The sequence below is a fragment of the Tenrec ecaudatus genome, chromosome X (genome assembly GCF_050624435.1).
Source record: "Tenrec ecaudatus isolate mTenEca1 chromosome X, mTenEca1.hap1, whole genome shotgun sequence".
Lineage (NCBI taxonomy): Eukaryota > Metazoa > Chordata > Mammalia > Afrosoricida > Tenrecidae > Tenrec > Tenrec ecaudatus.
The window spans coordinates 24,199,139-24,268,676 of record NC_134548.1 but is presented as its reverse complement, the minus strand read 5'-3'; the positions used below and the strand labels follow the sequence as shown (position 1 = coordinate 24,268,676).

The 69,538-nt window shown below is 49.8% G+C and overlaps 8 protein-coding genes across 8 annotated transcripts; all 8 read left to right on the top strand.

Moving 5' to 3' along the window:
* Nucleotides 1–6,667: 6,667 nt before the first annotated feature.
* Nucleotides 6,668–7,516, top strand: LOC142433227 (melanoma-associated antigen B1-like). The gene has a single exon (XM_075538320.1). The coding sequence runs from the start codon at nt 6,668–6,670 to the stop codon at nt 7,514–7,516; it is 849 nt and encodes a 282-aa protein (XP_075394435.1).
* Nucleotides 7,517–12,775: 5,259 nt separating this feature from the next.
* On the top strand, nt 12,776–13,945 carry LOC142433226 (melanoma-associated antigen B17-like). Its single transcript, XM_075538319.1, is given in 1 exon segment — nt 12,776–13,945. A coding segment is annotated over 1 exon segment (1,170 nt).
* A 5,522-nt stretch (nt 13,946–19,467) lies between these two features.
* LOC142433225 (melanoma-associated antigen B1-like) lies at nt 19,468–20,637 on the top strand. Its single transcript, XM_075538318.1, has one exon. The coding sequence runs from the start codon at nt 19,468–19,470 to the stop codon at nt 20,635–20,637; it is 1,170 nt and encodes a 389-aa protein (XP_075394433.1).
* Nucleotides 20,638–26,141: 5,504 nt separating this feature from the next.
* LOC142433223 (melanoma-associated antigen B1-like) lies at nt 26,142–27,311 on the top strand. The gene has a single exon (XM_075538317.1). The coding sequence runs from the start codon at nt 26,142–26,144 to the stop codon at nt 27,309–27,311; it is 1,170 nt and encodes a 389-aa protein (XP_075394432.1).
* A 5,519-nt stretch (nt 27,312–32,830) lies between these two features.
* On the top strand, nt 32,831–33,988 carry LOC142433222 (melanoma-associated antigen B1-like). The gene has a single exon (XM_075538316.1). It carries the CDS (start codon nt 32,831–32,833, stop codon nt 33,986–33,988), a length of 1,158 nt encoding a protein of 385 aa, XP_075394431.1.
* Nucleotides 33,989–39,493: 5,505 nt separating this feature from the next.
* Nucleotides 39,494–40,663, top strand: LOC142433221 (melanoma-associated antigen B1-like). Its single transcript, XM_075538315.1, has one exon. It carries the CDS (start codon nt 39,494–39,496, stop codon nt 40,661–40,663), a length of 1,170 nt encoding a protein of 389 aa, XP_075394430.1.
* A 5,515-nt stretch (nt 40,664–46,178) lies between these two features.
* On the top strand, nt 46,179–47,336 carry LOC142433220 (melanoma-associated antigen B1-like). The gene has a single exon (XM_075538314.1). It carries the CDS (start codon nt 46,179–46,181, stop codon nt 47,334–47,336), a length of 1,158 nt encoding a protein of 385 aa, XP_075394429.1.
* Nucleotides 47,337–52,847: 5,511 nt separating this feature from the next.
* On the top strand, nt 52,848–54,017 carry LOC142433219 (melanoma-associated antigen B1-like). Its single transcript, XM_075538313.1, has one exon. The coding sequence runs from the start codon at nt 52,848–52,850 to the stop codon at nt 54,015–54,017; it is 1,170 nt and encodes a 389-aa protein (XP_075394428.1).
* The last annotated feature ends 15,521 nt before the right edge of the window (nt 54,018–69,538 follow it).

Below are 69,538 nucleotides of genomic sequence, written 5' to 3'. Positions count from 1 at the left end.
ATTGAGGGAAGCTAAGTCCAGATGTAACTCCTATGACCTCATTGGAATGGTAGATGTCATGAAAGGAAACAACTTGAATGGTGGCCTGCAGTTGCCTATGACGAGTCTGTTGACTGTCTTGGGTGTGATCTTCTTGAATGGTAACTGAGCCTCTGAAGAAGCCATCTGGAAGTTCCTGAATATGCTGGGAATCTATGCTGGGAGGATGCAAGATATTTTTGGAGAGCCCAGGAAGCTCCTGGTGTTTGATTTTGTGCTGGCGAGATACCTGCAGTACCAGTAGGTGCGAAAGAGTCGTCCTCCATGCTATGAATTCCTGTGGGGTCCAAGGACGTGCTGAAACTACCAAGATGAAAGTTCTGGAGTTTTTGGCCATGCTGAAAGGTGTGAGTCCCTGGGATTTCCCTGGTCCCTATGAAGAGGCTTTGAGAGATGAGAAGAGGAGAGCCCGACAGTGATTTGTATCCAGCGTCCTTTCTACTGCAAACACCACTGAGAGTTCAGGCCAAAGTCTAGTGGCTTCACCGGAATCTAGTGAAGTGCGAGCAGATTCTTCACAGTAGTTGACAGGACTTCCAATTAGTACTTTCCGAAGTAGCTTACAGGAAACAAACATATTATCTTCTATTGTGTACTAGTAATTTTTGGTTTGTTCTCTCTCAAATGCTGTGCCTTTTAATCCAAGTTTTGCTTGCTTCATAATGTGAGCTCATGAATGTCCTTCATGGTCATCATGTTTTTGTTGTTTATCAGATATAGGAGTTAGCATTGCCATCTACAATGATTTAAAAAACATCAACATTTCTGTTATGTTATAAAATAACATCAGTAGCATAGCATTGAGATAACCCCAGATTAAGGTTGTTGGGATCGCAAATGAAAGAAAAAATGATAAGTATACAAGTTCTTGGGGTGCCTTATCTTTATTAATATTACTTGTTTGCAAAATTAAAAGTTACACACACATGCCCGGATTTGATTAAAATATGTAGGAGTTGCTTTGTGTTTTAGTTGGAGCACTGCATATTCTCTGAAATCTTCTTTATAAGTGTGTTAGTCTTGGTACTTTAGAAAACAAACCCACATAAACAGATGTATAGGAAAGAGTTTTATATAGAGGTTTAGTGTGCACACAACACACCCACACACCCACACACACACACACACACACACAAAACATCCCAAGCCAGTGCTGTCCAAGTTCATAAGTCCACCATCAAACCATTAAACCATATGTCTGACACCAATCCACGAAGTCCTCCTCCATCTCACAAAACATGCCACGATGCTGATTGCAGGAGGAAAGCTGAGTCAGTGAACGTGTAAGAATCTCAGTGCTGACAGGGGTCTCCACATGGCTGCTCCAGCACCCAGGGCTGCATCGGGGTAGGTCCATGCAGCTTCTCCTTGGGGATGTCTTGCAGGAAATCAGCCTCGCAAGATGAAGCAAGGAACTGCTAAGGCAGCTGCACCCTGGTCTGACCATCACAAAGTAAGCGACCTAAGAACTCGGGAGGCGAGGCTTACCAAGCCATTTATCTCTCCGCCTTTCAATTAATCCCACATGTGTTTATCAACCAGGTTGGCATAATAAATTAACTGCCTCAATTAGAAATAAAGAACTTTTAAAATTGTGATGAAACAGTTTTCTTTGCTTAGTTCAGAATAACCAGATGGTCACTGCCATTCAGTAAACACAATATTTCCACATCAGTTGCAAAATGCCCTCTATTACACTACATACATTCCCATAATCCAACAAGGTGGGTTTATCACTCATACTTTGCAGATGAAGAACGTGTATAAGTCTCAAGTTCACAAGGTTGATAAACAGCACTGCTAGACCAGAACCCTTGCACAATGTATCTGGACCACAGTTTTCTGATCCTTCAAGCCAGAGCCATGTCTTTTGTTTCTTAAATGAATTTTCCTCTCATCACCAAAAAAAAGTATCTTAGAGAATGTAGGAGTCTGCCAAATTAGAAGAACGTGGAAATAAATTAGAAGTAGGCATCAGAAAAAAATAAGAACAGAAAACATTTGCTATTATATCATTTTGATTCATCACAAAATTTTAGGAGAGTAGAACACCCCCTTAGGGCTTCTAAGACTGTAAATATTTCCAGGAACCAGGCAATATCTTCTTTCCTCTGTGGAGTGTCCCCTGGGTTTGAACCACAGAGCTTGCAACTACAAACCCAATGATTATACCATAGAGTTATCGGGAAAGTTAACATTGGATACAAGATTGTATGGAATGTCAGATAATCTTAAAAGATTGCAAAATGATACTGGGGAGCCCCTGCTTATAGAAAGTAAATATTTCAGAACATAGCTGCATAAAGGATGTGTGTTTTCTCTGAAGGCCCACTTGTCCTGTCATGTGCTGCCCTCTTCTAGGATAAGGGCACACACTCTGCAAGGTATAACGTAGAAAAGGGATGTGATATTTCATCAGATGTCTTTAATACAAGATATGGAGCCAAGATAAGGACCTGAATGAGTGAAGACAGAGCAGGACCAAGCATGTAGAGATCCTAGCAACCTAGATGGTCCGTTAATGACCTAGATGGTCCGAGACAGGGCTAGGACCTAGATAGGCAGGGCTGTTAGACTGAACAAACTTTTACTTATTATCATGCACTCTCAGGGATCCAAAACTAAGTTTCACCCAGTGTCTTCCATAATGGGTGATAGAATCCCTTGGGGGTGCTAGTCAATCCAGGGGTGTGGGCCACAGTAGCAGGTACACACACTTTATCTTGTCTTATGAGCTATAGTGCAAGCATTTTTAATTGCTGGAGTGGAGCACTCAGTTTATGTTTGCCTTTTTTTCTCCCTAAAAAGGGGGTGTTAAGTCAAATAAGTTTGGGGACCTATAGTCTAAGCAGACATACAAGCTTGCTAGGAATCAAGGAGTGAATGCTGAGTGAGGACTAAGGCAAAATTCTTCCCTAGAATATGGATGCCTACAGGTCCGGGCACACATTCTCACATCTGGGAGAGGCCAGGGAAGTCATGACAGATGCCAACACGCCTGGCTTCCTTCTCCAAAGATTCAGCCCCTTTGCAAATTTCAGTTATTTGGTGACCTTAGCATGAGGTCATCAGTCTCTGTTCAGCCAAGGATAGAGTTCCAGAATTTATCTGCTTTCAAGATGAGGACCCTGAAATGAGAAATTAAGGGAACCGTCTATCTCAGAACAGTGGGCACTTGACAATGTCTGGTGGCCTCACAAAGTCACATCAAAATTGTCTGGTGACCTCTGTTTTTTATAACCTCTAGTTGGTCCCGTCAGGTGGTGAAGGCCTTCATGTATCAATAGAGAACCTCAAACATCAGAAAGACAGGATACTGAGAGGACTTAATACGATTCACAATGAGGACCCGGAATGCTGATGAATATATTTCAACCCATCACTCAACTGAAGGGGTTGCATGGAGCTCCACCCTTTTAGCAGGACTGGAAAGCCTCCTGTGCCACATGCCCCAATCTAGAGCCTCATGGAGGTTAGAACCTGCCTCAGGTTGGAAAGCAAGTTAATAGAGGCAGGAGTAGCGAGCTCTTTTGGATTTGAGACTAGGATTTTGAGGGGCAAAAGAGGGGCCACAGATTCTAGAAGAGTGGAATTCCACAGAACCCTCAGAAGGCCCAAGCAGTGGAGGCTGGTATGACCCGTTCAGAAAGCTGCCTTGGAGGTCCCAGAAAGACAATGGCTTTGGTCTAAAATGCCTGATCTCCATTGCTCCAAGTCATGAGTTCAACATACCGGCATGAAGCAGGGAGCCAAAAGATAGGTCTGCAGGCTGGGACCCAATGCCAACTATGTGGACACTCCACTTCTCCCCCCAGAAAAATTCACTTTAGAGGACAGCACTGAAGGTATAGCTCAGAGAGAGGGGCCTGTTTGATCAGAGCACACGGGAGCAAACAAAGAGGGAAAGAGCAAGAGTAGAACAAATCCTGGCCCACCAAGCCCTGAGGACCAATTCCTGTTCAGAGCAAACCAATGCACGCACAGGGACATAGGGCCAGCCCCACCAGGAGACACAACTTTCCTTACTGACCCATAGTGCTACGAGAGACAACATTAGAGGCTCAGTATAGGAATTGAGACTAATCTGACCCCACCACACTTGGGCAAAAGGCTAAGGGCGTATAACAGACCAGCAAGAGGCGTGAAGCGATAAAGTCCCCAGGAATGCCAAAAATAGACTTTCGTGGTCCAAGGAAGGGAAACATGGGTGATGTGGATGGATTGGGATATCTGTGAATCTTGTCATCAGTTCTTGGAGCTATGTCTGAGCTTCAATTACATAACTATCTCCTGCCCACCTCCAGTGGTACAGCTCCTGCTATGGGCTGAAGATTGCCCTTGAACTAAATCTGGAGCACGAGTCCTCTAATCAGATACCCCACCCTCAATGGCTGAGCACAAGGAGGACCATGGATTTCACAGGAGGAGGACTCAGGACATAACACTGTGGTCTCTGGAGACCTGCCTGATATCGGCCCTCGGAGAACCCCCAACAACCTCATCCCTGGGTGGATCCCCAGTTGCCGGATGTGACAGCAAAGGCCCTGCACAGGGGGCGGGGACTGAGAAGGCGCACCATCTAATTTCACTGTGCTGTCCTTTCTTCCCAGAGGACCGTAGACACGCAGGACGGTGTCAGAGTCCCAGTAAGGAGCCTGGAGGTGGGATGAGGGGAACAATTAACCCGAATCCAGGCGTCCCGTGATGTCCCGCCTTTAGCGCAAGTTCCGAAGCCAAAAGGTCCACTTGGAACCAGAACCTCACGTGGCCCTACGGGTTTGGTTTCTGAGAGCAGCCCTCTTCTGGATTGGCGAGAGGAGCAGATCCTCTCTGAGGGCAAGGCTGGGACCCTTAGTGCCACTGCACAGACCTCCCTTAAGCAGGGCACCCCCGAACCCCACCTCTGCCCTCCATGCTGGGAGTCCCCAGGCAGAAGATGGTGGGGTGACTATAGAGGAGGTCAGGCCTGAGACCAAGTCACAAAACTCCACCTCTGTCTCTGAGTGTTCGAAAGGGAACAAAGGGCAACATCCCAAGCCCTAACCCAGAGTCCAGGTCTGAATCCGAGTGAAGAATGAAGGGGCCCCGAAATCAAAACTGAGGAGGTCTCAGGAGCCTCCCTGCCCAGCTGCCGGAGTCCAGCACCCCACTGCCATGTTCTCGCCACACTCCCGGCTGAACACAGCCTCCACTGACTCATGCAGGGGTGGCCCTTGGTCTGCATTCTGGTGGGGTGAAGGGGTGAGGGGTGGGTCTCACATCAGCAGAGGATGTCGGTCTCCGTGAAGGTGCAAGGACAAAATGACACTCCCAATGAGGAGGGGGGCAGCGTTCAACCCTCGAGGGGTATGGCTGCCCTCAGCCCTGCAATTGCCATTGGCTCATAAAAGGACATACCTGGAAGTACTGATACCTTTAGACTCCCACCTGATTGCTCAGGCAGAAGAGGGCCTTACTTTCAGCCCAATTCAGCAGACAGCAGAATTCCAAAGTGGGAACCAGAGCAGGGTCAAAGTAAGACTTCTTTCTGTAAGAGAAAAGAGCATGTATCTTGCCCTTCTCATGTTCACTGCCATCGAGTCCATTAGCCTCAGAGACTTGACAGCCCTCTGGGTTTTGAGGCTGTCACTCTTGACAGGAGAAGAAAGGCCCCTGTTTGTCCCTAGGAAGCTGGTGATTTCAAAACGCAGACCTGTGTTTAGTAGTAAGACTCATGGGAGGAGGGCACTCCACTAGGAGCAAGGTTGGGGGAGAACAATGAAGCATTCTGTTCCTGTGAGGAGTTACCATCTCAGAAACCCTCAGGGGCAGGTCTCTCCTGCCCTACAGGGTGACTGTGAGTCAGAGTGGGCTAGATGGCAGTGAGTTTGGTTTGGGTTTGATTCAGTAGAGGCAAGCAACTGAGTCCGAAATGGTGGTGATCAAGAGAGCACAGAGTGTGAGGTGGTGACTCCTCTTCCCACTAATCAGTAGAGACCAGCAAACCCCACTCCCTTTTTAACCCTGGGGCCTGTGGGCATGTTAACCTAGAGAGTGTACTCGCTCCATGGGAGGTCATCCAAGGAGGAGAGGGAGCTGGTCACAGGGACTGTCAGGTGAGAACCCTAAAAGGGGATCCAGGCTTCCAAGGAACCCGGGGGCAGAAAGGCCTCTGTATGTTGCAGCCAGAAAGATACTCTGTCAGTAGTGGGGTCGGATGTGTTTATGTATTTTCCCTATGAATCTCAAAGAACTTTGGGGTGTCAACTTCAGAGTACCGAAATGGAGGGAGCAAGGCCCTGCCAGCAGTTGCTCCAATGTCCATAAAAGTGTACTGTGAAGACGTCCCTCCTCCCCAGCCAAGCACAGGAAGTCCCTTCAGCTGTCATCCCTATAAAGCCCACTCAGGCCATGCAGTGTGCCACCTCACCACATCTCAGATAACCTTGTCAGGTACTTGAACAGGTGACCAGAGCACTGTGGGTTCCCTCAGCAGGGCTCTCAAAGGATTCTACATTGGCAAGAGTGTGGTCATGAAAGTCGGGAGGCATCTCCTTGCTGAGGGGCCCACTCACGCCTTCTAACTTCCCCTTCTTTAGCAGAGCCACGTTATCTGTGTCCTGTCCAGCGACCCTTGAAGGGAGTCATCATGCCTCGTGGTCAGAAGAGCAAACTCAGCTCTCGTGAAAAACGCCGCCAGACCCAGGATCGAGGTGACGCCACAAGTATGGAGTTGGCCCAGACCACTGCCACAGAGGAGGGACAACCCACCTCCTCATCTGTTTCTGCTTCTGGGGGTTCTCATCAGGTTTCCTCCTCTGCTCCAAAAGCCTGTGAAACTGCTCCCTCTACCTCCAATGCTGCTACAGATACTCCAGGTGGTACAGCTGCTAAAAGTGTCCAGAGTCACCATGTGGGCAGGCGAAATAGCCGTAAGTCCACATCTGCTGAGAAGTCCCAAAGGGACACCCTGACCAGAAGGGTGAGCCTCTTGTTGCAGTTCCTGCTGTTAAAGTATAAAATGAAAGAGCCTATTACCAAGGCAGACCTGATGAAGATCATCACTAAAAGGTACAAGGAGCAATTCTCTGAGGTGCTGAATAGATCCTCTGAGCACATGGAGCTGGTCTTCGGCCTTGAGCTGAAGGAAGTTGACTCCAAAAGTCAAACCTATGCTCTGGTCAGTCAGTTGGAGATCACCAAGGAGGGGATTCTGAATGGCGATTGTGGCTTTCCCAAGACTGGGCTCATCGTGCCTCTCCTGGGCATGATTTACCTCAAGGATAACAGGGTCACCTGGGAGGAGATGTGGGAATTCCTGAATGAGTTAGGGATCTACGATGGCCCACAGCACTTCATCTTTGGGGACATTAGAAAGCTTCTCACTGAAGTTTTGGTGCAGGAAAAGTACCTGGAGTACCATCAGGTGCCTAAGTCTGATCCTCCATGCTACAAATTCTCAAGCATGCCTTCCTGTGTACCTCTTCTCCATGGATAACTTGTCCATTTACTTCCATTTGCACCACTATGCAGTTGTTCCTTGTATTGCAGATGCAGTGAGACTCACACTTCAATGATCCCTCATACTTTGTTACTGCTTTTCTGATGTCAGAATTCTGTAAACCAAATGTAAAATCAACAAATCTCCCTGTCTCTCTCTCTCATTCCACCTCTCACCAACTTTTCTCTCTGTTTTTTCTAATGTGTGTGAGATTCAGAACTATATAATATGACATCAAAATATAGGTCTCTAAGAAATGTTAAAGAGGCTCACAATAAATAGAAACACGAGATATAGTGCAAAGTATAACGTACTCAGTCCTTGGTTTCTGTATTTCTTTTGTTCAAAGTAAAGTTTACATTGATCCAGATTTGCTTAGTTTGTTAAAGAATGTATTAGAAAATAAATGGTCCTAACTTGGACTTCTTACTCATGGACTCTTCTTTTAACCCAATTGTAACTGAACCTCTGGTCTTTGGAGGCATTCATGCAAATATGTGGAAACTTTAGGCAAAAATGTAGAAGCACCTGCTCATAGATTTTATAGTCTGAGTGTAACTATGAAGTAAAGAAGAGGTTGAGATGTTCCACCAGACCTGCCACCTGAAATCTTGCCAATTCTGACACCATGGGACAAGCATTGCAAGGTGAGTAGTTCAAACCCACTAGCTGCACCGAGGGATAAAGAGGAATCATTCTGCACTCATAAAGATTGATTGCCTTGGCAATCCTAAGTCACAGTTCTGACTTTGTCTTATAGGGTTGGTATTTTTCCATGGTATGAGCGACTAGTGAAAAAGAAGGAGGGACTGCAAGATTCCCTCTAGTGTAAGTGTCCTGAGACAGGGCAGCTTCTACCTTGGGTACTGATACTTCTGAACTGAAAGGAATGTTCACTTGGGCTACGTGGGTTGGGTAAGGGGAGGCAGATAGGGGAGTGGTGGTGAAGTGTTGGGTGGAGACCTTATGGATGTACAGGAGGGGTGAAATTGCATATAGGTCCTGTGGGTTTGTTCTAATTCACTGGAAATAAACTACTGACTGAGAGTTTGATTAATATCATATCCAGGATATTTCTGAAAAATGGGTGAATGAGCCCAGGATGTCAGATATCAAGGTGGTAGCATTTTCCCTTCTCTGGCAAAATTATAGCCCAGAGTGCTCAAAAGACAGTAGCAGTAGGTTATTTTTTTCCAAAAACCTCTGGATAGGTAGTGGCCAGTGTCCTTTCGGTTGGTAGGCTAGAATTTAACAGATATTCCTTTTATGACCTCATTAAAATAAAATAGTATCCTGAAAGGAGGAGAGGCTCAACAATATCAGATTGAGTTGCTTTCTTCTAGAGAGTGAGTGTTTTAGAATGGATATTACATACAAAGGTGTCTAAGTCTGCATGGTGAAGAGAAGACCTAGATCTCTGACAACCCACCTCCAGGGCCTCCTGCTTGGTCCTCTCTCCTCACTCTTTGAGGGGGAACCATACGCTACATCATCGGCAGGGGACACAAATGTTCTGCAGGAGGTCCAATTTTTATGAGAGTCTAAAATTAGATACATGCGAATGTATTCAAGGACATCCCATGTAGGAGGACCCTGGAGACTGACATTTCAGAATACATGGGGTCAAGTATAGCCACGGTGCTGTGTGGTCTTGGACATGAGGGGCTCCATGCATGGTTGCCAAGATGAGAACAGAGTCACTGTCATGTCAAAGCTTTCTGAACATGTGAGTGTGGATTTGAAAGGGTGGATTTGTCTCCCAATAGGAGGCCAGTGGCTGACAGTAATTCTGAACAAGGATTAAAGGGACACTGCAGTGCTTTACAGAGCGTCTCAAGGACTCAATCTTCAAGTCATCTTTGGGAGTGTACAGAAGTGGATATACTCAGGATGCATTTTCAACTTCCTCCTCGGTGGCAACCTGCAGGTGAGAGACTTGGTCTGAGGTTGGGGCACATTGGCCAGTAGACTCGGCTGGGTATCCAGCATGGAACTCTAAGTAAACGATATAATGACTACTGATTCTAGAACAGTATGATGATGTGGGCACCACTGCTGGTGTCAGCTCACGGACCCAAGTAAGGGCCTTGGTCTGAGGGCTGGTTTCTTAGACTGAGTTGACTAGAAAAACAAATCCAGGAACACTCATAATAATGTAAGACAGTTTTATACACAAGAGCAATTGAATATCGAGAAAACATCCCTGCCCTACCCTGGAAGTGAAGGTAGCTGTGTTGAGGAGCTGCGTTTCTTCCTGCTTGCAGGAAAATTCCACGGACTGCTCCAGAGTCTAGGTGAGGCCCTTGCATGTACTTGAGAAAGATTTAATGCGGACCCAGGAATAAAAATATAAACAAACGTGAGCGCAAACGCGCAAACTCACACAAACACACACACACACACACACACGCCATAACTAGGTGAGTGGATTTGGAGCTCACACTTAATGGCAGAGATCAACTTTGGAACATGGTTACCTATGACTTGGCCCCACTCGCACCCTGTCTCTCAAGAAGTGTTTACTGGTCAGATCATTGCTACTGGGACTGAGGTGGGGAAGAGAGACGGGGCCTGCAGTCAGGACCAAAGGGGAAAGGAGAATAAAAGTCCCCCAGGGAATATGGACAAGTGATGGGAAAGGTCTTCTTATCCGACACAGAGGCTTGTAGGGGTGCTTGCTGCTTCTGTAGGCAGTTGGAAATATTCCACCTCGTCATTGGAAAACCTTCTGGATCCTCCATGAAGGGTTCCCGTTTTTCCTCCGGAGAGCTTTGCTTCAGACTGAGGGCTGTCTGTGCTGCATTCTGTCGTTGTGGATGGGCCGTTTGGTGTGATTCTTTGACTGTGTTGTTTTCTTTTTATGAACGCCAGGACAGGTGAGATGACCAGGGTCTAAGGCTCTTTGCAGAACAAAGATCAGGCGAGCACTCCCTGACGCGCAGACGTGGAAAATGGAGCTCTGTGCCCGACCTCCCCCAGTTAGGGCTCTTCCCCTCGGAGGATCTTGAACGCAGACTACAACTCGGGTTTCAGTGCACAGGCAGTCCAGTTCAGTGCACAGGAGTGATCGGCTCTCTCCCTAAACACTGTGAGTGAGCACAAAGGAAACACCTTCTGCAAACCAGTGGGACTCCAGGGTCCCGCCCCTGACGTCACGCGTATAGAAAGCCGCAGTATCATTTTTGGCCCCTGCCGGCTCCCCGATAGGCTTCTGCGAAGGTGACGTTAGCAGACTTCCATTTTGGAAACGGCCCTGGAAGCGAAGGTTTCGTTGTTGGGGAGCTGCGTTCCTTCCTGCTTGCCGGAAAATTCCACGGGCGGCTCCGGAGTCTAGGTGAGGCCCTTGCATGCATTTCAGGGGGTTCCCGGATCCGAGTGTAGAATACCACTAAATACACTGTGTTGTTTTCATCGCTAGAGTCAAGGCCAGGGGCACCTTAGACCTGCAATGTCAGGTGGACCCAAGGGTCTGTGCTTCGGTCTAGCAGAGCGAGCCTTTTCTGCAGAGGAAGGGGAAGAAGACCCTCCCGGAGGTCAGGCGTGGACCCTGAAGGAGGCGGAGTGAATGAGGGGACCAGAGCCTTGTGCTCACCTGTGGGAACTGCCCTCCAGGAAGAATTGCAGCGCCGCCCCCCCCCCCCAGGACCCCCGCCTGTCCCGGTCCCTGCCAATGTCCCCACCCCGTCCCCACTCCTCAGAAGAGCTGCACCCCGATTTGGAGTTGAGGGCGTAGGCCTGGGGCACAAAGTCCCATCAATGCTCCTGAGAGCCTCAAGGGAGCAGAGAGAGGAATTCAAAGCCCCACCCCAAGTCAAGGTCTGAATCTCCAGTGAAGAAGGAAGGGTCCTCGCGATTGAGATCCCCGAAGCCTCCGTGCACAGCCACCGTGCCCTCGCGGTCCACCTCCATGTTCAGGACCCCCAGCCCTAGCCGCCCTAAAGCACCCTCGCCCTAGTGCAGCTGGCTCTCTCTCAGGACCCTGAGGTCTCATGCAGGGCTAGGCTTTAGTCTTAGTGACACGCCACAGCTTCGCACTGCATCTGCCTCCCGGCAATGGAGCACTCAGGTGTCAGCATGACCATCAGAAGCACCAACTGAAACATTCATTTATAAGTTATCAAGGGTTCAACAGAGAGGGATGCTCTGGGAGGGACTAGGAAACGTGGGAAGCTGATAGAAAAGGCTCAAGGAGAAAGAAAATGCTTTGAAAATGATGTTGGCATCAAGGGTACAAATGTGCTTGACGCAAAAGATGGATGTATGGATTGTGATAGCAGCCGTATGAGCCCCCAAGAGAATGATCAGAGAAAGTGGAGGGGGGAGGACTGTCCGGAGTCCAGCAAGCCCCTTTGACTCTGGAAGCCCAGGACAAAACTCTCAAGTACTAATACCTGTAGTCTCCTGCCAGGAGGGTCATAGGCAGTTGAGGTTTTTATTTCAGCTCCATTCAGCTGGTGGTAGAATGACAGAAGGTGATCTCCCTGGAATTGGTGGGTTGGGCGTGGATGGCACGTCGCAGCGTTAGACTATCTAAAGAGGAAAAAGGCCACCAATCCCATGCATTCCATCCTCCAAAAAAGGAGAGGCTGCATCATCCCTGGCCTATTATTTGGAGAGTGACATAACTCGTGCTTTCTACTGCAGTTACTCACTTGCTCACAGAGGGTGCTAGCAGGGATCGTGTCCCGCCTGGTCCTGAAGGCACAAGGACAGTGCTGAAGTACTAAGATCCTTAGAGAACCCAGGGAGAGAAACGTCTGTGTGTGCTTTGGACACACAGACAGCTTTACAAGAGTGGGCCCCAGTGTCTTCCTTCTGTTTGTACTTGTATGTCCCCAAAGCCTGGAGGTGTGGGTGCACAGGAGCATTGGGAAATGGCCGAGAGGCCTTGGGAACATTTGTTGGACCGACCCAGCAAGTGATCTGTGAAGACCCTCTTCCTGCTCCTCATGGAGTCCTTGAAGTCCGTCCTATGTGGACCCAGTAAGCCCCACTCCAGCCAGACAAAGTGCAAACGAGCATCCCGCAAAGGTCCTCCAAGAGGGAGAGGGGCAAACTGAGGACTGGTGGGTTTTGGGTTCCTAGAGCAGGGCCCTCACAAAAAGTGTGCATTGACAGCCGTGTGGATGTCAAAGCCAGGGAGGCATCTCCGTGCTGAAGGGATCACACCTTCCCTTTTCTCCTTGTACAGCGGAGCCAGCCGGCTCACACGTTGTCCTCTCCAACGCCTGCCTGCTGCCCTTGCCGAGAGTCGTCATGCCTCGCCGTCAGAAGAGTAAAGGCCGCTCTGGTCACAAACGTCGCCTGGCCCGGGACCCCGCTGACGCCAAGAGCGTGGAGGGTGACCAGGCCTCTGACGAAGAGGAGGAAAATGCCTTTGCTCCCGTGCCTTTTCCTTTTGAGGAGTCACCCCCGGGCTCCCCTGCGGATGAAGGCCCAAGGGTGCCGCAGGAATCCCTGTCCTGCACTGTTCCTGCTGAAGAGGCTTCCTGTCCAAAGGCTGCTGACCACTCCCTGACCCAGACCCAAGGTGAGGGAGATGCAAGTGCTCCTGTCGCCGGCCCAAGCTCTGCTCTGGGTTCTGAGAGAGACCCCATTGGCCGGAGGTTCAACATTTTGGTTCAGTTGCTGCTGCACAAGCATAAAATGAAAGAGCCCGTTTCCAAGGCAGACATGATGAAGGTCATCAACAAAAAGTACCAGCAGCATTACCCTGAGATGCTGAGGAAAGCCTCCTTGCACATGTGGATCGTCTTTGGCCTTGAGATGAAGGAAGTTGATTCCTGAAGCCAAACCTACGTTCTGGTCAGCGTTTTGGAGATCAGCAGGGAAGAGAGGCTGTTTAACCCCAGGGGATTTCCCACTATGGGGATCTTCTTGCCTGTCCTGGGCCTGATCTATAGGAATGGCTACCAGATCAGGGAAGAAACCATGTGGGGCTTCCTGAATGCATTGGGAATCTTCGATGGAAAGTGCCACTTCATCTATGGAGAGCCCAGGAAGCTCCTCACCAGAGATCTGGTTGAGGAGAAGTACCTGGAGTACCGTAAGGTGCCCAACAGCGAGCCTCCTTGCTATGAGTTCCTGTGGGGTGCCAGAGCCCACGCGGAAGCTAATAAGAAGAAAGTGCTGGAGTTCTTGAAGATGCTTGATGAGATCGACATCAAAGAGTTTCGTGACCTCTTCGAACGCACGTGGCGCGATGAAGAAAGGAGAGTGGCAGCCTCAGGATGGGGTGGCACTGGGGTTAATGCCAGGGCCAGGGCCCGTTTCAGAGCCAAGTCCAGCAAGGCCATCAAGGCCAAGCAGGCCAGCCAGGCTTCGGCGCAGCCCACCACCTCCTCGGCAGCCCCGGAGTCCCCTGCTTCTGCTGTTCCACCTGCTCCGCACCTGGCTTCCTCAGCCTTGCCACCGAATGAAGATTGATGGAACCGGGTGACTGCCTGGTTGAAAATGCTTCTTACTCCTCATTGTGGGAAAACATGGAGCACATGGCTGCCTTCATGTGTACCCATCACACATCCTTACGCTCTCTATTGAGCTGGGTTTGTTTTTATTTTATTAATGTTTGTATGGTTTTATTCCGGTTGATTAACGTTGTTCCTTTTACCCAAGGTTGGCTTAGACTCAACTTATATCTACCTGCAAATCGCTAGCTGTTGCCTAGGTTGTGTTTTGACAATCAATGTCTTTGGTTGGTGCATTGGATGATTCCTGGGTGATCTAGCTGTAGTTAATGCAGCATGAGTGTTGGGGGAAGCTCAGGTGTCACAGAACGCCACGTGGTTGATTACGCAAAAGGTGGAGAGGGGCCATGTCAGGGTCCCTGATTGTAATTTTTCCCAATAAATCACATATGTGACTGTATCTGTTTAGTTTATGTAAGAATGTCAGAGGAAAAGGGGGCGGTGACATACACCCGTTTTTGACTTCCCTTTGATTTGCCAAAAATGGTACCTAGAGTGCATCCTTTGGAGTCTTCAGGCTGGTATTGAGACCTGGCACCAAAGATCATGTATTCCTTTGTGAAAATATGCCCTGTCTGACAGCAATGATGAATCTAGAAACCACAGAGCTACTCTTCATGACTTGAGCTCCGAAGAAGAAAACCCACATGGAGTTACCACATTGAGTTGCAGTAAAAACGCTGGGTCAGGCCCCTTTTTGTCCACGAGACACTTGGATCTCAGAGTAGCTGGCCATGATAGCTAAGGGTGTTCGGATCGGAACTGCAGGGGTTTGCAGGTCGCTGGAATAAGTGAGAGCACACTGGGGTGAGCACAGTTGGTCATTCAGTTTTAATTTGTGTTCTAATATCCAGGCATGGCCTGCAATAGAGCCTGCCTCTGAGCCCAGCCTCAGGTGGTGAGTGAACGGGAGAGTCATCCCCATTTGGGGAAGGACTGACAGCTGTGCAGGGCTCTGGTTGGCAGTGCCCTTGAAATCCTGTGCGGATTCAGGGATGACTTGATACTCGCTTGATGTGAGTATGATTTCGAAGAGCCCAGGTCATGGACCGTTCCCGCGGGATGGGGTCTTCAGGGATCACACAGATCGTTAGGTATGGAATATGTGGACCCACATAGCGCAAACTCCAAAGGAAGACACGAATTTCAGCCCTGGTGATAACGAAGGGAAGCTGGGATGTCATGGGCTGAAGGGGGTACACGGACCCTGTCAGCAATGCTTGGAGCCGTGTGTCCCATTCCATTACAGATGTCTAGACTCAGCCCACTGTCAGAAGTACACCTCTTAGTATGGGATGACTATTGTTCTCCCTCCCGCAACATTGTTACCTAGTCCCTCCAAAGAATAGGTGCTCTAAGAACTCACACGATTCCCACGGTTATAATGCTCATGGGACACAGGTTGTCATCCTTAATTTATTTGATCTGAGATAACGTCATGGGTACCAGAAGTTCATTTTTGCGAGCTATCAATGAACCCCAGTGTGTCCGTCTGGTTGATTTGTAGAAAGAAATCCAGGGAGACTCCTATGTGTGTAAGAGAGCGTTTTATCCAAAAGTATTTGCATCTTAAGGAAACATCGCAGGCCAGTCCAAATCAAGTCCGTAAGTCCAGTTGTACAGCTTACATCCTAAAGGAGTTTATAAATTCTTCTTGAGATTCATGTGACACATGCTACGAGGCGCCGGGCCGGGAGATCACAGGACAGTGGATGGAAAGTCCTGTGGGTCCACTGGCAGTGGGAGCATCATGGTACTGCCGTGAATCCCCATGAGGCTCCTCCCTCAGCTGAGCTCCATCCCATTTGTCCACAGAAGGTGAAACAGGGAGTGATCTTATCTCTTCGGCCTGAGCGGGGAAGACAGGAGGTTCCGGAAGTCTGAGGAGTAGGCCGTGTGCAAGCACAGGCATGAATGGTTTTGACCTGATGGACAGTCTCCACTCAAACCCTGCCCTCAAGTTGACAGGAGGTGATGAAACTGCCTTGCCCACTGAGCAAGTACCCGCAGCTCATGCTGTGACAAGAAGGATATTCGCAGGCATAGTATAGGAGAGCTCCCTGGAAACAAGAGGAAGGCTCTCACAGGAGTCTAAGGCTGGAGGCACTTGGGTGAGAATATCCAAAGCCAGTGGATGAGTAGGAAATTGGCCTTTAGTGCAGGTTTCTTACTTGGAGTGTGCGCAGTCAATGGCAACCCAAAATGTCCATACTCACTGTGCCTTGGATGACATTCATGCACTTCTTCCTTTGAGAAGGAGAAGGGTTCTTTCTCTCTGTCTCCAAACTTCACTGTTGTTTTCAGATTGTGTCCTCCTGTACAGAGGAATACAGTTTGTCTAAGCACAGCAAAGCTCCCTGCATTTTGGCGTAACAAGGAGCTCTGTATTGTACAGTTACAATTGGACATTCTTTTCCAGTCTCTACCACGTCTAAAACCACGGTACCATCAGAAGAACGACCATCCTCCTCTTTAAGCGTTTCACATGAGGAACTTCTAAAAAGATTGAGGAAGATTTAATGCGGACCCAGGCATAAAAATATAAACAAACGTGAGCGCACACGCGCAAACACACACACACACACACACACACACACACACACACACGCCATAACTAGGTGAGTGGATTTGGAGCTCACACTTAATGGCAGAGATCAACTTTGGAACATGGGTACCTATGACTTGGCCCCGCTCGCACCCTGTCTCTCAAGAAGTGTTTACTGGTCAGATCATTGCTACTGGGACTGAGGTGGGGAAGAGAGACGGGGCCTGCAGTCAGGACCAAAGGGGAAAGGAGAATAAAAGCCCCCAGTCCCCCAGGGAATATGGACAAGTGATGGGAAAGGTCTTCTTAGCCGACAGAGTGGCTTGTAGGGGTGCTTGCTGCTTCTGTAGGCAGTTGGAAATATTCCACCTCGTCATTGGAAAACCTTCTGGATCCTCCATGAAGGGTTCCCGTTTTTCCTCCGGAGAGCTTTGCTTCAGACTGAGGGCTGTCTGTGCTGCATTCTGTCGTTGTGGATGGGCCGTTTGGTGTGTTTCTTTGACTGTGTTGTTTTCTTTTTATGGACGCCAGGACAGGTGAGATGACCAGGGTCTAAGGCTCTTTGCAGAACAAAGATCAGGCGAGCACTCCCTGACGCGCAGACGTGGAAAATGGAGCTCTGTGCCCGACCTCCCCCAGTCAGGGCTCTTCCCCTCGGAGGATCTTGAACGCAGACTACAACTCGGGTTTCAGTGCACAGGCAGTCCAGTTCAGTGCACAGGAGTGATCGGCTCTCTCCCTAAACACTGTGAGTGAGCACAAAGGAAACACCTTCTGCAAACCAGTGGGACTCCAGGGTCCCGCCCCTGACGTCACGCGTATAGAAAGCCGCAGTATCATTTTTGGCCCCTGCCGGCTCCCCGATAGGCTTCTGCGAAGGTGACGTTAGCAGACTTCCATTTTGGAAACGGCCCTGGAAGCGAAGGTTTCGTTGTTGGGGAGCTGCGTTCCTTCCTGCTTGCCGGAAAATTCCACGGGCGGCTCCGGAGTCTAGGTGAGGCCCTTGCATGCATTTCAGGGGGTTCCCGGATCCGAGTGTAGAATACCACTAAATACACTGTGTTGTTTTCATCGCTAGAGTCAAGGCCAGGGGCACCTTAGACCTGCAATGTCAGGTGGACCCAAGGGTCTGTGCTTCGGTCTAGCAGAGCGAGCCTTTTCTGGAGAGGAAGGGGAAGAAGACCCTCCCGGAGGTCAGGCGTGGACCCTGAAGGAGGCGGAGTGAATGAGGGGACCAGAGCCTTGTGCTCACCTGTGGGAACTGCCCTCCAGGAAGAATTGCAGCGCCGCCCCCCCCCCCAGGACCCCCGCCTGTCCCGGTCCCTGCCAATGTCCCCACTCTGTCCCTGCCACTGTCCCCACACCGTCCCCACTCCTCAGAAGAGCTGCACCCCGATTTGGAGTTGAGGGCGTAGGCCTGGGGCACAAAGTCCCATCAATGCTCCTGAGAGCCTCAAGGGAGCAGAGAGAGGAATTCAAATCCCCACCCCAAGTCAAGGTCTGAATCTCCAGTGAAGAAGGAAGGGTCCTCGCGATTGAGATACCCGAAGCCTCCGTGCACAGCCACCGTGCCCTCGCGGTCCACCTCCATGTTCAGGTCCCCCAGCCCTAGCCGCCCTAAAGCACCCTCGCCCTGGTGCAGCTGGCTCTCTCTCAGGACCCTGAGGTCTCATGCAGGGCTAGGCTTTAGTCTTAGTGACACGCCACAGCTTCGCACTGCATCTGCCTCCCGGCAATGGAGCACTCAGGTGTCAGCATGACCATCAGAAGCACCAACTGAAACATTCATTTATAAGTTATCAAGGGTTCAACAGAGAGGGATGCTCTGGGAGGGACTAGGAAACGTGGGAAGCTGATAGAAAAGGCTCAAGGAGAAAGAAAATGCTTTGAAAATGATGTTGGCATCAAGGGTACAAATGTGCTTGACGCAAAAGATGGATGTATGGATTGTGATAGCAGCCGTATGAGCCCCCAAGAGAATGATCAGAGAAAGTGGAGGGGGGAGGACTGTCCGGAGTCCAGCAAGCCCCTTTGACTCTGGAAGCCCAGGACAAAACTCTCAAGTACTAATACCTGTAGTCTCCTGCCAGGAGGGTCATAGGCAGTTGAGGTTTTTATTTCAGCTCCATTCAGCTGGTGGTAGAATGACAGAAGGTGATCTCCCTGGAATTGGTGGGTTGGGCGTGGATGGCACGTCGCAGCGTTAGACTATCTAAAGAGGAAAAAGGCCACCAATCCCATGCATTCCATCCTCCAAAAAAGGAGAGGCTGCATCATCCCTGGCCTATTATTTGGGAGTGACGTAACTCGTGCTTTCTACTGCAGTTACTCACTTGCTCACAGAGGCTGTTAGCAGGGATCGTGTCCCGCCTGGTCCTGAAGGCACAAGGACAGTGCTGAAGTACTAAGATCCTTAGAGAACCCAGGGAGAGAAACGTCTGTGTGTGCTTTGGACACACAGACAGCTTTACAAGAGTGGGCCCCAGTGTCTTCCTTCTGTTTGTACTTGTATGTCCCCAAAGCCTGGAGGTGTGGGTGCACAGGAGCATTGGGAAATGGCCGAGAGGCCTTGGGAACATTTGTTGGACCGACCCAGCAAGTGATCTGTGAAGACCCTCTTCCTGCTCCTCATGGAGTCCTTGCAGTCCGTCCTTTTTGGACCCAGTAAGCCCCACTCCAGCCAGACAAAGTGCAAACGAGCATCCCGCAAAGGTCCTCCAAGAGGGAGAGGGGCAAACTGAGGACTGGTGGGTTTTGGGTTCCTAGAGCAGGGCCCTCACAAAAAGTGTGCATTGACAGCCGTGTGGATGTCAAACCAGGGAGGCATCTCCGTGCTGAAGGGCTCACACCTTCCCTTTTCTCCTTGTACAGCGGAGCCAGCCGGCTCACACGTTGTCCTCTCCAACGCCTGCCTGCTGCCCTTGCCGAGAGTCGTCATGCCTCGCCGTCAGAAGAGTAAAGGCCGCTCTGGTCACAAACGTCGCCTGGCCCGGGACCCCGCTGACGCCAAGAGCGTGGAGGGTGACCAGGCCTCTGACGTAGAGGAGGAAAATGCCTTTGCTCCCGTGCCTTTTCCTTTTGAGGAGTCACCCCCGGGCTCCCCTGCGGATGAAGGCCCAAGGGTGCCGCAGGAATCCCTGCCCTGCACTGTTCCTGCTGAAGAGGCTTCCTGTCCAAAGGCTGCTGACCCCTCCCTGACCCAGACCCAAGGTGAGGGAGATGCAAGTGCTCCTGTCGCCGGCCCAAGCTCTGCTCTGGGTTCTGAGAGAGACCCCATTGGCCGGAGGTTCAACATTTTGGTTCAGTTGCTGCTGCACAAGCATAAAATGAAAGAGCCCGTTTCCAAGGCAGACATGATGAAGGTCATCAACAAAAAGTACCAGCAGCATTACCCTGAGATGCTGAGGAAAGCCTCCTTGCACATGTGGATCGTCTTTGGCCTTGAGATGAAGGAAGTTGATTCCCGAAGCCAAACCTACGTTCTGGTCAGCGTTTTGGAGATCAGCAGGGAAGAGAGGCTGTTTAACCCCAGGGGATTTCCCACTATGGGGATCTTCTTGCCTGTCCTGGGCCTGATCTATAGGAATGGCTACCAGATCAGGGAAGAAACCATGTGGGGCTTCCTGAATGCATTGGGAATCTTCGATGGAAAGTGCCACTTCATCTATGGAGAGCCCAGGAAGCTCCTCACCAGAGATCTGGTTGAGGAGAAGTACCTGGAGTACCGTAAGGTGCCCAACAGCGAGCCTCCTTGCTATGAGTTCCTGTGGGGTGCCAGAGCCCACGCGGAAGCTAATAAGAAGAAAGTGCTGGAGTTCTTGAAGATGCTTGATGAGATCGACATCAAAGAGTTTCGTGACCTCTTCGAACGCACGTGGCGCGATGAAGAAAGGAGAGTGGCAGCCTCAGGATGGGGTGGCACTGGGGTTAATGCCAGGGCCAGGGCCCGTTTCAGAGCCAAGTCCAGCAAGGCCATCAAGGCCAAGCAGGCCAGCCAGGCTTCGGCGCAGCCCACCACCTCCTCGGCAGCCCCGGAGTCCCCTGCTTCTGCTGCTCCACCTGCTCCGCACCTGGCTTCCTCAGCCTTGCCACCGAATGAAGATTGATGGAACCGGGTGACTGCCTGGTTGAAAATGCTTCTTACTCCTCATTGTGGGAAAACATGGAGCACATGGCTGCCTTCATGTGTACCCATCACACATCCTTACGCTCTCTATTGAGCTGGGTTTTTTTTTTTTAATTAATGTTTGTATGGTTTTATTCCGGTTGATTAACGTTGTTCCTTTTACCCAAGGTTGGCTTAGACTCAACTTATATCTACCTGCAAATCGCTAGCTGTTGCCTAGGTTGTGTTTTGACAATCAATGTCTTTGGTTGGTGCATTGGATGATTCCTGGGTGATCTAGCTGTAGTTAATGCAGCATGAGTGTTGGGGGAAGCTCAGGTGTCACAGAACGCCACGTGGTTGATTACGCAAAAGGTGGAGAGGGGCCATGTCAGGGTCCCTGATTGTAATTTTTCCCAATAAATCACATATGTGACTGTATCTGTTTAGTTTATGTAAGAATGTCAGAGGAAAAGGGGGCGGTGACATACACCCGTTTTTGACTTCCCTTTGATTTGCCAAAAATGGTACCTAGAGTGCATCCTTTGGAGTCTTCAGGCTGGTATTGAGACCTGGCGCCAAAGATCATGTATTCCCTTGTTAAAATTTGCCCTGTCTGACAGCAATGATGAATCTAGAAACCACAGAGCTACTCTTCATGACTTGAGCTCCGAAGAAGAAAACCCACATGGAGTTACCACATTGAGTTGCAGTAAAAACCCTGGGCCAGGCCCCTTTTTGTCCACGAGACACTTGGATCTCAGAGTAGCTGGCCATGATAGCTAAGGGTGTTCGGATCGGAACTGCAGGGGTTTGCAGGTCGCTGGAATAAGTGAGAGCACACTGGGGTGAGCACAGTTGGTCATTCAGTTTTAATTTGTGTTCTAATATCCAGGCATGGCCTGCAATAGAGCCTGCCTCTGAGCCCAGCCTCAGGTGGTGAGTGAACGGGAGAGTCATCCCCATTTGGGGAAGGACTGACAGCTGTGCAGGGCTCTGGTTGGCAGTGCCCTTGAAATCCTGTGCGGATTCAGGGATGACTTGATACTCGCTTGATGTGAGTATGATTTCGAAGAGCCCAGGTCATGGCCCGTTCCCGCGGGATGGGGTCTTCAGGGATCACACAGATCGTTAGGTATGGAATATGTGGACCCACATAGCGCAAACTCCAAAGGAAGACACGAATTTCAGCCCTGGTGATAACGAAGGGAAGCTGGGATGTCATGGGCTGAAGGGGGTACACGGACCCTGTCAGCAATGCTTGGAGCCGTGTGTCCCATTCCATTACAGATGTCTAGACTCAGCCCACTGTCAGAAGTACACCTCTTAGTATGGGATGACTATTGTTCTCCCTCCAGCAACATTGTTACCTAGTCCCTCCAAAGAATAGGTGCTCTAAGAGCTCACACGATTCCCACGGTTATAATGCTCATGGGACACAGGTTGTCGTCCTTAATTTATTTGATCTGAGATAACGTCATGGGTACCAGAAGTTCATTTTTGCGAGCTATCAATGAACCCCAGTGTGTCCGTCTGGTTGATTTGTAGAAAGCAATCCAGGGAGACTCCTATGTGTGTAAGAGAGCGTTTTATCCAAAAGTATTTGCATCTTAAGGAAACATCGCAGGCCAGTCCAAATCAAGTCCGTAAGTCCAGTTGTACAGCTTACATCCTAAAGGAGTTTATAAATTCTTCTTGAGATTCATGTGACACATGCTACGAGGCGCCGGGCCGGGAGATCACAGGACAGTGGATGGAAAGTCCTGTGGGTCCACTGGCAGTGGGAGCATCATGGTACTGCCGTGAATCCCCATGAGGCTCCTCCCTCAGCTGAGCTCCATCCCATTTGTCCACAGAAGGTGAAACAGGGAGTGATCTTATCTCTTCGGCCTGAGCGGGGAAGACAGGAGGTTCCGGAAGTCTGAGGAGTAGGCCGTGTGCAAGCACAGGCATGAATGGTTTTGACCTGATGGACAGTCTCCACTCAAACCCTGCCCTCAAGTTGACAGGTGGTGATGAAACTGCCTTGCCCACTGAGCAAGTACCCGCAGCTCATGCTGTGACAAGAAGGATATTCGCAGGCATAGTATAGGAGAGCTCCCTGGAAACAAGAGGAAGGCTCTCACAGGAGTCTAAGGCTGGAGGCACTTGGGTGAGAATATCCAAAGCCAGTGGATGAGGAGGAAATTGGCCTTTAGTGCAGGTTTCTTACTTGGAGTGTGCGCAGTCAATGGCAACCCATAATGTCCATACTCACTGTGCCTTGGATGACATTCATGCACTTCTTCCTTTGAGAAGGAGAAGGGTTCTTTCTCTCTGTCTCCAAACTTCACTGTTGTTTTCAGATTGTGTCCTCCTGTACAGAGGAATACAGTTTGTCTAAGCACAGAAAAGCTCCCTGCATTTTGGCGTAACAAGGAGCTCTGTATTGTATAGTTACAATTGGACATTCTTTTCCAGTCTCTACCACGTCTAAAACCACGGTACCATCAAAAGAACGACCATCCTCCTCTTTAAGCGTTTCACATGAGGAACTTCTAAAAAGATTGAGGAAGATTTAATGCGGACCCAGGCATAAAAATATAAACAAACGTGAGCGCACACGTGCAAACTCACACAAACACACACACACACGCCATAACTAGGTGAGTGGATTTGGAGCTCACACTTAATGGCAGAGATCAACTTTGGAACATGGGTACCTATGACTTGGCCCCGCTCGCACCCTGTCTCTCAAGAAGTGTTTACTGGTCAGATCATTGCTACTGGGACTGAGGTGGGGAAGAGAGACGGGGCCTGCAGTCAGGACCAAAGGGGAAAGGAGAATAAAAGCCCCCAGTCCCCCGGGAATATGGACAAGTGATGGGAAAGGTCTTCTTAGCCGACAGAGTGGCTTGTAGTGGTGCTTGCTGCTTTTGTAGGCAGTTGGAAATATTCCACCTCGTCATTGGAAAACCTTCTGTATCCTCCATGAAGGGTTCCCGTTTTTCCTCCGGAGAGCTTTGCTTCAGACTGAGGGCTGTCTGTGCTGCATTCTGTCGTTGTGGATGGGCCGTTTGGTGTGATTCTTTGACTGTGTTGTTTTCTTTTTATGGACGCCAGGACAGGTGAGATGACCAGGGTCTAAGGCTCTTTGCAGAACAAAGATCATGCGAGCACTCCCTGAGGAGCAGATGTGGAAAATGGAGCTCTGTGCCCGACCTCCCCCAGTTAGGGCTCTTCCCCTCGGAGGATCTTGAACGCAGACTACAACTCGGGTTTCAGTGCACAGGCAGTCCAGTTCAGTGCACAGGAGTGATCGGCTCTCTCCCTAAACACTGTGAGTGAGCACAAAGGAAACACCTTCTGCAAACCAGTGGGACTCCAGGGTCCCGCCCCTGACGTCACGCGTATAGAAAGCCCCAGTATCATTTTTGGCCCCTGCCGGCTCCCCGATAGGCTTCTGCGAAGGTGATGTTAGCAGACTTCCATTTTGGAAACGGCCCTGGAAGCGAAGGTTTCGTTGTTGGGGAGCTGCGTTCCTTCCTGCTTGCCGGAAAATTCCACGGGCGGCTCCGGAGTCTAGGTGAGGCCCTTGCATGCATTTCAGGGGGTTCCCGGATCCGAGTGTAGAATACCACTAAATACACTGTGTTGTTTTCATCGCTAGAGTCAAGGCCAGGGGCACCTTAGACCTGCAATGTCAGGTGGACCCAAGGGTCTGTGCTTCGGTCTAGCAGAGCGAGCCTTTTCTGCAGAGGAAGGGGAAGAAGACCCTCCCGGAGGTCAGGCGTGGACCCTGAAGGAGGCGGAGTGAATGAGGGGACCAGAGCCTTGTGCTCACCTGTGGGAACTGCCCTCCAGGAAGAATTGCAGCGCCCCCCCCTCAGGACCCCCGCCTGTCCCAGTCCCTGCCAATGTCCCCACTCTGTCCCTGCCACTGTCCCCACCCCATCCCCACTCCTCAGAAGAGCTGCACCCCGATTTGGAGTTGAGGGCGTAGGCCTGGGGCACAAAGTCCCATCAATGCTCCTGAGAGCCTCAAGGGAGCAGAGAGAGGAATTCAAAGCCCCACCCCAAGTCAAGGTCTGAATCTCCAGTGAAGAAGGAAGGGTCGTCGCGATTGAGATCCCCGAAGCCTCCGTGCACAGCCACCGTGCCCTCGCGGTCCACCTCCATGTTCAGGTCCCCCAGCCCTAGCCGCCCTAAAGCACCCTCGCCCTGGTGCAGCTGGCTCTCTCTCAGGACCCTGAGGTCTCATGCAGGGCTAGGCTTTAGTCTTAGTGACACGCCACAGCTTCGCACTGCATCTGCCTCCCAGCAATGGAGCACTCAGGTGTCAGCATGACCATCAGAAGCACCAACTGAAACATTCATTTATAAGTTATCAAGGGTTCAACAGAGAGGGATGCTCTGGGAGGGACTAGGAAACGTGGGAAGCTGATAGAAAAGGCTCAAGGAGAAAGAAAATGCTTTGAAAATGATGTTGTCATCAAGGGTACAAATGTGCTTGACGCAAAAGATGGATGTATGGATTGTGATAGCAGCCGTATGAGCCCCCAAGAGAATGATCAGAGAAAGTGGAGGGGGGAGGACTGTCCGGAGTCCAGCAAGCCCCTTTGACTCTGGAAGCCCAGGACAAAACTCTCAAGTACTAATACCTGTAGTCTCCTGCCAGGAGGGTCATAGGCAGTTGAGGTTTTTATTTCAGCTCCATTCAGCTGGTGGTAGAATGACAGAAGGTGATCTCCCTGGAATTGGTGGGTTGGGCGTGGATGGCACGTCGCAGCGTTAGACTATCTAAAGAGGAAAAAGGCCACCAATCCCATGCATTCCATCCTCCAAAAAAGGAGAGGCTGCATCATCCCTGGCCTATTATTTGGAGAGTGACGTAACTCGTGCTTTCTACTGCAGTTACTCACTTGCTCACAGAGGGTGCTAGCAGGGATCGTGTCCCGCCTGGTCCTGAAGGCACAAGGACAGTGCTGAAGTACTAAGATCCTTAGAGAACCCAGGGAGAGAAACGTCTGTGTGTGCTTTGGACACACAGACAGCTTTACAAGAGTGGGCCCCAGTGTCTTCCTTCTGTTTGTACTTGTATGTCCCCAAAGCCTGGAGGTGTGGGTGCACAGGAGCATTGGGAAATGGCCGAGAGGCCTTGGGAACATTTGTTGGACCGACCCAGCAAGTGATCTGTGAAGACCCTCTTCCTGCTCCTCATGGAGTCCTTGCAGTCCGTCCTTTTTGGACCCAGTAAGCCCCACTCCAGCCAGACAAAGTGCAAACGAGCATCCCGCAAAGGTCCTCCAAGAGGGAGAGGGGCAAACTGAGGACTGGTGGGTTTTGGGTTCCTAGAGCAGGGCCCTCACAAAAAGTGTGCATTGACAGCCGTGTGGATGTCAAAGCCAGGGAGGCATCTCCGTGCTGAAGGGCTCACACCTTCCCTTTTCTCCTTGTACAGCGGAGCCAGCCGGCTCACACGTTGTCCTCTCCAACGCCTGCCTGCTGCCCTTGCCGAGAGTCGTCATGCCTCGCCGTCAGAAGAGTAAAGGCCGCTCTGGTCACAAACGTCGCCTGGCCCGGGACCCCGCTGACGCCAAGAGCGTGGAGGGTGACCAGGCCTCTGACGTAGAGGAGGAAAATGCCTTTGCTCCCGTGCCTTTTCCTTTTGAGGAGTCACCCCCGGGCTCCCCTGCGGATGAAGGCCCAAGGGTGCCGCAGGAATCCCTGCCCTGCACTGTTCCTGCTGAAGAGGCTTCCTGTCCAAAGGCTGCTGACCCCTCCCTGACCCAGACCCAAGGTGAGGGAGATGCAAGTGCTCCTGTCGCCGGCCCAAGCTCTGCTCTGGGTTCTGAGAGAGACCCCATTGGCCGGAGGTTCAACATTTTGGTTCAGTTGCTGCTGCACAAGCATAAAATGAAAGAGCCCGTTTCCAAGGCAGACATGATGAAGGTCATCAACAAAAAGTACCAGCAGCATTACCCTGAGATGCTGAGGAAAGCCTCCTTGCACATGTGGATCGTCTTTGGCCTTGAGATGAAGGAAGTTGATTCCCGAAGCCAAACCTATGTTCTGGTCAGCGTTTTGGAGATCAGCAGGGAAGAGAGGCTGTTTAACCCCAGGGGATTTCCCACTATGGGGATCTTCTTGCCTGTCCTGGGCCTGATCTATAGGAATGGCTACCAGATCAGGGAAGAAACCATGTGGGGCTTCCTGAATGCATTGGGAATCTTCGATGGAAAGTGCCACTTCATCTATGGAGAGCCCAGGAAGCTCCTCACCAGAGATCTGGTTGAGGAGAAGTACCTGGAGTACCGTAAGGTGCCCAACAGCGAGCCTCCTTGCTATGAGTTCCTGTGGGGTGCCAGAGCCCACGCGGAAGCTAATAAGAAGAAAGTGCTGGAGTTCTTGAAGATGCTTGATGAGATCGACATCAAAGAGTTTCGTGACCTCTTCGAACGCACGTGGCGCGATGAAGAAAGGAGAGTGGCAGCCTCAGGATGGGGTGGCACTGGGGTTAATGCCAGGGCCAGGGCCCGTTTCAGAGCCAAGTCCAGCAAGGCCATCAAGGCCAAGCAGGCCAGCCAGGCTTCGGCGCAGCCCACCACCTCCTCGGCAGCCCCGGAGTCCCCTGCTTCTGCTGCTCCACCTGCTCCGCACCTGGCTTCCTCAGCCTTGCCACCGAATGAAGATTGATGGAACCGGGTGACTGCCTGGTTGAAAATGCTTCTTACTCCTCATTGTGGGAAAACATGGAGCACATGGCTGCCTTCATGTGTACCCATCACACATCCTTACGCTCTCTATTGAGCTGGGTTTGTTTTTTTTTTTTATTAATGTTTGTATGGTTTTATTCCGGTTGATTAACGTTGTTCCTTTTACCCAAGGTTGGCTTAGACTCAACTTATATCTACCTGCAAATCGCTAGCTGTTGCCTAGGTTGTGTTTTGACAATCAATGTCTTTGGTTGGTGCATTGGATGATTCCTGGGTGATCTAGCTGTAGTTAATGCAGCATGAGTGTTGGGGGAAGCTCAGGTGTCACAGAACGCCACGTGGTTGATTACGCAAAAGGTGGAGAGGGGCCATGTCAGGGTCCCTGATTGTAATTTTTCCCAATAAATCACATATGTGACTGTATCTGTTTAGTTTATGTAAGAATGTCAGAGGAAAAGGGGGCGGTGACATACACCCGTTTTTGACTTCCCTTTGATTTGCCAAAAATGGTACCTAGAGTGCATCCTTTGGAGTCTTCAGGCTGGTATTGAGACCTGGCGCCAAAGATCATGTATTCCCTTGTTAAAATTTGCCCTGTCTGACAGCAATGATGAATCTAGAAACCACAGAGCTACTCTTCATGACTTGAGCTCCGAAGAAGAAAACCCACATGGAGTTACCACATTGAGTTGCAGTAAAAACCCTGGGCCAGGCCCCTTTTTGTCCACGAGACACTTGGATCTCAGAGTAGCTGGCCATGATAGCTAAGGGTGTTCGGATCGGAACTGCAGGGGTTTGCAGGTCGCTGGAATAAGTGAGAGCACACTGGGGTGAGCACAGTTGGTCATTCAGTTTTAATTTGTGTTCTAATATCCAGGCATGGCCTGCAATAGAGCCTGCCTCTGAGCCCAGCCTCAGGTGGTGAGTGAACGGGAGAGTCATCCCCATTTGGGGAAGGACTGACAGCTGTGCAGGGCTCTGGTTGGCAGTGCCCTTGAAATCCTGTGCGGATTCAGGGATGACTTGATACTCGCTTGATGTGAGTATGATTTCGAAGAGCCCAGGTCATGGCCCGTTCCCGCGGGATGGGGTCTTCAGGGATCACACAGATCGTTAGGTATGGAATATGTGGACCCACATAGCGCAAACTCCAAAGGAAGACACGAATTTCAGCCCTGGTGATAACGAAGGGAAGCTGGGATGTCATGGGCTGAAGGGGGTACACGGACCCTGTCAGCAATGCTTGGAGCCGTGTGTCCCATTCCATTACAGATGTCTAGACTCAGCCCACTGTCAGAAGTACACCTCTTAGTATGGGATGACTATTGTTCTCCCTCCCGCAACATTGTTACCTAGTCCCTCCAAAGAATAGGTGCTCTAAGAGCTCACACGATTCCCACGGTTATAATGCTCATGGGACACAGGTTGTCGTCCTTAATTTATTTGATCTGAGATAACGTCATGGGTACCAGAAGTTCATTTTTGCGAGCTATCAATGAACCCCAGTGTGTCCGTCTGGTTGATTTGTAGAAAGAAATCCAGGGAGACTCCTATGTGTGTAAGAGAGCGTTTTATCCAAAAGTATTTGCATCTTAAGGAAACATCGCAGGCCAGTCCAAATCAAGTCCGTAAGTCCAGTTGTACAGCTTACATCCTAAAGGAGTTTATAAATTCTTCTTGAGATTCATGTGACACATGCTACGAGGCGCCGGGCCGGGAGATCACAGGACAGTGGATGGAAAGTCCTGTGGGTCCACTGGCAGTGGGAGCATCATGGTACTGCCGTGAATCCCCATGAGGCTCCTCCCTCAGCTGAGCTCCATCCCATTTGTCCACAGAAGGTGAAACAGGGAGTGATCTTATCTCTTCGGCCTGAGCGGGGAAGACAGGAGGTTCTGGAAGTCTGAGGAGTAGGCCGTGTGCAAGCACAGGCATGAATGGTTTTGACCTGATGGACAGTCTCCACTCAAACCCTGCCCTCAAGTTGACAGGTGGTGATGAAACTGCCTTGCCCACTGAGCAAGTACCCGCAGCTCATGCTGTGACAAGAAGGATATTCGCAGGCATAGTATAGGAGAGCTCCCTGGAAACAAGAGGAAGGCTCTCACAGGAGTCTAAGGCTGGAGGCACTTGGGTGAGAATATCCAAAGCCAGTGGATGAGGAGGAAATTGGCCTTTAGTGCAGGTTTCTTACTTGGAGTGTGCGCAGTCAATGGCAACCCAAAATGTCCATACTCACTGTGCCTTGGATGACATTCATGCACTTCTTCCTTTGAGAAGGAGAAGGGTTCTTTCTCTCTGTCTCCAAACTTCACTGTTGTTTTCAGATTGTGTCCTCCTGTACAGAGGAATACAGTTTGTCTAAGCACAGCAAAGCTCCCTGCATTTTGGCGTAACAAGGAGCTCTGTATTGTATAGTTACAATTGGACATTCTTTTCCAGTCTCTACCACGTCTAAAACCACGGTACCATCAGAAGAACGACCATCCTCCTCTTTAAGCGTTTCACATGAGGAACTTCTAAAAAGATTGAGGAAGATTTAATGCGGACCCAGGCATAAAAATATAAACAAACGTGAGCGCACATGCGCAAACACACACACACACACACACACACACACACACACACGCCATAACTAGGTGAGTGGATTTGGAGCTCACACTTAATGGCAGAGATCAACTTTGGAACATGGGTACCTATGACTTGGCCCCGCTCGCACCCTGTCTCTCAAGAAGTGTTTACTGGTCAGATCATTGCTACTGGGACTGAGGTGGGGAAGAAAGACGGGGCCTGTAGTCAGGACCAAAGGGGAAAGGAGAATAAAAGCCCCCAGTCCCCCAGGGAATATGGACAAGTGATGGGAAAGGTCTTCTTAGCCGACAGAGTGGCTTGTAGGGGTGCTTGCTGCTTCTGTAGGCAGTTGGAAATATTCCACCTCGTCATTGGAAAACCTTCTGGATCCTCCATGAAGGGTTCCCGTTTTTCCTCCGGAGAGCTTTGCTTCAGACTGAGGGCTGTCTGTGCTGCATTCTGTCGTTGTGGATGGGCCGTTTGGTGTGTTTCTTTGACTGTGTTGTTTTCTTTTTATGGACGCCAGGACAGGTGAGATGACCAGGGTCTAAGGCTCTTTGCAGAACAAAGATCAGGCGAGCACTCCCTGACGCGCAGACGTGGAAAATGGAGCTCTGTGCCCGACCTCCCCCAGTCAGGGCTCTTCCCCTCGGAGGATCTTGAACGCAGACTACAACTCGGGTTTCAGTGCACAGGCAGTCCAGTTCAGTGCACAGGAGTGATCGGCTCTCTCCCTAAACACTGTGAGTGAGCACAAAGGAAACACCTTCTGCAAACCAGTGGGACTCCAGGGTCCCGCCCCTGACGTCACGCGTATAGAAAGCCGCAGTATCATTTTTGGCCCCTGCCGGCTCCCCGATAGGCTTCTGCGAAGGTGACGTTAGCAGACTTCCATTTTGGAAACGGCCCTGGAAGCGAAGGTTTCGTTGTTGGGGAGCTGCGTTCCTTCCTGCTTGCCGGAAAATTCCACGGGCGGCTCCGGAGTCTAGGTGAGACCCTTGCATGCATTTCAGGGGGATCCCGGATCCGAGTGTAGAATACCACTAAATACACTGTGTTGTTTTCATCGCTAGAGTCAAGGCCAGGGGCACCTTAGACCTGCAATGTCAGGTGGACCCAAGGGTCTGTGCTTCGGTCTAGCAGAGCGAGCCTTTTCTGCAGAGGAAGGGGAAGAAGACCCTCCTGGAGGTCAGGCGTGGACCCTGAAGGAGGCGGAGTGAATGAGGGGACCAGAGCCTTGTGCTCACCTGTGGGAAATGCCCTCCAGGAAGAATTGCAGCGCCCCCCCCTCAGGACCCCCGCCTGTCCCGGTCCCTGCCAATGTCCCCACTCTGTCCCTGCCACTGTCCCCACCCCGTCCCCACTCCTCAGAAGAGCTGCTCCCCGATTTGGAGTTGAGGGCGTAGGCCTGGGGCACAAAGTCCCATCAATGCTCCTGAGAGCCTCAAGGGAGCAGAGAGAGGAATTCAAAGCCCCACCCCAAGTCAAGGTCTGAATCTCCAGTGAAGAAGGAAGGGTCCTCGCGATTGAGATCCCCAAAGCCTCCGTGCACAGCCACCGTGCCCTCGCGGTCCACCTCCATGTTCAGGTCCCCCAGCCCTAGCCGCCCTAAAGCACCCTCGCCCTGGTGCAGCTGGCTCTCTCTCAGGACCCTGAGGTCTCATGCAGGGCTAGGCTTTAGTCTTAGTGACACGCCACAGCTTCGCACTGCATCTGCCTCCCGGCAATGGAGCACTCAGGTGTCAGCATGCCCATCAGAAGCACCAACTGAAACATTCATTTATAAGTTATCAAGGGTTCAACAGAGAGGGATGCTCTGGGAGGGACTAGGAAACGTGGGAAGCTGATAGAAAAGGCTCAAGGAGAAAGAAAATGCTTTGAAAATGATGTTGGCATCAAGGGTACAAATGTGCTTGACGCAAAAGATGGATGTATGGATTGTGATAACAGCCGTATGAGCCCCCAAGAGAATGATCAGAGAAAGTGGAGGGGGGAGGACTGTCCGGAGTCCAGCAAGCCCCTTTGACTCTGGAAGCCCAGGACAAAACTCTCAAGTACTAATACCTGTAGTCTCCTGCCAGGAGGGTCATAGGCAGTTGAGGTTTTTATTTCAGCTCCATTCAGCTGGTGGTAGAATGACAGAAGGTGATCTCCCTGGAATTGGTGGGTTGGGCGTGGATGGCACGTCGCAGCGTTAGACTATCTAAAGAGGAAAAAGGCCACCAATCCCATGCATTCCATCCTCCAAAAAAGGAGAGGCTGCATCATCCCTGGCCTATTATTTGGAGAGTGACGTAACTCGTGCTTTCTACTGCAGTTACTCACTTGCTCACAGAGGGTGCTAGCAGGGATCGTGTCCCGCCTGGTCCTGAAGGCACAAGGACAGTGCTGAAGTACTAAGATCCTTAGAGAACCCAGGGAGAGAAACGTCTGTGTGTGCTTTGGACACACAGACAGCTTTACAAGAGTGGGCCCCAGTGTCTTCCTTCTGTTTGTACTTGTATGTCCCCAAAGCCTGGAGGTGTGGGTGCACAGGAGCATTGGGAAATGGCCGAGAGGCCTTGGGAACATTTGTTGGACCGACCCAGCAAGTGATCTGTGAAGACCCTCTTCCTGCTCCTCATGGAGTCCTTGCAGTCCGTCCTTTTTGGACCCAGTAAGCCCCACTCCAGCCAGACAAAGTGCAAACGAGCATCCCGCAAAGGTCCTCCAAGAGGGAGAGGGGCAAACTGAGGACTGGTGGGTTTTGGGTTCCTAGAGCAGGGCCCTCACAAAAAGTGTGCATTGACAGCCGTGTGGATGTCAAACCAGGGAGGCATCTCCGTGCTGAAGGGCTCACACCTTCCCTTTTCTCCTTGTACAGCGGAGCCAGCCGGCTCACACGTTGTCCTCTCCAACGCCTGCCTGCTGCCCTTGCCGAGAGTCGTCATGCCTCGCCGTCAGAAGAGTAAAGGCCGCTCTGGTCACAAACGTCGCCTGGCCCGGGACCCCGCTGACGCCAAGAGCGTGGAGGGTGACCAGGCCTCTGACGTAGAGGAGGAAAATGCCTTTGCTCCCGTGCCTTTTCCTTTTGAGGAGTCACCCCCGGGCTCCCCTGCGGATGAAGGCCCAAGGGTGCCGCAGGAATCCCTGCCCTGCACTGTTCCTGCTGAAGAGGCTTCCTGTCCAAAGGCTGCTGACCCCTCCCTGACCCAGACCCAAGGTGAGGGAGATGCAAGTGCTCCTGTCGCCGGCCCAAGCTCTGCTCTGGGTTCTGAGAGAGACCCCATTGGCCGGAGGTTCAACATTTTGGTTCAGTTGCTGCTGCACAAGCATAAAATGAAAGAGCCCGTTTCCAAGGCAGACATGATGAAGGTCATCAACAAAAAGTACCAGCAGCATTACCCTGAGATGCTGAGGAAAGCCTCCTTGCACATGTGGATCGTCTTTGGCCTTGAGATGAAGGAAGTTGATTCCCGAAGCCAAACCTATGTTCTGGTCAGCGTTTTGGAGATCAGCAGGGAAGAGAGGCTGTTTAACCCCAGGGGATTTCCCACTATGGGGATCTTCTTGCCTGTCCTGGGCCTGATCTATAGGAATGGCTACCAGATCATGTGGGGCTTCCTGAATGCATTGGGAATCTTCGATGGAAAGTGCCACTTCATCTATGGAGAGCCCAGGAAGCTCCTCACCAGAGATCTGGTTGAGGAGAAGTACCTGGAGTACCGTAAGGTGCCCAACAGCGAGCCTCCTTGCTATGAGTTCCTGTGGGGTGCCAGAGCCCACGCGGAAGCTAATAAGAAGAAAGTGCTGGAGTTCTTGAAGATGCTTGATGAGATCGACATCAAAGAGTTTCGTGACCTCTTCGAACGCACGTGGCGCGATGAAGAAAGGAGAGTGGCAACCTCAGGATGGGGTGGCACTGGGGTTAATGCCAGGGCCAGGGCCCGTTTCAGAGCCAAGTCCAGCAAGGCCATCAAGGCCAAGCAGGCCAGCCAGGCTTCGGCGCAGCCCACCACCTCCTCGGCAGCCCCGGAGTCCCCTGCTTCTGCTGCTCCACCTGCTCCGCACCTGGCTTCCTCAGCCTTGCCACCGAATGAAGATTGATGGAACCGGGTGACTGCCTGGTTGAAAATGCTTCTTACTCCTCATTGTGGGAAAACATGGAGCACATGGCTGCCTTCATGTGTACCCATCACACATCCTTACGCTCTCTATTGAGCTGGGTTTGTTTTTTTTTTATTAATGTTTGTATGGTTTTATTCCGGTTGATTAACGTTGTTCCTTTTACCCAAGGTTGGCTTAGACTCAACTTATATCTACCTGCAAATCGCTAGCTGTTGCCTAGGTTGTGTTTTGACAATCAATGTCTTTGGTTGGTGCATTGGATGATTCCTGGGTGATCTAGCTGTAGTTAATGCAGCATGAGTGTTGGGGGAAGCTCAGGTGTCACAGAACGCCACGTGGTTGATTACGCAAAAGGTGGAGAGGGGCCATGTCAGGGTCCCTGATTGTAATTTTTCCCAATAAATCACATATGTGACTGTATCTGTTTAGTTTATGTAAGAATGTCAGAGGAAAAGGGGGCGGTGACATACACCCGTTTTTGACTTCCCTTTGATTTGCCAAAAATGGTACCTAGAGTGCATCCTTTGGAGTCTTCAGGCTGGTATTGAGACCTGGCGCCAAAGATCATGTATTCCCTTGTTAAAATTTGCCCTGTCTGACAGCAATGATGAATCTAGAAACCACAGAGCTACTCTTCATGACTTGAGCTCCGAAGAAGAAAACCCACATGGAGTTACCACATTGAGTTGCAGTAAAAACCCTGGGCCAGGCCCCTTTTTGTCCACGAGACACTTGGATCTCAGAGTAGCTGGCCATGATAGCTAAGGGTGTTCGGATCGGAACTGCAGGGGTTTGCAGGTCGCTGGAATAAGTGAGAGCACACTGGGGTGAGCACAGTTGGTCATTCAGTTTTAATTTGTGTTCTAATATCCAGGCATGGCCTGCAATAGAGCCTGCCTCTGAGCCCAGCCTCAGGTGGTGAGTGAACGGGAGAGTCATCCCCATTTGGGGAAGGACTGACAGCTGTGCAGGGCTCTGGTTGGCAGTGCCCTTGAAATCCTGTGCGGATTCAGGGATGACTTGATACTCGCTTGATGTGAGTATGATTTCGAAGAGCCCAGGTCATGGCCCGTTCCCGCGGGATGGGGTCTTCAGGGATCACACAGATCGTTAGGTATGGAATATGTGGACCCACATAGCGCAAACTCCAAAGGAAGACACGAATTTCAGCCCTGGTGATAACGAAGGGAAGCTGGGATGTCATGGGCTGAAGGGGGTACACGGACCCTGTCAGCAATGCTTGGAGCCGTGTGTCCCATTCCATTACAGATGTCTAGACTCAGCCCACTGTCAGAAGTACACCTCTTAGTATGGGATGACTATTGTTCTCCCTCCCGCAACATTGTTACCTAGTCCCTCCAAAGAATAGGTGCTCTAAGAGCTCACACGATTCCCACGGTTATAATGCTCATGGGACACAGGTTGTCGTCCTTAATTTATTTGATCTGAGATAACGTCATGGGTACCAGAAGTTCATTTTTGCGAGCTATCAATGAACCCCAGTGTGTCCGTCTGGTTGATTTGTAGAAAGAAATCCAGGGAGACTCCTATGTGTGTAAGAGAGCGTTTTATCCAAAAGTATTTGCATCTTAAGGAAACATCGCAGGCCAGTCCAAATCAAGTCCGTAAGTCCAGTTGTACAGCTTACATCCTAAAGGAGTTTATAAATTCTTCTTGAGATTCATGTGACACATGCTACGAGGCGCCGGGCCGGGAGATCACAGGACAGTGGATGGAAAGTCCTGTGGGTCCACTGGCAGTGGGAGCATCATGGTACTGCCGTGAATCCCCATGAGGCTCCTCCCTCAGCTGAGCTCCATCCCATTTGTCCACAGAAGGTGAAACAGGGAGTGATCTTATCTCTTCGGCCTGAGCGGGGAAGACAGGAGGTTCCGGAAGTCTGAGGAGTAGGCCGTGTGCAAGCACAGGCATGAATGGTTTTGACCTGATGGACAGTCTCCACTCAAACCCTGCCCTCAAGTTGACAGGTGGTGATGAAACTGCCTTGCCCACTGAGCAAGTACCCGCAGCTCATGCTGTGACAAGAAGGATATTCGCAGGCATAGTATAGGAGAGCTCCCTGGAAACAAGAGGAAGGCTCTCACAGGAGTCTAAGGCTGGAGGCACTTGGGTGAGAATATCCAAAGCCATTGGATGAGGAGGAAATTGGCCTTTAGTGCAGGTTTCTTACTTGGAGTGTGCGCAGTCAATGGCAACCCAAAATGTCCATACTCACTGTGCCTTGGATGACATTCATGCACTTCTTCCTTTGAGAAGGAGAAGGGTTCTTTCTCTCTGTCTCCAAACTTCACTGTTGTTTTCAGATTGTGTCCTCCTGTACAGAGGAATACAGTTTGTCTAAGCACAGCAAAGCTCCCTGCATTTTGGCGTAACAAGGAGCTCTGTATTGTATAGTTACAATTGGACATTCTTTTCCAGTCTCTACCACGTCTAAAACCACGGTACCATCAGAAGAACGACCATCCTCCTCTTTAAGCGTTTCACATGAGGAACTTCTAAAAAGATTGAGGAAGATTTAATGCGGACCCAGGCATAAAAATATAAACAAACGTGAGCGCACATGCGCAAACACACACACACACACACACACACACGCCATAACTAGGTGAGTGGATTTGGAGCTCACACTTAATGGCAGAGATCAACTTTGGAACATGGGTACCTATGACTTGGCCCCGCTCGCACCCTGTCTCTCAAGAAGTGTTTACTGGTCAGATCATTGCTACTGGGACTGAGGTGGGGAAGAGAGACGGGGCCTGCAGTCAGGACCAAAGGGGAAAGGAGAATAAAAGCCCCCAGTCCCCCAGGGAATATGGACAAGTGATGGGAAAGGTCTTCTTAGCCGACAGAGTGGCTTGTAGGGGTGCTTGCTGCTTCTGTAGGCAGTTGGAAATATTCCACCTCGTCATTGGAAAACCTTCTGGATCCTCCATGAAGGGTTCCCGTTTTTCCTCCGGAGAGCTTTGCTTCAGACTGAGGGCTGTCTGTGCTGCATTCTGTCGTTGTGGATGGGCCGTTTGGTGTGATTCTTTGACTGTGTTGTTTTCTTTTTATGGACGCCAGGACAGGTGAGATGACCAGGGTCTAAGGCTCTTTGCAGAACAAAGATCAGGCGAGCACTCCCTGACGCGCAGACGTGGAAAATGGAGCTCTGTGCCCGACCTCCCCGTCAGGGCTCTTCCCCTCGGAGGATCTTGAACGCAGACTACAACTCGGGTTTCAGTGCACAGGCAGTCCAGTTCAGTGCACAGGAGTGATCGGCTCTCTCCCTAAACACTGTGAGTGAGCACAAAGGAAACACCTTCTGCAAACCAGTGGGACTCCAGGGTCCCGCCCCTGACGTCACGCGTATAGAAAGCCACAGTATCATTTTTGGCCCCTGCCGGCTCCCCGATAGGCTTCTGCGAAGGTGACGTTAGCAGACTTCCATTTTGGAAACGGCCCTGGAAGCGAAGGTTTCGTTGTTGGGGAGCTGCGTTCCTTCCTGCTTGCCGGAAAATTCCACGGGCGGCTCCGGAGTCTAGGTGAGGCCCTTGCATGCATTTCAGGGGGTTCCCGGATCCGAGTGTAGAATACCACTAAATACACTGTGTTGTTTTCATCGCTAGAGTCAAGGCCAGGGGCACCTTAGACCTGCAATGTCAGGTGGACCCAAGGGTCTGTGCTTCGGTCTAGCAGAGCGAGCCTTTTCTGCAGAGGAAGGGGAAGAAGACCCTCCCGGAGGTCAGGCGTGGACCCTGAAGGAGGCGGAGTGAATGAGGGGACCAGAGCCTTGTGCTCACCTGTGGGAAATGCCCTCCAGGAAGAATTGCAGCGCCCCCCCCTCAGGACCCCCGCCTGTCCCGGTCCCTGCCAATGTCCCCACTCTGTCCCTGCCACTGTCCCCACCCCGTCCCCACTCCTCAGAAGAGCTGCACCCCGATTTGGAGTTGAGGGCGTTGGCCTGGGGCACAAAGTCCCATCAATGCTCCTGAGAGCCTCAAGGGAGCAGAGAGAGGAATTCAAAGCCCCACCCCAAGTCAAGGTCTGAATCTCCAGTGAAGAAGGAAGGGTCGTCGCGATTGAGATCCCCAAAGCCTCCGTGCACAGCCACCGTGCCCTCGCGGTCCACCTCCATGTTCAGGTCCCCCAGCCCTAGCCGCCCTAAAGCACCCTCGCCCTGGTGCAGCTGGCTCTCTCTCAGGACCCTGAGGTCTCATGCAGGGCTAGGCTTTAGTCTTAGTGACACGCCACAGCTTCGCACTGCATCTGCCTCCCGGCAATGGAGCACTCAGGTGTCAGCATGACCATCAGAAGCACCAACTGAAACATTCATTTATAAGTTATCATGGGTTCAACAGAGAGGGATGCTCTGGGAGGGACTAGGAAACGTGGGAAGCTGATAGAAAAGGCTCAAGGAGAAAGAAAATGCTTTGAAAATGATGTTGTCATCAAGGGTACAAATGTGCTTGACGCAAAAGATGGATGTATGGATTGTGATAGCAGCCGTATGAGCCCCCAAGAGAATGATCAGAGAAAGTGGAGGGGGGAGGACTGTCCGGAGTCCAGCAAGCCCCTTTGACTCTGGAAGCCCAGGACAAAACTCTCAAGTACTAATACCTGTAGTCTCCTGCCAGGAGGGTCATAGGCAGTTGAGGTTTTTATTTCAGCTCCATTCAGCTGGTGGTAGAATGACAGAAGGTGATCTCCCTGGAATTGGTGGGTTGGGCGTGGATGGCACGTCGCAGCGTTAGACTATCTAAAGAGGAAAAAGGCCACCAATCCCATGCATTCCATCCTCCAAAAAAGGAGAGGCTGCATCATCCCTGGCCTATTATTTGGAGAGTGACGTAACTCGTGCTTTCTACTGCAGTTACTCACTTGCTCACAGAGGGTGTTAGCAGGGATCGTGTCCCGCCTGGTCCTGAAGGCACAAGGACAGTGCTGAAGTACTAAGATCCTTAGAGAACCCAGGGAGAGAAACGTCTGTGTGTGCTTTGGACACACAGACAGCTTTACAAGAGTGGGCCCCAGTGTCTTCCTTCTGTTTGTACTTGTATGTCCCCAAAGCCTGGAGGTGTGGGTGCACAGGAGCATTGGGAAATGGCCGAGAGGCCTTGGGAACATTTGTTGGACCGACCCAGCAAGTGATCTGTGAAGACCCTCTTCCTGCTCCTCATGGAGTCCTTGCAGTCCGTCCTTTTTGGACCCAGTAAGCCCCACTCCAGCCAGACAAAGTGCAAACGAGCATCCCGCAAAGGTCCTCCAAGAGGGAGAGGGGCAAACTGAGGACTGGTGGGTTTTGGGTTCCTAGAGCAGGGCCCTCACAAAAAGTGTGCATTGACAGCCGTGTGGATGTCAAACCAGGGAGGCATCTCCGTGCTGAAGGGCTCACACCTTCCCTTTTCTCCTTGTACAGCGGAGCCAGCCGGCTCACACGTTGTCCTCTCCAACGCCTGCCTGCTGCCCTTGCCGAGAGTCGTCATGCCTCGCCGTCAGAAGAGTAAAGGCCGCTCTGGTCACAAACGTCGCCTGGCCCGGGACCCCGCTGACGCCAAGAGCGTGGAGGGTGACCAGGCCTCTGACGTAGAGGAGGAAAATGCCTTTGCTCCCGTGCCTTTTCCTTTTGAGGAGTCACCCCCGGGCTCCCCTGCGGATGAAGGCCCAAGGGTGCCGCAGGAATCCCTGCCCTGCACTGTTCCTGCTGAAGAGGCTTCCTGTCCAAAGGCTGCTGACCCCTCCCTGACCCAGACCCAAGGTGAGGGAGATGCAAGTGCTCCTGTCGCCGGCCCAAGCTCTGCTCTGGGTTCTGAGAGAGACCCCATTGGCCGGAGGTTCAACATTTTGGTTCAGTTGCTGCTGCACAAGCATAAAATGAAAGAGCCCGTTTCCAAGGCAGACATGATGAAGGTCATCAACAAAAAGTACCAGCAGCATTACCCTGAGATGCTGAGGAAAGCCTCCTTGCACATGTGGATCGTCTTTGGCCTTGAGATGAAGGAAGTTGATTCCCGAAGCCAAACCTATGTTCTGGTCAGCGTTTTGGAGATCAGCAGGGAAGAGAGGCTGTTTAACCCCAGGGGATTTCCCACTATGGGGATCTTCTTGCCTGTCCTGGGCCTGATCTATAGGAATGGCTACCAGATCAGGGAAGAAACCATGTGGGGCTTCCTGAATGCATTGGGAATCTTCGATGGAAAGTGCCACTTCATCTATGGAGAGCCCAGGAAGCTCCTCACCAGAGATCTGGTTGAGGAGAAGTACCTGGAGTACCGTAAGGTGCCCAACAGCGAGCCTCCTTGCTATGAGTTCCTGTGGGGTGCCAGAGCCCACGCGGAAGCTAATAAGAAGAAAGTGCTGGAGTTCTTGAAGATGCTTGATGAGATCGACATCAAAGAGTTTCGTGACCTCTTCGAACGCACGTGGCGCGATGAAGAAAGGAGAGTGGCAACCTCAGGATGGGGTGGCACTGGGGTTAATGCCAGGGCCAGGGCCCGTTTCAGAGCCAAGTCCAGCAAGGCCATCAAGGCCAAGCAGGCCAGCCAGGCTTCGGCGCAGCCCACCACCTCCTCGGCAGCCCCGGAGTCCCCTGCTTCTGCTGCTCCACCTGCTCCGCACCTGGCTTCCTCAGCCTTGCCACCGAATGAAGATTGATGGAACCGGGTGACTGCCTGGTTGAAAATGCTTCTTACTCCTCATTGTGGGAAAACATGGAGCACATGGCTGCCTTCATGTGTACCCATCACACATCCTTACGCTCTCTATTGAGCTGGGTTTGTTTTTTTTTTATTAATGTTTGTATGGTTTTATTCCGGTTGATTAACGTTGTTCCTTTTACCCAAGGTTGGCTTAGACTCAACTTATATCTACCTGCAAATCGCTAGCTGTTGCCTAGGTTGTGTTTTGACAATCAATGTCTTTGGTTGGTGCATTGGATGATTCCTGGGTGATCTAGCTGTAGTTAATGCAGCATGAGTGTTGGGGGAAGCTCAGGTGTCACAGAACGCCACGTGGTTGATTACGCAAAAGGTGGAGAGGGGCCATGTCAGGGTCCCTGATTGTAATTTTTCCCAATAAATCACATATGTGACTGTATCTGTTTAGTTTATGTAAGAATGTCAGAGGAAAAGGGGGCGGTGACATACACCCGTTTTTGACTTCCCTTTGATTTGCCAAAAATGGTACCTAGAGTGCATCCTTTGGAGTCTTCAGGCTGGTATTGAGACCTGGCGCCAAAGATCATGTATTCCCTTGTTAAAATTTGCCCTGTCTGACAGCAATGATGAATCTAGAAACCACAGAGCTACTCTTCATGACTTGAGCTCCGAAGAAGAAAACCCACATGGAGTTACCACATTGAGTTGCAGTAAAAACCCTGGGCCAGGCCCCTTTTTGTCCACGAGACACTTGGATCTCAGAGTAGCTGGCCATGATAGCTAAGGGTGTTCGGATCGGAACTGCAGGGGTTTGCAGGTCGCTGGAATAAGTGAGAGCACACTGGGGTGAGCACAGTTGGTCATTCAGTTTTAATTTGTGTTCTAATATCCAGGCATGGCCTGCAATAGAGCCTGCCTCTGAGCCCAGCCTCAGGTGGTGAGTGAACGGGAGAGTCATCCCCATTTGGGGAAGGACTGACAGCTGTGCAGGGCTCTGGTTGGCAGTGCCCTTGAAATCCTGTGCGGATTCAGGGATGACTTGATACTCGCTTGATGTGAGTATGATTTCGAAGAGCCCAGGTCATGGCCCGTTCCCGCGGGATGGGGTCTTCAGGGATCACACAGATCGTTAGGTATGGAATATGTGGACCCACATAGCGCAAACTCCAAAGGAAGACACGAATTTCAGCCCTGGTGATAACGAAGGGAAGCTGGGATGTCATGGGCTGAAGGGGGTACACGGACCCTGTCAGCAATGCTTGGAGCCGTGTGTCCCATTCCATTACAGATGTCTAGACTCAGCCCACTGTCAGAAGTACACCTCTTAGTATGGGATGACTATTGTTCTCCCTCCCGCAACATTGTTACCTAGTCCCTCCAAAGAATAGGTGCTCTAAGAGCTCACACGATTCCCACGGTTATAATGCTCATGGGACACAGGTTGTCGTCCTTAATTTATTTGATCTGAGATAACGTCATGGGTACCAGAAGTTCATTTTTGCGAGCTATCAATGAACCCCAGTGTGTCCGTCTGGTTGATTTGTAGAAAGAAATCCAGGGAGACTCCTATGTGTGTAAGAGAGCGTTTTATCCAAAAGTATTTGCATCTTAAGGAAACATCGCAGGCCAGTCCAAATCAAGTCCGTAAGTCCAGTTGTACAGCTTACATCCTAAAGGAGTTTATAAATTCTTCTTGAGATTCATGTGACACATGCTACGAGGCGCCGGGCCGGGAGATCACAGGACAGTGGATGGAAAGTCCTGTGGGTCCACTGGCAGTGGGAGCATCATGGTACTGCCGTGAATCCCCATGAGGCTCCTCCCTCAGCTGAGCTCCATCCCATTTGTCCACAGAAGGTGAAACAGGGAGTGATCTTATCTCTTCGGCCTGAGCGGGGAAGACAGGAGGTTCTGGAAGTCTGAGGAGTAGGCCGTGTGCAAGCACAGGCATGAATGGTTTTGACCTGATGGACAGTCTCCACTCAAACCCTGCCCTCAAGTTGACAGGTGGTGATGAAACTGCCTTGCCCACTGAGCAAGTACCCGCAGCTCATGCTGTGACAAGAAGGATATTCGCAGGCATAGTATAGGAGAGCTCCCTGGAAACAAGAGGAAGGCTCTCACAGGAGTCTAAGGCTGGAGGCACTTGGGTGAGAATATCCAAAGCCAGTGGATGAGGAGGAAATTGGCCTTTAGTGCAGGTTTCTTACTTGGAGTGTGCGCAGTCAATGGCAACCCAAAATGTCCATACTCACTGTGCCTTGGATGACATTCATGCACTTCTTCCTTTGAGAAGGAGAAGGGTTCTTTCTCTCTGTCTCCAAACTTCACTGTTGTTTTCAGATTGTGTCCTCCTGTACAGAGGAATACAGTTTGTCTAAGCACAGCAAAGCTCCCTGCATTTTGGCGTAACAAGGAGCTCTGTATTGTATAGTTACAATTGGACATTCTTTTCCAGTCTCTACCACGTCTAAAACCACGGTACCATCAGAAGAACGACCATCCTCCTCTTTAAGCGTTTCACATGAGGAACTTCTAAAAAGATTGAGGAAGATTTAATGCGGACCCAGGCATAAAAATATAAACAAACGTGAGCGCACATGCGCAAACACACACACACACACACACACACACACACACACGCCATAACTAGGTGAGTGGATTTGGAGCTCACACTTAATGGCAGAGATCAACTTTGGAACATGGGTACCTATGACTTGGCCCCGCTCGCACCCTGTCTCTCAAGAAGTGTTTACTGGTCAGATCATTGCTACTGGGACTGAGGTGGGGAAGAAAGACGGGGCCTGTAGTCAGGACCAAAGGGGAAAGGAGAATAAAAGCCCCCAGTCCCCCAGGGAATATGGACAAGTGATGGGAAAGGTCTTCTTAGCCGACAGAGTGGCTTGTAGGGGTGCTTGCTGCTTCTGTAGGCAGTTGGAAATATTCCACCTCGTCATTGGAAAACCTTCTGGATCCTCCATGAAGGGTTCCCGTTTTTCCTCCGGAGAGCTTTGCTTCAGACTGAGGGCTGTCTGTGCTGCATTCTGTCGTTGTGGATGGGCCGTTTGGTGTGTTTCTTTGACTGTGTTGTTTTCTTTTTATGGACGCCAGGACAGGTGAGATGACCAGGGTCTAAGGCTCTTTGCAGAACAAAGATCAGGCGAGCACTCCCTGACGCGCAGACGTGGAAAATGGAGCTCTGTGCCCGACCTCCCCCAGTCAGGGCTCTTCCCCTCGGAGGATCTTGAACGCAGACTACAACTCGGGTTTCAGTGCACAGGCAGTCCAGTTCAGTGCACAGGAGTGATCGGCTCTCTCCCTAAACACTGTGAGTGAGCACAAAGGAAACACCTTCTGCAAACCAGTGGGACTCCAGGGTCCCGCCCCTGACGTCACGCGTATAGAAAGCCGCAGTATCATTTTTGGCCCCTGCCGGCTCCCCGATAGGCTTCTGCGAAGGTGACGTTAGCAGACTTCCATTTTGGAAACGGCCCTGGAAGCGAAGGTTTCGTTGTTGGGGAGCTGCGTTCCTTCCTGCTTGCCGGAAAATTCCACGGGCGGCTCCGGAGTCTAGGTGAGACCCTTGCATGCATTTCAGGGGGATCCCGGATCCGAGTGTAGAATACCACTAAATACACTGTGTTGTTTTCATCGCTAGAGTCAAGGCCAGGGGCACCTTAGACCTGCAATGTCAGGTGGACCCAAGGGTCTGTGCTTCGGTCTAGCAGAGCGAGCCTTTTCTGCAGAGGAAGGGGAAGAAGACCCTCCTGGAGGTCAGGCGTGGACCCTGAAGGAGGCGGAGTGAATGAGGGGACCAGAGCCTTGTGCTCACCTGTGGGAAATGCCCTCCAGGAAGAATTGCAGCGCCCCCCCCTCAGGACCCCCGCCTGTCCCGGTCCCTGCCAATGTCCCCACTCTGTCCCTGCCACTGTCCCCACCCCGTCCCCACTCCTCAGAAGAGCTGCTCCCCGATTTGGAGTTGAGGGCGTAGGCCTGGGGCACAAAGTCCCATCAATGCTCCTGAGAGCCTCAAGGGAGCAGAGAGAGGAATTCAAAGCCCCACCCCAAGTCAAGGTCTGAATCTCCAGTGAAGAAGGAAGGGTCCTCGCGATTGAGATCCCCAAAGCCTCCGTGCACAGCCACCGTGCCCTCGCGGTCCACCTCCATGTTCAGGTCCCCCAGCCCTAGCCGCCCTAAAGCACCCTCGCCCTGGTGCAGCTGGCTCTCTCTCAGGACCCTGAGGTCTCATGCAGGGCTAGGCTTTAGTCTTAGTGACACGCCACAGCTTCGCACTGCATCTGCCTCCCGGCAATGGAGCACTCAGGTGTCAGCATGACCATCAGAAGCACCAACTGAAACATTCATTTATAAGTTATCAAGGGTTCAACAGAGAGGGATGCTCTGGGAGGGACTAGGAAACGTGGGAAGCTGATAGAAAAGGCTCAAGGAGAAATTAAATGCTTTGAAAATGATGTTGGCATCAAGGGTACAAATGTGCTTGACGCAAAAGATGGATGTATGGATTGTGATAACAGCCGTATGAGCCCCCAAGAGAATGATCAGAGAAAGTGGAGGGGGGAGGACTGTCCGGAGTCCAGCAAGCCCCTTTGACTCTGGAAGCCCAGGACAAAACTCTCAATTACTAATACCTGTAGTCTCCTGCCAGGAGGGTCATAGGCAGTTGAGGTTTTTATTTCAGCTCCATTCAGCTGGTGGTAGAATGACAGAAGGTGATCTCCCTGGAATTGGTGGGTTGGGCGTGGATGGCACGTCGCAGCGTTAGACTATCTAAAGAGGAAAAAGGCCACCAATCCCATGCATTCCATCCTCCAAAAAAGGAGAGGCTGCATCATCCCTGGCCTATTATTTGGAGAGTGACGTAACTCGTGCTTTCTACTGCAGTTACTCACTTGCTCACAGAGGGTGCTAGCAGGGATCGTGTCCCGCCTGGTCCTGAAGGCACAAGGACAGTGCTGAAGTACTAAGATCCTTAGAGAACCCAGGGAGAGAAACGTCTGTGTGTGCTTTGGACACACAGACAGCTTTACAAGAGTGGGCCCCAGTGTCTTCCTTCTGTTTGTACTTGTATGTCCCCAAAGCCTGGAGGTGTGGGTGCACAGGAGCATTGGGAAATGGCCGAGAGGCCTTGGGAACATTTGTTGGACCGACCCAGCAAGTGATCTGTGAAGACCCTCTTCCTGCTCCTCATGGAGTCCTTGCAGTCCGTCCTTTTTGGACCCAGTAAGCCCCACTCCAGCCAGACAAAGTGCAAACGAGCATCCCGCAAAGGTCCTCCAAGAGGGAGAGGGGCAAACTGAGGACTGGTGGGTTTTGGGTTCCTAGAGCAGGGCCCTCACAAAAAGTGTGCATTGACAGCCGTGTGGATGTCAAACCAGGGAGGCATCTCCGTGCTGAAGGGCTCACACCTTCCCTTTTCTCCTTGTACAGCGGAGCCAGCCGGCTCACACGTTGTCCTCTCCAACGCCTGCCTGCTGCCCTTGCCGAGAGTCGTCATGCCTCGCCGTCAGAAGAGTAAAGGCCGCTCTGGTCACAAACGTCGCCTGGCCCGGGACCCCGCTGACGCCAAGAGCGTGGAGGGTGACCAGGCCTCTGACGTAGAGGAGGAAAATGCCTTTGCTCCCGTGCCTTTTCCTTTTGAGGAGTCACCCCCGGGCTCCCCTGCGGATGAAGGCCCAAGGGTGCCGCAGGAATCCCTGCCCTGCACTGTTCCTGCTGAAGAGGCTTCCTGTCCAAAGGCTGCTGACCCCTCCCTGACCCAGACCCAAGGTGAGGGAGATGCAAGTGCTCCTGTCGCCGGCCCAAGCTCTGCTCTGGGTTCTGAGAGAGACCCCATTGGCCGGAGGTTCAACATTTTGGTTCAGTTGCTGCTGCACAAGCATAAAATGAAAGAGCCCGTTTCCAAGGCAGACATGATGAAGGTCATCAACAAAAAGTACCAGCAGCATTACCCTGAGATGCTGAGGAAAGCCTCCTTGCACATGTGGATCGTCTTTGGCCTTGAGATGAAGGAAGTTGATTCCCGAAGCCAAACCTATGTTCTGGTCAGCGTTTTGGAGATCAGCAGGGAAGAGAGGCTGTTTAACCCCAGGGGATTTCCCACTATGGGGATCTTCTTGCCTGTCCTGGGCCTGATCTATAGGAATGGCTACCAGATCATGTGGGGCTTCCTGAATGCATTGGGAATCTTCGATGGAAAGTGCCACTTCATCTATGGAGAGCCCAGGAAGCTCCTCACCAGAGATCTGGTTGAGGAGAAGTACCTGGAGTACCGTAAGGTGCCCAACAGCGAGCCTCCTTGCTATGAGTTCCTGTGGGGTGCCAGAGCCCACGCGGAAGCTAATAAGAAGAAAGTGCTGGAGTTCTTGAAGATGCTTGATGAGATCGACATCAAAGAGTTTCGTGACCTCTTCGAACGCACGTGGCGCGATGAAGAAAGGAGAGTGGCAACCTCAGGATGGGGTGGCACTGGGGTTAATGCCAGGGCCAGGGCCCGTTTCAGAGCCAAGTCCAGCAAGGCCATCAAGGCCAAGCAGGCCAGCCAGGCTTCGGCGCAGCCCACCACCTCCTCGGCAGCCCCGGAGTCCCCTGCTTCTGCTGCTCCACCTGCTCCGCACCTGGCTTCCTCAGCCTTGCCACCGAATGAAGATTGATGGAACCGGGTGACTGCCTGGTTGAAAATGCTTCTTACTCCTCATTGTGGGAAAACATGGAGCACATGGCTGCCTTCATGTGTACCCATCACACATCCTTACGCTCTCTATTGAGCTGGGTTTGTTTTTTTTTTATTAATGTTTGTATGGTTTTATTCCGGTTGATTAACGTTGTTCCTTTTACCCAAGGTTGGCTTAGACTCAACTTATATCTACCTGCAAATCGCTAGCTGTTGCCTAGGTTGTGTTTTGACAATCAATGTCTTTGGTTGGTGCATTGGATGATTCCTGGGTGATCTAGCTGTAGTTAATGCAGCATGAGTGTTGGGGGAAGCTCAGGTGTCACAGAACGCCACGTGGTTGATTACGCAAAAGGTGGAGAGGGGCCATGTCAGGGTCCCTGATTGTAATTTTTCCCAATAAATCACATATGTGACTGTATCTGTTTAGTTTATGTAAGAATGTCAGAGGAAAAGGGGGCGGTGACATACACCCGTTTTTGACTTCCCTTTGATTTGCCAAAAATGGTACCTAGAGTGCATCCTTTGGAGTCTTCAGGCTGGTATTGAGACCTGGCGCCAAAGATCATGTATTCCCTTGTTAAAATTTGCCCTGTCTGACAGCAATGATGAATCTAGAAACCACAGAGCTACTCTTCATGACTTGAGCTCCGAAGAAGAAAACCCACATGGAGTTACCACATTGAGTTGCAGTAAAAACCCTGGGCCAGGCCCCTTTTTGTCCACGAGACACTTGGATCTCAGAGTAGCTGGCCATGATAGCTAAGGGTGTTCGGATCGGAACTGCAGGGGTTTGCAGGTCGCTGGAATAAGTGAGAGCACACTGGGGTGAGCACAGTTGGTCATTCAGTTTTAATTTGTGTTCTAATATCCAGGCATGGCCTGCAATAGAGCCTGCCTCTGAGCCCAGCCTCAGGTGGTGAGTGAACGGGAGAGTCATCCCCATTTGGGGAAGGACTGACAGCTGTGCAGGGCTCTGGTTGCCAGTTCCCTTGAAATCCTGTGCGGATTCAGGGATGACTTGATACTCGCTTGATGTGAGTATGATTTCGAAGAGCCCAGGTCATGGCCCGTTCCCGCGGGATGGGGTCTTCAGGGATCACACAGATCGTTAGGTATGGAATATGTGGACCCACATAGCGCAAACTCCAAAGGAAGACACGAATTTCAGCCCTGGTGATAACGAAGGGAAGCTGGGATGTCATGGGCTGAAGGGGGTACACGGACCCTGTCAGCAATGCTTGGAGCCGTGTGTCCCATTCCATTACAGATGTCTAGACTCAGCCCACTGTCAGAAGTACACCTCTTAGTATGGGATGACTATTGTTCTCCCTCCCGCAACATTGTTACCTAGTCCCTCCAAAGAATAGGTGCTCTAAGAGCTCACACGATTCCCACGGTTATAATGCTCATGGGACACAGGTTGTCGTCCTTAATTTATTTGATCTGAGATAACGTCATGGGTACCAGAAGTTCATTTTTGCGAGCTATCAATGAACCCCAGTGTGTCCGTCTGGTTGATTTGTAGAAAGAAATCCAGGGAGACTCCTATGTGTGTAAGAGAGCGTTTTATCCAAAAGTATTTGCATCTTAAGGAAACATCGCAGGCCAGTCCAAATCAAGTCCGTAAGTCCAGTTGTACAGCTTACATCCTAAAGGAGTTTATAAATTCTTCTTGAGATTCATGTGACACATGCTACGAGGCGCCGGGCCGGGAGATCACAGGACAGTGGATGGAAAGTCCTGTGGGTCCACTGGCAGTGGGAGCATCATGGTACTGCCGTGAATCCCCATGAGGCTCCTCCCTCAGCTGAGCTCCATCCCATTTGTCCACAGAAGGTGAAACAGGGAGTGATCTTATCTCTTCGGCCTGAGTGGGGAAGACAGGAGGTTCCGGAAGTCTGAGGAGTAGGCCGTGTGCAAGCACAGGCATGAATGGTTTTGACCTGATGGACAGTCTCCACTCAAACCCTGCCCTCAAGTTGACAGGTGGTGATGAAACTGCCTTGCCCACTGAGCAAGTACCCGCAGCTCATGCTGTGACAAGAAGGATATTCGCAGGCATAGTATAGGAGAGCTCCCTGGAAACAAGAGGAAGGCTCTCACAGGAGTCTAAGGCTGGAGGCACTTGGGTGAGAATATCCAAAGCCATTGGATGAGGAGGAAATTGGCCTTTAGTGCAGGTTTCTTACTTGGAGTGTGCGCAGTCAATGGCAACCCAAAATGTCCATACTCACTGTGCCTTGGATGACATTCATGCACTTCTTCCTTTGAGAAGGAGAAGGGTTCTTTCTCTCTGTCTCCAAACTTCACTGTTGTTTTCAGATTGTGTCCTCCTGTACAGAGGAATACAGTTTGTCTAAGCACAGCAAAGCTCCCTGCATTTTGGCGTAACAAGGAGCTCTGTATTGTATAGTTACAATTGGACATTCTTTTCCAGTCTCTACCACGTCTAAAACCACGGTACCATCAGAAGAACGACCATCCTCCTCTTTAAGCGTTTCACATGAGGAACTTCTAAAAAGATTGAGGAAGATTTAATGCGGACCCAGGCATAAAAATATAAACAAACGTGAGCGCACATGCGCAAACACACACACACACACACACACACACACACACGCCATAACTAGGTGAGTGGATTTGGAGCTCACACTTAATGGCAGAGATCAACTTTGGAACATGGGTACCTATGACTTGGCCCCGCTCGCACCCTGTCTCTCAAGAAGTGTTTACTGGTCAGATCATTGCTACTGGGACTGAGGTGGGGAAGAGAGACGGGGCCTGCAGTCAGGACCAAAGGGGAAAGGAGAATAAAAGCCCCCAGTCCCCCAGGGAATATGGACAAGTGATGGGAAAGGTCTTCTTAGCCGACAGAGTGGCTTGTAGGGGTGCTTGCTGCTTCTGTAGGCAGTTGGAAATATTCCACCTCGTCATTGGAAAACCTTCTGGATCCTCCATGAAGGGTTCCCGTTTTTCCTCCGGAGAGCTTTGCTTCAGACTGAGGGCTGTCTGTGCTGCATTCTGTCGTTGTGGATGGGCCGTTTGGTGTGATTCTTTGACTGTGTTGTTTTCTTTTTATGGACGCCAGGACAGGTGAGATGACCAGGGTCTAAGGCTCTTTGCAGAACAAAGATCAGGCGAGCACTCCCTGACGCGCAGACGTGGAAAATGGAGCTCTGTGCCCGACCTCCCCGTCAGGGCTCTTCCCCTCGGAGGATCTTGAACGCAGACTACAACTCGGGTTTCAGTGCACAGGCAGTCCAGTTCAGTGCACAGGAGTGATCGGCTCTCTCCCTAAACACTGTGAGTGAGCACAAAGGAAACACCTTCTGCAAACCAGTGGGACTCCAGGGTCCCGCCCCTGACGTCACGCGTATAGAAAGCCACAGTATCATTTTTGGCCCCTGCCGGCTCCCCGATAGGCTTCTGCGAAGGTGACGTTAGCAGACTTCCATTTTGGAAACGGCCCTGGAAGCGAAGGTTTCGTTGTTGGGGAGCTGCGTTCCTTCCTGCTTGCCGGAAAATTCCACGGGCGGCTCCGGAGTCTAGGTGAGGCCCTTGCATGCATTTCAGGGGGTTCCCGGATCCGAGTGTAGAATACCACTAAATACACTGTGTTGTTTTCATCGCTAGAGTCAAGGCCAGGGGCACCTTAGACCTGCAATGTCAGGTGGACCCAAGGGTCTGTGCTTCGGTCTAGCAGAGCAAGCCTTTTCTGCAGAGGAAGGGGAAGAAGACCCTCCCGGAGGTCAGGCGTGGACCCTGAAGGAGGCGGAGTGAATGAGGGGACCAGAGCCTTGTGCTCACCTGTGGGAAATGCCCTCCAGGAAGAATTGCAGCGCCCCCCCCTCAGGACCCCCGCCTGTCCCGGTCCCTGCCAATGTCCCCACTCTGTCCCTGCCACTGTCCCCACCCCGTCCCCACTCCTCAGAAGAGCTGCACCCCGATTTGGAGTTGAGGGCGTTGGCCTGGGGCACAAAGTCCCATCAATGCTCCTGAGAGCCTCAAGGGAGCAGAGAGAGGAATTCAAAGCCCCACCCCAAGTCAAGGTCTGAATCTCCAGTGAAGAAGGAAGGGTCGTCGCGATTGAGATCCCCAAAGCCTCCGTGCACAGCCACCGTGCCCTCGCGGTCCACCTCCATGTTCAGGTCCCCCAGCCCTAGCCGCCCTAAAGCACCCTCGCCCTGGTGCAGCTGGCTCTCTCTCAGGACCCTGAGGTCTCATGCAGGGCTAGGCTTTAGTCTTAGTGACACGCCACAGCTTCGCACTGCATCTGCCTCCCGGCAATGGAGCACTCAGGTGTCAGCATGACCATCAGAAGCACCAACTGAAACATTCATTTATAAGTTATCAAGGGTTCAACAGAGAGGGATGCTCTGGGAGGGACTAGGAAACGTGGGAAGCTGATAGAAAAGGCTCAAGGAGAAAGAAAATGCTTTGAAAATGATGTTGGCATCAAGGGTACAAATGTGCTTGACGCAAAAGATGGATGTATGGATTGTGATAACAGCCGTATGAGCCCCCAAGAGAATGATCAGAGAAAGTGGAGGGGGGAGGACTGTCCGGAGTCCAGCAAGCCCCTTTGACTCTGGAAGCCCAGGACAAAACTCTCAATTACTAATACCTGTAGTCTCCTGCCAGGAGGGTCATAGGCAGTTGAGGTTTTTATTTCAGCTCCATTCAGCTGGTGGTAGAATGACAGAAGGTGATCTCCCTGGAATTGGTGGGTTGGGCGTGGATGGCACGTCGCAGCGTTAGACTATCTAAAGAGGAAAAAGGCCACCAATCCCATGCATTCCATCCTCCAAAAAAGGAGAGGCTGCATCATCCCTGGCCTATTATTTGGAGAGTGACGTAACTCGTGCTTTCTACTGCAGTTACTCACTTGCTCACAGAGGGTGCTAGCAGGGATCGTGTCCCGCCTGGTCCTGAAGGCACAAGGACAGTGCTGAAGTACTAAGATCCTTAGAGAACCCAGGGAGAGAAACGTCTGTGTGTGCTTTGGACACACAGACAGCTTTACAAGAGTGGGCCCCAGTGTCTTCCTTCTGTTTGTACTTGTATGTCCCCAAAGCCTGGAGGTGTGGGTGCACAGGAGCATTGGGAAATGGCCGAGAGGCCTTGGGAACATTTGTTGGACCGACCCAGCAAGTGATCTGTGAAGACCCTCTTCCTGCTCCTCATGGAGTCCTTGCAGTCCGTCCTTTTTGGACCCAGTAAGCCCCACTCCAGCCAGACAAAGTGCAAACGAGCATCCCGCAAAGGTCCTCCAAGAGGGAGAGGGGCAAACTGAGGACTGGTGGGTTTTGGGTTCCTAGAGCAGGGCCCTCACAAAAAGTGTGCATTGACAGCCGTGTGGATGTCAAACCAGGGAGGCATCTCCGTGCTGAAGGGCTCACACCTTCCCTTTTCTCCTTGTACAGCGGAGCCAGCCGGCTCACACGTTGTCCTCTCCAACGCCTGCCTGCTGCCCTTGCCGAGAGTCGTCATGCCTCGCCGTCAGAAGAGTAAAGGCCGCTCTGGTCACAAACGTCGCCTGGCCCGGGACCCCGCTGACGCCAAGAGCGTGGAGGGTGACCAGGCCTCTGACGTAGAGGAGGAAAATGCCTTTGCTCCCGTGCCTTTTCCTTTTGAGGAGTCACCCCCGGGCTCCCCTGCGGATGAAGGCCCAAGGGTGCCGCAGGAATCCCTGCCCTGCACTGTTCCTGCTGAAGAGGCTTCCTGTCCAAAGGCTGCTGACCCCTCCCTGACCCAGACCCAAGGTGAGGGAGATGCAAGTGCTCCTGTCGCCGGCCCAAGCTCTGCTCTGGGTTCTGAGAGAGACCCCATTGGCCGGAGGTTCAACATTTTGGTTCAGTTGCTGCTGCACAAGCATAAAATGAAAGAGCCCGTTTCCAAGGCAGACATGATGAAGGTCATCAACAAAAAGTACCAGCAGCATTACCCTGAGATGCTGAGGAAAGCCTCCTTGCACATGTGGATCGTCTTTGGCCTTGAGATGAAGGAAGTTGATTCCCGAAGCCAAACCTATGTTCTGGTCAGCGTTTTGGAGATCAGCAGGGAAGAGAGGCTGTTTAACCCCAGGGGATTTCCCACTATGGGGATCTTCTTGCCTGTCCTGGGCCTGATCTATAGGAATGGCTACCAGATCAGGGAAGAAACCATGTGGGGCTTCCTGAATGCATTGGGAATCTTCGATGGAAAGTGCCACTTCATCTATGGAGAGCCCAGGAAGCTCCTCACCAGAGATCTGGTTGAGGAGAAGTACCTGGAGTACCGTAAGGTGCCCAACAGCGAGCCTCCTTGCTATGAGTTCCTGTGGGGTGCCAGAGCCCACGCGGAAGCTAATAAGAAGAAAGTGCTGGAGTTCTTGAAGATGCTTGATGAGATCGACATCAAAGAGTTTCGTGACCTCTTCGAACGCACGTGGCGCGATGAAGAAAGGAGAGTGGCAGCCTCAGGATGGGGTGGCACTGGGGTTAATGCCAGGGCCAGGGCCCGTTTCAGAGCCAAGTCCAGCAAGGCCATCAAGGCCAAGCAGGCCAGCCAGGCTTCGGCGCAGCCCACCACCTCCTCGGCAGCCCCGGAGTCCCCTGCTTCTGCTGCTCCACCTGCTCCGCACCTGGCTTCCTCAGCCTTGCCACCGAATGAAGATTGATGGAACCGGGTGACTGCCTGGTTGAAAATGCTTCTTACTCCTCATTGTGGGAAAACATGGAGCACATGGCTGCCTTCATGTGTACCCATCACACATCCTTACGCTCTCTATTGAGCTGGGTTTGTTTTTTTTTTTATTAATGTTTGTATGGTTTTATTCCGGTTGATTAACGTTGTTCCTTTTACCCAAGGTTGGCTTAGACTCAACTTATATCTACCTGCAAATCGCTAGCTGTTGCCTAGGTTGTGTTTTGACAATCAATGTCTTTGGTTGGTGCATTGGATGATTCCTGGGTGATCTAGCTGTAGTTAATGCAGCATGAGTGTTGGGGGAAGCTCAGGTGTCACAGAACGCCACGTGGTTGATTACGCAAAAGGTGGAGAGGGGCCATGTCAGGGTCCCTGATTGTAATTTTTCCCAATAAATCACATATGTGACTGTATCTGTTTAGTTTATGTAAGAATGTCAGAGGAAAAGGGGGCGGTGACATACACCCGTTTTTGACTTCCCTTTGATTTGCCAAAAATGGTACCTAGAGTGCATCCTTTGGAGTCTTCAGGCTGGTATTGAGACCTGGCGCCAAAGATCATGTATTCCCTTGTTAAAATTTGCCCTGTCTGACAGCAATGATGAATCTAGAAACCACAGAGCTACTCTTCATGACTTGAGCTCCGAAGAAGAAAACCCACATGGAGTTACCACATTGAGTTGCAGTAAAAACCCTGGGCCAGGCCCCTTTTTGTCCACGAGACACTTGGATCTCAGAGTAGCTGGCCATGATAGCTAAGGGTGTTCGGATCGGAACTGCAGGGGTTTGCAGGTCGCTGGAATAAGTGAGAGCACACTGGGGTGAGCACAGTTGGTCATTCAGTTTTAATTTGTGTTCTAATATCCAGGCATGGCCTGCAATAGAGCCTGCCTCTGAGCCCAGCCTCAGGTGGTGAGTGAACGGGAGAGTCATCCCCATTTGGGGAAGGACTGACAGCTGTGCAGGGCTCTGGTTGGCAGTGCCCTTGAAATCCTGTGCGGATTCAGGGATGACTTGATACTCGCTTGATGTGAGTATGATTTCGAAGAGCCCAGGTCATGGCCCGTTCCCGCGGGATGGGGTCTTCAGGGATCACACAGATCGTTAGGTATGGAATATGTGGACCCACATAGCGCAAACTCCAAAGGAAGACACGAATTTCAGCCCTGGTGATAACGAAGGGAAGCTGGGATGTCATGGGCTGAAGGGGGTACACGGACCCTGTCAGCAATGCTTGGAGCCGTGTGTCCCATTCCATTACAGATGTCTAGACTCAGCCCACTGTCAGAAGTACACCTCTTAGTATGGGATGACTATTGTTCTCCCTCCCGCAACATTGTTACCTAGTCCCTCCAAAGAATAGGTGCTCTAAGAGCTCACACGATTCCCACGGTTATAATGCTCATGGGACACAGGTTGTCGTCCTTAATTTATTTGATCTGAGATAACGTCATGGGTACCAGAAGTTCATTTTTGCGAGCTATCAATGAACCCCAGTGTGTCCGTCTGGTTGATTTGTAGAAAGAAATCCAGGGAGACTCCTATGTGTGTAAGAGAGCGTTTTAGCCAAAAGTATTTGCATCTTAAGGAAACATCACAGGCCAGTCCAAATCAAGTCCGTAAGTCCAGTTGTACAGCTTACATCCTAAAGGAGTTTATAAATTCTTCTTGAGATTCATGTGACACATGCTACGAGGCGCCGGGCCGGGAGATCACAGGACAGTGGATGGAAAGTCCTGTGGGTCCACTGGCAGTGGGAGCATCATGGTACTGCCGTGAATCCCCATGAGGCTCCTCCCTCAGCTGAGCTCCATCCCATTTGTCCACAGAAGGTGAAACAGGGAGTGATCTTATCTCTTCGGCCTGAGCGGGGAAGACAGGAGGTTCTGGAAGTCTGAGGAGTAGGCCGTGTGCAAGCACAGGCATGAATGGTTTTGACCTGATGGACAGTCTCCACTCAAACCCTGCCCTCAAGTTGACAGGTGGTGATGAAACTGCCTTGCCCACTGAGCAAGTACCCGCAGCTCATGCTGTGACAAGAAGGATATTCGCAGGCATAGTATAGGAGAGCTCCCTGGAAACAAGAGGAAGGCTCTCACAGGAGTCTAAGGCTGGAGGCACTTGGGTGAGAATATCCAAAGCCAGTGGATGAGGAGGAAATTGGCCTTTAGTGCAGGTTTCTTACTTGGAGTGTGCGCAGTCAATGGCAACCCAAAATGTCCATACTCACTGTGCCTTGGATGACATTCATGCACTTCTTCCTTTGAGAAGGAGAAGGGTTCTTTCTCTCTGTCTCCAAACTTCACTGTTGTTTTCAGATTGTGTCCTCCTGTACAGAGGAATACAGTTTGTCTAAGCACAGCAAAGCTCCCTGCATTTTGGCGTAACAAGGAGCTCTGTATTGTACAGTTACAATTGGACATTCTTTTCCAGTCTCTACCACGTCTAAAACCACGGTACCATCAGAAGAACGACCATCCTCCTCTTTAAGCGTTTCACATGAGGAACTTCTAAAAAGATTGAGGAAGATTTAATGCGGACCCAGGCATAAAAATATAAACAAACGTGAGCGCACACGCGCAAACACACACACACACACACACACACACACGCCATAACTAGGTGAGTGGATTTGGAGCTCACACTTAATGGCAGAGATCAACTTTGGAACATGGGTACCTATGACTTGGCCCCGCTCGCACCCTGTCTCTCAAGAAGTGTTTACTGGTCAGATCATTGCTACTGGGACTGAGGTGGGGAAGAGAGACGGGGCCTGCAGTCAGGACCAAAGGGGAAAGGAGAATAAAAGCCCCCAGTCCCCCAGGGAATATGGACAAGTGATGGGAAAGGTCTTCTTAGCCGACAGAGTGGCTTGTAGGGGTGCTTGCTGCTTCTGTAGGCAGTTGGAAATATTCCACCTCGTCATTGGAAAACCTTCTGGATCCTCCATGAAGGGTTCCCGTTTTTCCTCCGGAGAACTTTGCTTCAGACTGAGGGCTGTCTGTGCTGCATTCTGTCGTTGTGGATGGGCCGTTTGGTGTGTTTCTTTGACTGTGTTGTTTTCTTTTTATGGACGCCAGGACAGGTGAGATGACCAGGGTCTAAGGCTCTTTGCAGAACAAAGATCAGGCGAGCACTCCCTGACGCACAAACATGGAAAATGGAGCTCTGTGCCCGACCTCCCCCAGTTAGGGCTCTTCCCCTCGGAGGATCTTGAACGCAGACTACAACTCGGGTTTCAGTGCACAGGCAGTCCAGTTCAGTGCACAGGAGTGATCGGCTCTCTCCCTAAACACTGTGAGTGAGCACAAAGGAAACACCTTCTGCAAACCAGTGGGACTCCAGGGTCCCGCCCCTGACGTCACGCGTATAGAAAGCCGCAGTATCATTTTTGGCCCCTGCCGGCTCACCGATAGGCTTCTGCGAAGGTGACGTTATCAGACTTCCATTTTGGAAATGGCCCTGGAAGCGAAGGTTTTGTTGTTGGGGAGCTGCGTTCCTTCCTGCTTGCCGGAAAATTCCACGGGCGGCTCCGGAGTCTAGGTGAGGCCCTTGCATGCATTTCAGGGGGTTCCCGGATCCGAGTGTAGAATACCACTAAATACACTGTGTTGTTTTCATCGCTAGAGTCAAGGCCAGGGGCACCTTAGACCTGCAATGTCAGGTGGACCCAAGGGTCTGTGCTTCGGTCTAGCAGAGCGAGCCTTTTCTGCAGAGGAAGGGGAAGAAGACCCTCCCGGAGGTCAGGCGTGGACCCTGAAGGAGGCGGAGTGAATGAGGGGACCAGAGCCTTGTGCTCACCTGTGGGAAATGCCCTCCAGGAAGAATTGCAGCGCCCCCCCCTCAGGACCCCCGCCTGTCCCGGTCCCTGCCAATGTCCCCACTCTGTCCCTGCCACTGTCCCCACCCCGTCCCCACTCCTCAGAAGAGCTGCACCCCGATTTGGAGTTGAGGGCGTAGGCCTGGGGCACAAAGTCCCATCAATGCTCCTGAGAGCCTCAAGGGAGCAGAGAGAAGAATTCAAAGCCCCACCCCAAGTCAAGGTCTGAATCTCCAGTGAAGAAGGAAGGGTCCTCGCGATTGAGATCCAGAGAGATCCCCGAAGCCTCCGTGCACAGCCACCGTGCCCTCGCGGTCCACCTCCATGTTCAGGTCCCCCAGCCCTAGCCGCCCTAAAGCACCCTCGCCCTGGTGCAGCTGGCTCTCTCTCAGGACCCTGAGGTCTCATGCAGGGCTAGGCTTTAGTCTTAGTGACACGCCACAGCTTTGCACTGCATCTGCCTCCCGGCAATGGAGCACTCAGGTGTCAGCATGCCCATCAGAAGCACGAACTGAAACATTCATTTATAAGTTATCAAGGGTTCAACAGAGAGGGATGCTCTGGGAGGGACTAGGAAACGTGGGAAGCTGATAGAAAAGGCTCAAGGAGAAAGAAAATGCTTTGAAAATGATGTTGGCATCAAGGGTACAAATGTGCTTGACGCAAAAGATGGATGTATGGATTGTGATAACAGCCGTATGAGCCCCCAAGAGAATGATCAGAGAAAGTGGAGGGGGGAGGACTGTCCGGAGTCCAGCAAGCCCCTTTGACTCTGGAAGCCCAGGACAAAACTCTCAATTACTAATACCTGTAGTCTCCTGCCAGGAGGGTCATAGGCAGTTGAGGTTTTTATTTCAGCTCCATTCAGCTGGTGGTAGAATGACAGAAGGTGATCTCCCTGGAATTGGTGGGTTGGGCGTGGATGGCACGTCGCAGCGTTAGACTATCTAAAGAGGAAAAAGGCCACCAATCCCATGCATTCCATCCTCCAAAAAAGGAGAGGCTGCATCATCCCTGGCCTATTATTTGGAGAGTGACGTAACTCGTGCTTTCTACTGCAGTTACTCACTTGCTCACAGAGGGTGTTAGCAGGGATCGTGTCCCGCCTGGTCCTGAAGGCACAAGGACAGTGCTGAAGTACTAAGATCCTTAGAGAACCCAGGGAGAGAAACGTCTGTGTGTGCTTTGGACACACAGACAGCTTTACAAGAGTGGGCCCCAGTGTCTTCCTTCTGTTTGTACTTGTATGTCCCCAAAGCCTGGAGGTGTGGGTGCACAGGAGCATTGGGAAATGGCCGAGAGGCCTTGGGAACATTTGTTGACCGACCCAGCAAGTGATCTGTGAAGACCCTCTTCCTGCTCCTCATGGAGTCCTTGCAGTCCGTCCTATGGTGCACCCAGTAAGCCCCACTCCAGCCAGCTAAAGTGCAAACGAGCATCCCGCAAAGGTCCTCCAAGAGGGAGAGGGGCAAACTGAGGAGTGGTGGGTTTTGGGTTCCTAGAGCAGGGCCCTCACAAAAAGTGTGCATTGACAGCCGTGTGGATGTCAAAGCCAGGGAGGCATCTCCGTGCTGAAGGGCTCACACCTTCCCTTTTCTCCTTGTACAGCGGAGCCAGCCGGCTCACACGTTGTCCTCTCCAACGCCTGCCTGCTGCCCTTGCCGAGAGTCGTCATGCCTCGCCGTCAGAAGAGTAAAGGCTGCTCTGGTCACAAACGTTGCCAGGCCCGGGACCCCGCTGACGCCAAGAGCGTGGAGCGTGACCAGGCCTCTGACGTAGAGGAGGAAAACCCCTTTGCTCCTGTGCCTATTCCTTTTGAGGAGTCACCCCCGGGCTCCCCTGCGAATGAAGGCCCAAGGGTGCCGCAGGAATCCCTGCCCTGCATTGTGTCTGCCGAAGAGGCTTCCTGTCCAAAGGTTGCTGACCACTCGAAGACCGAGACCCAAGGTGGTGAGGGAGATTCATGCCCTCCTGTGGCTGGCCCAAGCTCTGCTCTGGGCTCTCAATGAGACCCCATTGGCCGGAGGTTCAACATTTTGGTTCAGTTGCTGCTGCACAAGCATAAAATGAAAGAGCACGTTTCCAAGGCAGACATGATGAAGATTGTCAACAAAAAGTATCTACAACATTACTCTAAGATACTGAGGAACGCCTCCTTGCAGAAAGAGATGGTCTTTGGCCTTGAGATGAAGGAAGTGGATTGCCGAAGCCAAACCTACGTTCTGGTCAACTTTTGGAGATTACCAGGGAAGAGAGGCTGTTTAACCCCAGGGGATTTCCCACTATGGGGATTCTGGTGCCTGTCCTGGGCCTGGTCTACAGGAATAGCTACCAGATCAGAGAAGAAAGCTTGTGGGGATTCCTGAATGCATTGGGCATCCTCGACGGAAAGTGCTACTTCATCTTTGGAGAGCCCAGAAAGCTCCTCACCAGAGATCTGGTTGAGGAGAATAACTGGAGTTCCGGCACGTGCCAATCTGTGATCCTCCATGCTATGAATTCCTGTGGGGTCCCAGAGCCCATGTGGAAGCTAATAAGAAGAAAGTGCTGGAGTTCGTGGAGAAGCTTGATAAGATCGACATCAAAGAGTTTCGTGACCTCTTCGAACGCACGTGGAGCAATGAAGAAAGGAGAGTGGCAGCCTCAGGATGGGGTGGCACTTGCCTTAATGCCAGGGCCAGGGCCCGTTTCAGAGCCAAGTCCAGCAAGGCCATCAAGGCCAAGCAGACCAGCCAGGCCTGGTCACAGCCCAATACCTCCTGGGTATCCCAGGAATCACCTGATTCTGCTGATCCACCTGTCCCCACGCATCTTCCTCAGCCTTGGTACCAAATGAAGGATGAGTGAACCGCTTCACTTTCTGGTCCAAAATGCTTCTTATTCAACATAGTTGGACAATATAGAAGACATGGTTGCCTTCTCCTGTTCCCATCACACATCCTTGCGTTGTCCATATTGCTGGGCCTTTTCATTTACTTATTTTTTGTATATATATTTTTCCAATTGACTAATGTTGTTCCTTTTACTCAATGTTTCTGAGACTCAACTCATATCTAACCAAGAAGTTTCCTAGCTGTTTCTTAGATTTTGTTTTGACCAACAATGTCTTTGGTAAGTGAAATGGATGGTTCTTAAGGTGATCTAGATGTAGTTAATGCAGCGTGAGGGTAGAGGGAATCTCAGGTGTCACAGAAGTCCATAATAATTAACAGAGCACGTGGTTGACTGTGCAAAGGGTGGAGAGGGCTGTGTCAGGGTCCCTGATTGTACTTTTTCCCAATAAATCACATAAGTGACTATATTTATTTAGTTTTTCTAAGAATGTCGGAGGAAATAAGAGGTGGTGATATACACACGTTGTTGACTTACTATTGCCTTGCCAACATGGTACCTAGAATCCATCCTTTGGAGTTTTCATACTGGTATTAAGAACTTGAGGCCAAGATGATGCATTCCATTGTCAAAAAATTGTCCTTTCTAACAGCAATGATGAACCTGGAAGCCCCAGATCTAATCTTCATGAAGTGAGCCTATAAGAAGAAAACTCATTTTGGGGATACTTGTACATTAAAGGCCCTGCCAAAAGGTCACTTTTTAGCCATGAGCCACTTAAAACTCTGAGTATCAGGCCATTCTAAATAAGGGTAAGAGTACTTGGTCTGGAAGGGTAGGAGTTTGATTGTGGTGGGAATGGATGAGCATACACTGGGTGTGCCTAGCTAGACATTCATTCTCAATTTGTTCCCTAGAAGCCATCAGGGGCTGCGATGGAGACTGCCTCTGAGCCCATGCTCTGGAGTAGGGGTGACGAGTCCACCACAGAGCCATGTACACCTGAGGCAGGACTGACAGGTATCCCGTACTCTGTTTCTAGTGCACTTGGAAGCCTGCACACATCCAGGGCTCTATTTCTGATGTTGATAAGCAAAGGCTCTGGCACATTCCTGGGGAATTAGTGATCAGGTTCTCACTCCGCACAGAAGGCATTAGATTTGGAGTATTTGGAGTGACATTTAGCACACTCCAAGTGAAGCCTATACTTTTGTCCCTGGTGATAAGAAAGGGAAACCAGTGTGACATCGGTAGGATGTGTTATCTCTGGATCTTGCCAACAATTATTGGAATTGTGGGTTCATTAAATATAGGAGTTTTGACCCTGCCCACTACTCTGTAAACTCACTACTATGGACTGAATATTACCCTACCCCATCCCCCAATCGCCTGCCCTGCTACCTATTTCTTCCAAATAATATGGACTCTCAAGCCTCACACTATACCCATGGCTCTAATGCTCATTGGGCACAGGTTTTCCTGTTAATTTAAAGCATCAGTCTTCTTATAGTGGGTGGCTAAATTTTATTTTTGTGAGATATAAAGGAACTGACAAAGCAATTTTTCCAAGCTCACGCTAGGAACAGAGGGATATGAGAAGGCATAGCACATGAGAGCCCTAAGGAACCAAGGAGTCCCGGCTCACATGAGCATAAGACTGGACCCCTACTTAGGGATGAAGCAGACCCCTACTGTCCCAAACTTGTTGATGAGGACGTCATTGGACATTGGTTCAAAATTCTTGCTTTGAGAGTGCTCAATCAATGACAACTCCTAAGGGCCAGAAGTGTGCTATAAACATACTCACTCTGCCTTTGATGACATTCATTCCAGCTCTTCCTTAGAAAAGGAGAATTATTCTTTTTCCTTCTCTCTAAATGTCATTGTTGATGTACATCGTGTCCACTCTTACAGAACAACACACATTTACCAACGCAAACCAGCAATCCTAGCATTTGGGCAGCAAATAAGGTCCCATATTTTTGTAGTTTCCCCCAACCCTCTTTGCTGTTCCCTACCACAGGCTAAATTCATCGTACTTTCAAGAGAACGACCTTGTAACCCCTGGAGGATAATTGATAATGTTCTTCAAACAAAGAAGAGGATGCCAGGGCCTGTGAGTGAACACTAAGGGAGCACCCTCTGCAAAGAGTGGTGATGCCCCTCATGTCCCGCCCCTGAGGTCCACACTGGCAGAACCCCCAGTATCCTTTTTGGCTCCTACAGGCTCCAGAATCAGCTTCTGCAGATGTGATGTTACAAGACTTCCATTTGGGAGAGCCCCTGGAAGCAAAGTCTTCAGCTTCGGGGAGCTTTGCACTTTCTTGCTTGGACGAAAAATTCCCTGGACATCTCAGGAGTCCAGGTGAGGACTGGTCTTTGGTCTGGAGATGAAGGAGTCGCTTCCGATAGACAAACCTATGAATCGGTGGCTTTACTCTTTATTTATTTGTTTTGTTTATTTTGTTTTTATCTCGTTAGTAAGAAAAAACATGATTTAAATATAATGGAACATATCTAAACAGTTTTAAAACCCCAAGATGCCTGAATGACAACATATGTACACATGCCTCAATCATTAACATTAAATTAATACATAGGGAAACCTGAATTTTATAACCCTAAAAATAAAATAAACACCTACCTCCCTTTCATCATGTTGACAGCATAGTGACCCTATTGGACAGATTAGTTTAGTCCCTATGGGATTCTAAGACTGCATACTAATGGGAGTAGACAGCATCATTTTTCCTCCCATGGTGCTTCCAGTGGTTTTGAACAGTTGACCTCATGGTTAACTGCCCAACACATAGCCCACTATTCCGCCAGGACTCCAGAATTCATTGAATCCTGTAAAAGTTTGAATTTTGCAAAACAAGTCAAAAGTTAATTACTACCAAGCTTGTAGAAAAATTTAATATCATTATAGGGGACCTGTTGCCATTGTATTGCTGCAGTTTCTGTGTAGGGAAATGAACAAAGAACAAAACTCACACACGCACACACACACACACACACACACACACACACACACACATACACAATACAGGATTGCTGCACAAAAAAGATACAGACAGAGATGGTACAAAACTGCAACCCTGATGGAACACAGAGCTTTATTTTTATCAACTAAATACTGGCAGTGTTCCCAGATATGTTCGCTATTTCCACACTTATATTTCTCATAGCCTTGACAAAGTTCCCTATCTCAGTGCGTACTACTCTTGTTTACTGCTCCCAGAGACAACTGTATGCAGTTGTTCCCCAAATTCCTTACCTTTTTCAGTAAGGAAGCATTTTATGAGAACCAGCTAGGACAGACGTTTGCAAACTGTCCTAGACAGATACATGAAATGAGACACAGCCCTCGTTACTTGGTTCCTTCATCTCCCCCTTTTTTATTTCATTTTGATTTTTTATATGTTGAAACACTGCCATTACATTATGCTGTTTTTACATAATTGTTTTGTTTTTGGTTTTGTTGCTGGAAAATTTAAAAGGCAAACAAATATAATAATTAATAGAATATCATTACCAATGATTATGGAAAACAAGACGTTTGCTTATTTTATAGAATTAATAGAAGACAGTATTTTAGCAATTTTTTGAAAAGTTTTATTACCAGTAAGTTTGGGTAAATGTTTACTGAAAGTCTCACCAATATGATGTTTTAATACCTGAATTTTTAAGGATACATTTTTATATCTAGTTAATAATTTTTAATTTTTTCCAATCCTTACTAACATTATATGGAATAGGAGTAATACAAAAATAAGAGGTGTCTTAATTACATTGAAGCATAACTTGAGTAGCTAACACAGATATTTGATTTTTCATTCAAATAACTGTTTGTTGTAGGTTGGCGATGTTTTTAGAAATTTGAGAATTAATGTTATATTGCTGTTGTCACAACAGATGTGAATTTTTATGCCACCCTTGAACAGTTTGCTGTTTGTATTTTTTGCTGCTAAGCAACTTTTCCTATGGCTGCAGTAGATGCTATAGCTTCAAGTCCAATTACTGGGGCAATTATCAGTTTAATTGTTTTTTTTTTCGTTTGATTGGTTAATTCAGCTAAGGCATTGCACATTTGCATTACTTTTGCAGATCTGTTTTAAGGTTGATTTTAATTGATAGGTAAACAAATTTTGGGACGCGTTTAACAAGATACAAACTGTTTTGGGTTTGGTTAAAAGTTTTTTACTAGGTAAAATTTGCACAGTGTTGTAAAGTACAATGTGAAGGATAAGTTAAAACCCCTGTACTAGAATTTTAAGTAATATTTTTGATAAAACAACAAAAGGAATTTTATTATAAGCTTGAATATACCGAGTAGCATTAATATGAAGATTTTCACTAATAGGCGCAACAGTATTAGACACATTGATAGACATATTGCCAGTTCAGGTTTTAATTGGCTTCCCAGATGCTAATAATTTTTATAAATGGCCTTGAGATTTGGTGTTTTTCAACAATATGGCATAGAAATGGTTAATTGTCTGTCATGCCAAACAAGTTTTATTGCCAGTTTTTTTTAAGAACCATTATGTAGTGCCATTTTAAAGGTATTTTAGAAAATTTATTAATAAAGTTTCCATGAGGGATTCAATCTACTATTTTAAAGTTTGTATGGTTTAACAATATTTTAGGCTGTTTTTCTTGACAACGAGTTTATACGAAAAGTTGCATTTTGGGTTTTATAGTAGGGAGTAGGCAAATAGATAACAGGGTAAGAGTGGTTTCAGAGATATTGCCAACCTTCCCCCTAAAGCCTTTTGCAGAAATAAGAACTGTAGTTGCTGCAAAAGAGGAATGATTTACCGCACGTCCCAAACATTATGTGAATAAGATAAACAAAGAGAACTATATATTGTAGGCAAATAGGGAATATTTTTGCCCCCAAGCTATAATTATTAATATGTCTGCCTTCCTCTTCAGCAAAAGGGATGGGCCATTTTGAAATTTGCAGTAACTTCTGAGTGTGGGATCTTTTAGTCATTTTTATTTTGTTTTAGAAGTTGGGTTGGCAACCACTTAGCTCCGGAGTTTGTGGAAACAAGAGCAAACCCTCAACCCCATTGTAAAATTTTTCCTTCTTTCCACTCTACTTCTACGGATTGATAAAATATTGGATTAGGAGGGGAACACTTTCTTTTAGGCTTAGAAAAATGTGATAGTTTTGCGGAGTTTTTTTTAGCGATTGCCACTGATTTTACTAGACAGAGAGCTTTCCACCAACCGTAGTACCAGCTATAGCCCCTGCAACGACTCAGCTTGATATGCCGCATGGCGGACATTGTGTCTTTCTTGGGGAAACTGAGCATTAGGGGCAATCGGCTGTCCAGTGATGGGAAAAGCCATTATTTTTGTATCGGTAGGTGGCTTGTCCTTGTTATGAATGCTATTAAATTTGGGGGTTAAAGGAAAATCTTATTTTTTTCTCCCATGATCCTGCCATGCGAAAGTAAAAGTAACTCTACTCAATGGAGCAGCAACTAGAGGGGGAAACATAGCAGGATATAATTGAGGGCAAAAAGCAGTTGAAGGGATGGTAGCCGAATCGCATTTATGTATCTGTTTTAGCAATTTTATAATTTTTTGAACCTCATTTCCTTTTCCCACATCATCTGATATTTTTGTGTGGTAAATCTGGACTTACTTCCTCCTCTTCCTCCCTTTTGTTACCATTCTCTTATTTTATCTTTATCTTTTTTTAAACATTTTTTGAGTCTGTCTCTAATAACTGTAAAGCTTGAATAATAGCACTACACAAAGACCATAGGTTTAGATGTATAGTTTGTCCCCATTGATAAGCAGTGCATAATGTTTGTACTACTTATTACCAGGCTCACGAATTCAATATAACCTTTTCTTGACTGTAAGACCAATAACAATGTTGTTGTACATGAGTAAATAATTTTCTTAATAATTTATTTTTAACTTTCACCACCATAGAATGGAGAAGTCCTTTTATTAACTTTTGGTATTGAAAATTCATGGACAGGAAATTTCCCATCTCCCCCCACCCCTGAAAGTCCCTCTAGTGATTACAGAGGCGCTCCCTTTTGGTTTTCCCTGCTACACTCAGGTTTATTTTTGTTTTTTTCTGAAAGTCTGTCTAGTGATCACAGAGGCGCTACCTTTCTGTTTTCTCTGCTTCATTTACTCTCCCTCCCATCCCCGAAGGTCCATCTAGTGATTACAGAGGTGCTTTTTTACGGGTTTCCCTGCTTTACTCAGGTTTATTTTTTTTCCCCTGAAAGTCCATCTTGTGACTATACAGGCACTCCCTTTCGGTTTTCCCTGCTTCACTCAGGTTTATTTCATTCCATGAATGTTCCTCTAGTGATTACGGCTTACCACTGTGGCACTTCCCCTTTGGGTTTTCCCTACTTGTTTTTTCGGCCCCCACGTTGGGCACCAAATGCCGTGGTTTCCCAGTAGGGAAAATGAACAAAGAACAAAACTAACTCGCTCTCTCTCTCTCTCTCTCTCTCTCTCTCTCTCTCTCTCTCTCTCTCTCTCACACACACACACACACACACACACACACACACACAAAACAGGTCTGCAGAACAAATTAGACACAGAGACGGTACAAAACTGCAGCCCTGCCTGAACGCAGAGCTTTATTTTTTATCAACTAAATACTGGCAGTATTCCCAAATAAGTTCACTATTCCCACACTTACATTTCTCATAGCCTTGACAAAGTTCCGCATCTCAGTGCATACTGCTCCCAGGGAACACTGTATGCAGTTGTTCCCCAAATTCCTTATCGTTTGCAGTCAAGAAACAGTTTATGAGAAACACCTAGGACAGACATTTGCGCACTGTCCTCGACAGACATATGACGTGAGACATGGCCCTCCTTACTTGGTTCCTTCATTTATTATGTACTCTCTGAGACACCAAGGCTCAGCGGGTTTCTTACATTATACATCATATGACTGCGCCTGGCCGCATTTCCCGTGTCCCAACAAAAGCAGAATGAGCTCTCTCAGATGTAAATTCCAAATAATATTGTTTCATCATGATACATTGTGCTATTAATTTCCAACTTCCACATACCTATAATCCTCACAACCACCTTTTATTCTTTCAAATGATCTTAGGTGCATTTAAATAGAACATCATATGCTCATGGGAATTGACATTTTAAAAAGCTGTTTTAGTCAAAATCAAATGTGAGGAAGATGGATAACAATCATTTAAGAAGAACACAAATGACTAGCCCCTGGGACAGACAATGACTTTTACACTATCCTGTGCATTTAATGTGCCGACCTTCACATAGTAACAAGATGCCACCAGCAACAAAAAGTATGTCTTGTACTGATTTTCAAATCGGGCTAATGGATTTTTCCTCAAATACAGTATTGAATGCTACAGTTTTAGGTGTATTTAGCCCAGTTCTCTAGATGCTATAATGAGAAGTACTGATTACATAGGTTTTATTTCTCTTGGAATGGAGCTCTCTTTATCATTGTCTTATTCTGTTTATAATCTGAAGACATGGTGGGCAGATTAATTCACTGCTGCCATAGAAGGAGCCCTTAGTCTTTCTGTTAATTAAACATAACAATGTGCCCTGGGTGTTCACATTGGCCACGAGCTCAGGTTAAAGGAGCCCTGGAGGCATAGTGGGTATGCATACGGTTGGGACGCTTAAGGTTCAAAAAACGGTTTCTGGAGGAAGAAAGATGGGGCTTTCTACTCTCTTAAAGGTTTACAGTCTCTGAAGCCCACAGAGGGAAATTCTACTCTGCCCTATAAGGGTCGCCAGGAGTCAGAATTGACTTGATGGCAGTGAGACAAGTTCAGGCACCAAAGGGGCTGTACTTTGTGTGTGTGGACAGTGAAATGATAGGTGATGAAATATTGTTCTCTGTGTTTTAATGTTCTACCACAAGTCTGCTTCCTACCAGGTCTTTAAATATTGGCTTGCTTTTATGTTTTTCTCTCATGCAGTGCTGTCTTCTTGGGCAACCTCCCTGAGATCTGCTGCTTCCTTCGGGAGATAATTGATTCTGCCTCACAGTTGCATCTCCAGCCTGATTCTCACAGCTCAAGTCCAGGTCCACCTAGATTTCTGTATATCTGAGATGTTCACTGGCAAATGTCAAAGTTGCCTAAAACACACCTGAAGAAAACAAGAACTCACAATTATCTCTTTTAATTGAGTTCCTTCTTATCATGGCCACACCCACCTCGATTCTAACTCTCAGTGGATTCACCCGTGACAGGTTCAGAACTCCTCCACAAGTATTTCTGGGCTATAATCCTGACAGAAGCTGATCTCCAGGCCTTTCCGTCCTGGCACATCTGGGTGCGTTTGAAGTGTCAAGTTTTAAAAATGTATATTTAATTGGTATTTGATACATATATCATTCACGTCAAGCAGTATTGTACAATTGATGCCACAGTCAATTTTCAAACAGTCCTTTCCTTCCTGGACTCCTTGACATCATCTTCCTTTCACGGACCCCATCTACCACCACCTCTTTATTCCCACCCCTCTCCCACCAAAACCTTTATTGTACTCGTTGTACCTACAGTTTTCTCAAGTCTGAATTTCATACACAGACAAACTAAAAAAAACCATAATATAGCTTCTAGAGTGTTACACCCAATGGCACAACACCATTGACAAAAAAACCCTAATATGAACAAATGAAAACACAAACAGAAAATGTTGAAATCTAGATCGGGTGCAGCATGCATCAGCCAGTGAGTCAACTGACTAGCTATTAACTGTTCAAGTCAGGTTTATCCCTTTGATCTTCTATACTCATCCCTCCAATGCACTCTGTTAATAGTTACTTTCTCTCCTCCTTCAATA

What these genes read in the sequence shown, in the direction of transcription:
- LOC142433227 (XM_075538320.1), top strand. Translation starts at nt 6,668, where the DNA reads ATGCCTCGTGGTCAGAAGAGCAAACTCAGCTCTCGTGAAAAACGCCGC.
- LOC142433225 (XM_075538318.1), top strand. Translation starts at nt 19,468, where the DNA reads ATGCCTCGCCGTCAGAAGAGTAAAGGCCGCTCTGGTCACAAACGTCGC.
- LOC142433223 (XM_075538317.1), top strand. Translation starts at nt 26,142, where the DNA reads ATGCCTCGCCGTCAGAAGAGTAAAGGCCGCTCTGGTCACAAACGTCGC.
- LOC142433222 (XM_075538316.1), top strand. Translation starts at nt 32,831, where the DNA reads ATGCCTCGCCGTCAGAAGAGTAAAGGCCGCTCTGGTCACAAACGTCGC.
- LOC142433221 (XM_075538315.1), top strand. Translation starts at nt 39,494, where the DNA reads ATGCCTCGCCGTCAGAAGAGTAAAGGCCGCTCTGGTCACAAACGTCGC.
- LOC142433220 (XM_075538314.1), top strand. Translation starts at nt 46,179, where the DNA reads ATGCCTCGCCGTCAGAAGAGTAAAGGCCGCTCTGGTCACAAACGTCGC.
- LOC142433219 (XM_075538313.1), top strand. Translation starts at nt 52,848, where the DNA reads ATGCCTCGCCGTCAGAAGAGTAAAGGCCGCTCTGGTCACAAACGTCGC.